Source organism: Enhydra lutris, unplaced genomic scaffold (genome assembly GCF_002288905.1).
Source record: "Enhydra lutris kenyoni isolate GAN:26980312 unplaced genomic scaffold, ASM228890v2 scaffoldscaffold38, whole genome shotgun sequence".
NCBI lineage: Eukaryota > Metazoa > Chordata > Mammalia > Carnivora > Mustelidae > Enhydra > Enhydra lutris.
Genome location: NW_019154122.1, coordinates 19,932,502 through 20,000,612, shown reverse-complemented (window position 1 = coordinate 20,000,612; position 68,111 = coordinate 19,932,502). Strand labels below are relative to the sequence as shown.

The 68,111-nt window shown below is 59.0% G+C and overlaps 3 protein-coding genes across 12 annotated transcripts in view; 2 read left to right on the top strand and 1 right to left on the bottom strand.

Moving 5' to 3' along the window:
• The first annotated feature begins 31,644 nt into the window (after positions 1–31,644).
• LOC111154924 (sterile alpha motif domain containing 11) lies at positions 31,645–52,114 on the top strand. Its single transcript, XM_022514880.1, has 14 exons — positions 31,645–32,540; positions 33,715–33,806; positions 37,698–37,879; positions 39,187–39,237; positions 43,112–43,236; positions 46,305–46,394; positions 46,566–46,700; positions 48,598–48,760; positions 49,860–49,975; positions 50,203–50,281; positions 50,365–50,864; positions 51,088–51,212; positions 51,555–51,665; positions 51,786–52,114. The coding sequence occupies exons 1-14, from the start codon at positions 32,024–32,026 to the stop codon at positions 52,029–52,031; spliced, it is 2,532 nt and encodes an 843-aa protein (XP_022370588.1). The 5' UTR covers positions 31,645–32,023; the 3' UTR covers positions 52,032–52,114.
• Positions 52,115–52,149: 35 nt separating this feature from the next.
• LOC111154925 (NOC2 like nucleolar associated transcriptional repressor) lies at positions 52,150–65,965 on the bottom strand. 2 transcript variants are annotated; one of them, XM_022514881.1, is made up of 19 exons: positions 65,250–65,965; positions 64,975–65,121; positions 63,448–63,622; positions 63,239–63,361; positions 62,447–62,567; positions 62,271–62,361; positions 61,274–61,352; positions 61,058–61,168; positions 60,553–60,666; positions 59,637–59,825; positions 59,236–59,375; positions 58,165–58,276; positions 56,437–56,550; positions 56,002–56,103; positions 54,915–55,058; positions 54,685–54,798; positions 53,525–53,694; positions 53,113–53,189; positions 52,150–52,811 (listed from the first exon to the last, which is right to left on the bottom strand). In XM_022514881.1, exons 1-19 carry the CDS (start codon positions 65,273–65,275, stop codon positions 52,705–52,707), a joined length of 2,256 nt encoding a protein of 751 aa, XP_022370589.1. In that variant the 5' UTR covers positions 65,276–65,965; the 3' UTR covers positions 52,150–52,704. The 2 variants fall into 2 exon arrangements, with proteins under 2 accessions (XP_022370589.1, XP_022370590.1); XM_022514882.1 differs by having other exon boundaries at positions 53,113–53,202; positions 53,559–53,694.
• Positions 65,966–66,720: 755 nt separating this feature from the next.
• Positions 66,721–68,111, top strand: part of LOC111154848 (kelch like family member 17) — a 5,931-nt gene continuing 4,540 nt past the window's right edge. For 7 of the 9 annotated variants that reach the window (XM_022514780.1, XM_022514779.1, XM_022514776.1 and 4 more), the window contains exons 1-2: positions 66,721–66,951; positions 67,800–68,059. In XM_022514780.1, the coding sequence (XP_022370488.1) occupies positions 66,836–66,951; positions 67,800–68,059 (376 nt within the window). In that variant the 5' untranslated portion in view covers positions 66,721–66,835. Of the gene's footprint in view, positions 67,611–67,799; positions 68,060–68,111 lie in introns of all 9 variants that reach the window. The other 2 variants (XM_022514777.1, XM_022514778.1) reach the window with 2 other exon arrangements.

Below are 68,111 nucleotides of genomic sequence, written 5' to 3'. Positions count from 1 at the left end.
TCTGTGAAATAGATAAATAAAATCTTTTTTTTTTTTAATTAGATTAAGTCCCCAGCCTCAATTGGGTCTAAGCGACCCCACTTGGGGCTGGTAGTTTTCTTTTTAACTGTTTCTTACCGGGTTGCCCCTCTATAGGCCATTTTACACACAATAACCAGAGTCGTTCAGTTGGAGCGACATCACATTTGGGACATAGCCGGTCACCTGTTAGTGGACTCCCGGGCTGCCTACACAGCCTAGTTCGCAGCCGGTGCTCAAATGCCGTTGAAGCAATGAACGAGATGGTGCGTGCGGGCCCTCCGTGCGGTGGTGTCCAAGGAGAGCGGGCGACACGTCATGTAGGTGATGGGCACCTCACGTAAACGCCCCACACCTGAAGGCGCACAGAGAATGAGGCCTCTGCCAAGGGCGCCTGGCCCACCCTGGGAGGGAGGGAGTCCAAAGACCACCCCCCCCCCCGCAGCCAGGCGAAGAAGGCGGAAATCTGTTTCGCGAGTGGGTACCCTGCTGACAAAAGCCAAACAGCCAACAAGTAGAAGCCCGACTTGGCTCCCCAAGGCTGTGCGAAGAAGGCAGAGCGGCACTGACTACACCTCCCAGAAGGCTCGGCGCATCCTCGGAAAGGACTCGCACGACGCAGGAGGCGCGACGTCTTCTGGGATTTGTAGTCCGGGGGCCAGCCGGTCCGAGCGACTCCTGGGACAAAAGAAGCGGATTCTCCTCGGGTGGGTCCCCCAGCTTGCAGGGCTGGTCCCCGAGATGGTGGAGGGCCGCGGGCTGCGGGAGGAGCTTTCAACAGAGAGTCACCGTGCTCCCTGCACGCCTGGCCCTGCTCGCCCTGAAGACAGACGGGAGCCCGGCCCTCCGGAAGCCGGCCCTGCGCGGAGGCGGAGTGACCGACGCCAAAGAGACCAGAAGGCGGGCAGAGGGCGGTCCTCGCGGGGGCGGGGGCGGGCCCCTCTCGGCCGCCGCGGGAGGAGGGGAGGCTGCGGGCGGAGGGGCGGGCGCCGCTGAGAAGACAGAGGCGCGGAGGGACCCGGAGCTGACCCGCGGGCGTGCGAGTCAGGGACGCGCTGCGGCTGGGGCCAAAGCAGAGGGGCCCAGGGGGACACAGGGGGGTCGGATTCCCACGGAGGGGCCCAGGGGGACACAGGGCGGTCGGGTTCCGACCGAGGGGCCCAGGGGGACAGGGGCGTCGGGTTCCGACCGAGGGGTGTAGGGTGCGGCGAAGGGGAGCAGTTAGCTGGAAGGCCGGAAGTCGGCCCCGGGCAAACTCGGTCCCGGGCCGCGGAGGTGTGGAACAGACCCGGTGTGGGAACCGAGGGTTCAGAATGGGTTTCAGGCTGTACTTGGGCGCAGGTCGTTCCTTTGGGCGGAGGATCCTAGGCGAGAGGTGAGCAGGTCGGTCATCAGCGAGGGCAACTGGACTCAGTCCTTTGGGGGACCTCAGGGAGCTGGAGGACAGGCCTCTGACTGGCACCCTGGCACGGAGGGTGACCCGCATCCCTCTCTGTGAGGAGGCGGTTCCCGGGGCACGGATTCTGGCACTTGGACGGGCACATTCCCGTGACCAGAGAAAGCCCTGGGTGGAGAACCGCTCGCGCAGGAAGCCGGAGGCGGGCGTGGAGGACAGGCGGGCGGGGTGTGCGCGGAGAGCCGGGAGCGCAGGCATAGTACGTGCGAGGGGGAGCGCAGGCGAGGCAGTTGTGGAGCCAGCGGCGCGTGTCCGACCCCGGAGATCAGCGCAGTCGGGGTGGACGGCGGAGAGGTTCTCCTCCGCAGGAGGAAGAAGAATGGGGAGAAGACACGGAGAAGCCAGGACCAGGGAGGTGGGAGGAAAACCCGGAGCCGGTGGCGTCCTGGACACCCAGTGGGAAGCAGTGACGAAGGTGCCAGCTCCGCGGCGTGTGCCGTGTGCCGTGCGGTGGTCGGTGACCACCTTACCGTCGGGTTCTGGGGGGTTGGGGGGGAAGCGCGACTGGAGGAGGTTCGTTCTTCTTTCTCGCAATAGCTGCTCTCGTTAAAATCACACTGGTAATCTAAACATTGACATTTGAATGTAGAGAACTGCTGACCAGGAGAGCTGGTTCATTTTAAAATGTTCATTTTCATAACGAAGGGCTGAAAGGCTCCTCCAGGCCCTCCCGCGGCCCAGGTTCGCAGTCTCCGTGGCTTGACCTCACCTGCCCTCTCTTCTGTGTCAAATTCCTTTTCAAATGACACCACATGAGTCTCTGCCTCATGACCAAAGCCTCAGAGACCACATCTGGAAGTCAGGAAGGGGAACAGGGACAAGTGTTGGCCTCAGGTTCCTGAGCTGTGTGCCCAATTAGTTGCTGCCTTTGTGGCAGGACAAGCAAGGTCCCCAAGTCTCCTGGGCAGAGCAGGGAGGGGCTAGGAACATTTTTCTGTGAAAAGAAATTACCCCAGACCGCCATGGCCAACCGTACCTGGGCCTACAAAGAGCACTGTCCACCCTCGCAGGCCCACAGTCTCTGGAAAGGGTCCCAGGGAATAGCTGCACTTGGAAAACCCCTTTCTTCCCTCCAAGTGTGTGGGGAAGAGTCTGTGTGAAAGGGGAGTTTGCACAGGCAACCGAGGATGGGTAGGGGTAGCGGTTAGGGGTTAGAGGTTGGGGTTGGGGCTAGGGGTTAGAGGTTAGGGGTTAGTGTTAGGGTTAGAGGTTAGGGTTAGGGTTAGGGTGATGGGGGCATGGGCACATGTGGGGGAGCAGTATATTCTGTGTGTGTAACCTGTGGGTGGGGTAGGGTCCTTGTGGACTGAGTGTTATGGGGCAAGGGTGTCTGGGCGGGAGAAGGGTTACCTGTATGTGTGCGAAGAGATACCACCTATGTTCAGCCATATATAAGAATGTGTCTGTGTGCGAGGTCGTGACAAGGTCAGCATGTGTGACACTTAGCAGTGCTGCGGCTGGGCAGGTAATTTTATTGACTAAGAATGTCAGTGTGGAGGTGTCCTCCTGTGGCTGGGGGAAGAGCTCAGTCTTTGCATGCTCCCCTGGGTTGAGGGACTGCCCATGTGCGCTGGGCATGGAGCATTCTGTGTTCCATCCTTGAGGGGCGGAGTCTTGGGGTGGCTGTAACACCTGGTTAACCAGCAGCCCCAAGAAAGTGACTTGATATCTGGGGTGCCATGGGGAGCAGACGGGAGGAGCACTGGGGGGTTTCCCTGGCCCAGAGTGCTAAGCTGCAGCTGGGCAAGGCCTCGAGGGCTCCTGCAGACAGGTCTTGTGCTCACCCTCAGGGTCTCTTCCTAGCTGACGGAGGCTGCATGGGCCTGGTGAGCTGCTTGTCCACCTGCACTACCGTGCTCCCCTGCACTCCCTGTCAGGAGAAGTGAGTGGGCCTCCCAGAGGGGAGAGGAGTGAGTTAGTGGGAGCCAGTCAGTGGCGACCCCTTCTCACCTGAGTCTGGGAAATCAGTCAGGGTTCCCCCTTTGAAAGGCACAGCTGGTTTTCAGACAACGGTGTCGCATGTGGTGGGCTCTAGGTTTTCATGGGTGACTGAGTGTCACTCCCCGTTTTCATTTGGCCGGATGCCATCACAAATACCACAGATGGTGTGGTTTCAAAACAGAAATTATTTTCTCACAGTTCTAGAGGCTAGGAGTCCATTTCTGTTATTCAAGTCACCCGGTCTGTGGTGTTTGCTTGTGGCAGCCCAAGCCATTAGACAGCGAACACTGGCTAACCAAGAGAGTCAATTTAACCTTTGAGCCTCAGAGCAGTGGAGAGTCTCCAGCCCCACTGTGAGACTCTAAGTCCCCGTCTCAAGCAGGTTCAGCAGGGATGCTGTCTAGATGGCAGTCCTGCCTGTAGGGGAGGAGAGGTAGGGGGACAAGTGGCCCCTGCAGAGAGGCTGATCACGGTTGGTGGGGTAGCTCCGTTTGGGACAGACCAAGCCTGGGTGTCTCCAGCCTCCAGATGTGCGGCTGGAAATGAAGCTTCAGGAAGGCCAGTGGGGGAGGGGTCATTGAAACGCCACCATGTGGGCCGTGCAGCGCCCCGTCCTGAGGAGCACCCCTCCACGGACTCGTCTGCAGAAGTCCTACCGCACTTGCCCACAGGTCCACCTCTGCCTGTCAAGTCCATCGGCACCCAGGACACTTGTTCAAAAGCAAGGGGCTCTAACTTGGAGAGAAAGGAGGGAGCAAGAGACAAGACCCACGTGGGGTGTGACCCTCTGGCCATGGTCCCCCACCCCAGTAGGAGAAGCACGGCCATGATTTGGTGAGACTGTAGCATCCACTCTCTGGAAAAGCAGACTGATGTCCTGCCAGCCCCAGCAGATGAGCAGGGGTACCTCATCTGTTTTCAGAGAAATCAGGCTAAAGCCACTCCTTTCTAATGCCCCTGAGTCCCAAGCCCCCTTCTCCTCCCCTAGGCCCCCAACACACCCCAGGTCAGAGCTCCTAAAGCCCCGTCTCATTTTCTTCCCAACAGCCCTCCTGGAAGTGAGTCATTGAGAGACGGGGAAGGAGGAGGGGTTGAAAAGTGGAAGGAGAGTGTAATGCCCCCACCAGGCTATACTCCAGAAGAGGACACCAGGGTGCTAACTGCACAGACACAAGCAGATACCGGCATGGCTCAGGCAACCTGAGAAAAAGGCAAGCTGAGAAAAAGCAGCAGGTAAGGAAAAGCCCAGGTGAGGAGGGTACCATGGCGGTGGGGCATGCCACAGCTGGGACAGCTGAGGACATGGCTGGGACATCTGGGAACATGGCTACCTTCAGGTATTCCCACCTCCGCAATGCAGTGTAGGAGCTGAGGCCTCAGCCATGAGCATGGTCCCATAGACTGGGCACCACAGTGGCTTTGGGGGCATGATTGCAGCTTAAATACTTCACCTGGATAAGGAAGGGAATGTAATTTTTTCCAAAGGAGGAAGGGTGAGTTTGGTGGCAGGGGAGCCTAGGGAGAGCAGAGAGGAGACATGGAAACAATGGGAGAGTGGCCTGGCATTTACACAGCATGCAACAGTCTTGGAGGAACTGCTTTGTGGAAGCTTTGAGAGGCTCTGGGCACAAGCAGGGGACATCAGTTCTAGAGGATGTAAGCCCCTCATGACTCTGTCCCTGATCAGAAGAACCGAGGCAGCCATCAGGCCTGCCACACTGTCAAGATACTGATGGAAATGTGAATTAGAGAGGAGCCCCAGGGAATCTCCAGGGACATCTGAGAGCTTGCAGTGGGTGGGACTCAGCTGGTGTAGACTCCCTGCCTGCTAACTCTCCTCTGTAAGGACAATCTGTTTCATCTCTACCTTCAGGTATTTCAATATAACTGACTTCTTCTGGTGGCTATTGTGTCCAGGATTGGGAGAGTCTAGTGCCTTTCCTGCAGCCTGCTTTATGCATTCCTTTTCTGGACAAGTGGCTTCCATTCCCTCACCTCTCCCACCTCTCATCACTGCAGTCAGGGTCTGGCGTGGTGATTAGCAGCCTTCATGCAGCCACTCCCAGACAATCCTCCTCCCTGACTTCTGAGCAAGGCTCCCAACCTTTGCTGACTACACAATCCTTGTGGGATCTTCCAAATGTCCCTCTGGCTTCCCTCCTCTACCCAGGGGCCACTGCCCCCACAGGGAAAAGTTTCCTGGCTACCTTCAGAGCTTTGAAAACACACACACACACACACACACACACACCCCACCGGAGAGTGCACGCATGGCTTCAACCACTTGTGGCTTCAGTTTGCTCTTACCCACCCCCTAAATATGCATCTACACACCAGACTCATGTTCTAATGAGTCTGTTCTAATACATATTCAAACTGCCACTCAACACCTCTGCTTGGATGCCCCACAGAGAAAGAGAATGGACGCTTTTAGTGCACATCCTCTCCCTGTAATAAACTGTAACTGTGAGCATAGCAGCTCCTCTCAGTCTTGAGGGCTTCCAGCAAATCCTTGAACCTGGGGGTATTCTTGGGCCCCAAGGAGCAGTTTCAAGCCACACTGTGCACTTGCACCTTCCCTACTCAAGCCCATCCTCCCTCACCAGGTCCAGTGAAATTCTCCCCCTACCGTCTCTCTCTCTCTCTCACTCTCTATGCTCCAGCCATACCAACTTTCTCTGTCCCTGAAACATGCCAAGCTTGTTCTGATTCAGGGTCTCTTCCACCAACCCCCTTCCACCTTCGAATGGCTGACTCTTCATCATCAAACTTCAACTCAAACGTCACTTCCTCACATAGCCTTTCCTGACCTTACAACCCAAATCATCCCACCTCCCAGGCCCTCTTTCTGTCAAGCCATGGGTCAGGGTTAAGGTCTCATCTGAAGGCTTGACCTGAAGAACTTCTCTTCCAAGCTGAGTCTCGTGGTTGTGGTCAGGTCTGGTCCCTTGTCACATGGGTCTCTTCATGGGGTTGCCTCGCAACATGGTAACCAGCTTGCTCAGGGTCAGCATGAGGCCAAGGTGGAAGCTGTAGCCTTTTTTTTTTTTTTTTTTTTTTTTACTGAGGCATAGTTGACATAAAACGCTGTTTTGGTTTCAAGCATACAATGTAATGATTTGATATTTGTGTGTTTTGTGAAATGATCACCACAAGTCTAGTTAACACCTGTCACCATATATAGTTACAATTTTTTCTTGTGATGAGAGTTTTTAAGATCTACTCTCTTAAATCTACTCTGTCAAATATCCAGTACTGTATTATTAGCTATAGCCACATGCTGTATATTACATCCCCATGACTTACTTTTTTTATAACTGGAAATTTGTACCTTTTGACACCCTTCACTCATTTCACCTCCCCTACCCTCCACCTCTGGCAACCACACTAATCTGTTCTCTGCATCTATGAGCTCAGGAGTTTTTTGTTTTGTTTTTGTTTTTAGATCTCAAATATAAATGAGATCATACAGTATTTGTCTTTCTTTGTCGGGCTTACTTCACTTAGCATAATTCCCTCAAGGCCCATCCATGTTGTTGCACATGGCAAGACTTCATCTGTTTCTGTGGCTGAGTAATAGCCACAATAGTGTGTGTGTGTGTGTGTGTGTGTGTGTGTGTGTGTGTGTGTGTGTAATATCCCACATCCTCCTTATCCATTTTTCTGTCTGAGGTTGTTTTCATGTCTTGACTCTTGTAAATAATGTTGCAATGAACATGGGGGGGTGCATATATTTTTTCAAATTCGTGTTTATACTTTCTTTGGAGGAATACCCAGAAGTAGAGTTGCTGGATCATGTGGTATTTCTATTTTTAACTTTTTGAGGAACCTCCGTACTTTTTTCCACAGTCAGTTGCACCATTTTGGATTCTCACAACACTGTACAAAGGTTCTCCTTTCTCTACATTCTAGTCAAGACTTGTCATGTATGAGGTCATATTTCATTTTGATTTGCATTTCCCTGATGATTAATGATGTTGAGCATCTTTTCATGTATCTGTTGGCATATGTATGTCTTCTTTGGAAAAATCTGTTCAGATCCTCTCCCATTTTTTTCATTGATTGTGTTTGCTATTGATTTGCATGAGTTCTTCATATATTTTGGATATTAACCCCTTATCAGATATATGATTTGTAAATGTTCTCTCCGACTCCATAGGTTGTCTGTTCATTTTGCTGTTGGTTTCCTTTGCTGTGCAGGAGTTGTCCAGCTTATTTATTTTTGTCTTTGATCCCTTTGCTTCTGTCATCAAATTTAAAAAATCATCACCATCACCAATGTGAAGGAGCTTTCTGTCTATAGTTTCTTCTTTCTTTATGGTATCAGGTTTTACATTCAAGTCTTTAATCCATACTTAGTTAATTTCTTTGTATGGTGGAAGAAAGTGGTCCAGTTTCATTCTTTGCATGTAGCTGTCCAGTTTTCCCAACACCATTTATTGCAGAGACTGTCCTTTCCCCATTGTATATTCTTGCCTCCTTCATAGTAAATTGATTGAGCATATATGCATCGATTTAATTCTGGGCTCTCTATTCTCCTCTATTGATCTATGAGGCTATTTTCATTCCAATATCATACTGTTTTGGTAATTATAGTTCTGCAATATAGTTTGAGATCAGGGAGCATAATTCCTCCAGGTTTTTCTATCTCAAGATTGCTTTGGCTATCTGGGGTCTCTTTTGGTCCCATACAAATTTTAGGGTTGTTTGCTCTATTTCTGTGGGAAAATATCACTGGTATTTTGATAGGAATTTCATGAATCTGTAGATTGCCTTGAGTAGTATGGACATTTTAACAATATTAATTCTTGGGGCACCTGAGTGGCTCAGTCAGTTAAGTGTCTGCCTTCAGCTCAGATCATGATCTCAGGTTCCTGGGATGGACCCCCGTGTCCAGCTCCCTGCTCAGTGGGGAGTCTGCTTCTCCCTCTCCCTCTGTCCCTTCCCCCATTCATGCTTGCTAGCACTCTCTCTCTTTCACTCTCTCAAATAAATAAATAAAATCTTTTTAAAAAAAACAATATTAACTCTTACAGTCCATAAGCACATCATATCTCTCCATTTATTTACATCTTCTTCTATTTCTTTCATTACTGTCTTATAGTTTTCACCTTCAAATCCAAAACAGTTTCCCTGAGCATGAAATATCTTTCCATTTGTTTGTGTCATTATCAATATCTTTCATCAGTGTTTTTACAGTTTTCAAAGTACAGATCTTTCACCTCCTTGGTTAAATTTATTCCTAGATATTTTATTCTTTTTTTATTTTATTCTTTTTAATAGAATTGTAAATGGGATTGTTTTCTTAGTTTCTCTTTCTGATACTTCATTATTAATGTACAGAAACGCAACAGATTTTTCACATTGATTTTATATCCTGCATCTTAACTGAATTCATTATTAGTTATAACAGTTTTTTAGTGGGTTTTCTATATATAATATGTCATCTGCAGATAGTGACAGTTTTACTTCTTCTTTCCAATTTGAATGCTTTTATTTGTTTTTACTGCCTAATTGTTCTGTATAGGACTTCCAATACTATGTTGAATAAAAGTGGTGAGAATGAGCATTCTTGTCTTGTTTATGATCTTAGAGGAAAAGCTTTCATCTTTTCATTGTTGAGTATGATGTTAGCTGTGGGCTTGTCATGTATGGCCTTTATTATGTTGACATATGTTCCCTCTACACCCACTTTGATGAGGGCTTTTTTTTTTTAATCTTAAATGTATGTTGAAATTTGTCAAATGCTTTTTTTGCATCTATTAGGATGATCATATAATTTTTATCCTTCATTTTGTTAATATATCAATTGATTGATTTGTGAATATTGAGCCATTTTTGCATCCCTGAAATAAATCCTGCTTGATCATGGTATATAATCCTTGATTATACAAGGATTACTGAATTCAGTCTGCTAACATTTTGTTTGGGATTTTTGCATCTATATTCATCACAGAGTCTGCTTGTCCCTCTCCCTCTGCTCCTCCCCTCATTCTCATTCTCATTCTCTCTCTCTCTCTCTCAAATAAATAAAATCTTTAAAAAAAAAAAAGAAAAGAAAAGTCTGGGGTGCCTGGATGGCTCAGTGGGTTAAAGCCTCTGCCTTCAGCTCAGGTCATGATCCCAGGGTCCTGGGATCGAACCCCACATCAGGCTCTCTGCTCAGCAGGAAGCCTGCTTCCCCCTCCCCCACCCCACCCCCACTTGCCTCTCTGCCTACTTGTGATCTCTGTCTGTCAAATAAATAAATAAAATCTTTTAAAAAAAAAAAAAGTCTTTTTTGTCTGCTCTTAGTGTAGCTAGCCCAGCTTTCTTTTGGGTACCATTTGCATGGAACACCCCTGTCCATCCCTTCACCTTCAGAGTGTGTGTGTGTGTGTGTGTGTGTATGTGTCCTTATATCTAAAGTGAGTCTTGTAGGCAGCATATAGATGGGTCTTGTTTTTTATACATTTAGTCATGCTATGTCTTTTGATTGGAGAATTTAGTCCATTTATATATAAAATAATTATTTGATAGGTGTGTCTTATTTCCATTTTATTAATTGTTTTGTGGCTGTTTTTGTAGTTCCTCTCTGTTCCTTTGTTCTCTTGCTCTCTTCCTTTGTCGTCTGATGAATTTCATTAGTGCTATGCTTAGATTCATTTCTCTTTATCTTTTGTGAACCTACTATTTAGGGGCGCCTGTGTGACTCAGTCAGTTAAGCATCTGACTCTTGGTTTTGGCTCAGGCATTGACCTCATGGGTCATGGGATCAAGCCACAAGTCAGGCTCTGTGCTCAGCAGGGAATCTGCTAGAAAGAGTCTCTCCCTCTGGACCTCTTCTCTCTCTCTCTCTCTCGCTCTCTCTTTCTGTCTCTCTCTGTCTCTCTCTCTAAAATAAATACATAAATCATTTTTTCTTATATTTTATTTATTTGAAAGAAGGATCATGAAAGAGTATAAGCAGGGGAGCAGCAGAGGGAAAAGCAGGCTCCCCACTGAGCAGGGAGCTCAATGCAGGGCTCAGTCCCAGGACCCCAGGATCATGACTTCAGCTGAAGGCAGATACTTAACCGACCAAGCCATCTAGGTGCCCCAATACATAAATCTTTTATTTTTTTTTTAAGATTTTATTTATTTATTTGAGAGAGAGAGAGAGAGCGTAAGAGGGGAGAAGGTCAGAGGGAGGAGCAGACTCTCCACAGAGCTGGGAGCTCAGTGCGGGACTCAATCCCAGGACTCCAGGATCATGACCAGAGCCAAAGACCTGAGTCACCAACTGAGCCACCCAGGCACCCTTACATAAATCTTTTTAAAAAATAAATCTCTACATTTTAACTCTCCCGCATACAGAGTTTATGTTTTTGATGTCACATTTTACATCTTTTTATCTCCACTGTGACTTTGGCCCTTAACTAATTGTTGCAGTTACAGCTGTTTTAATCACTTTTGTCTTAAAAGTGGTTAATCCATTATCTTTATGTTTCCAGTGAGATTTATACTTTTATATGTTTTCTTGTTCATACTTAACATACTTTCTTTTGAGCTTCAGGAACTCCCTTTAATGGTTCCTGTAAGGTCAATCTAGTGGTAATGAACTCCTTTAGTTTTTGCTTGTCTGGGAAACTCTGTATCTCTCCTTCAATTCTGAGTGATAACTTTTCCAGGTAGAGTATTCTGGGTTGAAAGTCTTTTTTTCTTTCAGCACTTTATTTTTTTAAGTAATTTTTTAAAAAAATTTTAAGTAACCTCTATGCCCAATATGGGGTTTGAACTCACAACCCCAAGATCAAAAGTCGCATGTTCCACCAACTCAGCCAACCAGGCACCCCTTCAGTACTTTAAGTGTATCATGCCACTCTCTGCAGGCCGGGCAAGTTTCTGCTGAAAAATCTGCTAATACTCTTGTGGGGGTTCCTTTATATATAACAAGTTGTTTTTCTCTTGATGCTTTTACTATTCTCTCCTGTCATAATGTGTCCTAGTGATGATGTCTTTGAGTTCATCTATTTAGAAGTCCATTTGCTTCCTGGATCAGAATGTGTGTTTCCTTCCTCAGGTTAGGGACGTTTTCAGGCATTACTCCAGATAAATTTCCTGTTGCTTTGTCTCTCTCTCTCTCTTCTAGGAGCCATATAACATGTATGTTAGTGCACTTGAAGTCCCTCAAGCTATCTTTACTTTTTTTTTCCTGCACTAATTTTTCTTTTTGCTTCTCTGATTGGGTGAGTTCCACTGCCCTGTCTTTTTTTATTTTCCTATGAGAGAGAGGGGTAGGGACAGAGGGAGGGGGAGAATCTTAAGCAGACTCCATGCCCATCCCAAGCCCAATGTGGGGCTCAATCTCATGACCCTGCGATCATGGCCTGAGCCAAAATCAAGAGTTGGATACTTAACAGGCTGAGCCACCCAGGTGCCCCACCACTGCCCTGTCTTTAAATTCACTAACCCTTTCTTCTGCTTCATCTAGTCTGTCATTGAACCTCTCTAGTGTATTTTTCAGTTATTGTTCACTTCCAGACTTCTATTTGACAGTTTCTCTCTTTTTTGAGGTTCTCACTGTGTTCATCCTTTCTGCTTGCCAAAATATTTTCATAACTTCATCTCAGAAGTGATGCTCTATCACTTCTGCCATTACGCAGAGCGTGGGCACCATGAGGGGGACACTAGGGCAGTTTGGAGGCTTTCCCAGGCTCTCATCTTCCTCACGCTCTACTCTAAGTCTGCCTCTGAGCTGCCCCTAGTATCTATCCACACTGGACACTTAGGAGCTGAGAATAAAGGATCACCCCACATCTATGCACGTCTGCCACCATATGTTCATCTCCCTCCTCTAGACTGTTCTCCCCACTCCCACATACAGCTCTAGGGGCGCCTGGGTGGCTCAGTCAGTTAAGCGTCCAACTTTTAGTTTGGCTCAGGTCATGATCTCAGGATTGTGAGATCAAACCCCACATCAGGCTCCCAGCTCAGTATGGAGTCTGCTTGTCCCTCTCCTTCTGCTCCTTCCCCCACTCTCTTTCCCTCTCTTTCTCTGTGTGTGTGTATGTGTGTGTGTGTGTGTGTGTGTGTCTCTCATAAATAAAAATAAAATCTTTAAAAAGAAAGAAAGAAAGATATTTCTAAAATGTTCTAAATGCCAAAGACCAGGTTGAATATGAGGCTTGTGCGTGGAGACACGGGAGAGTGTCCAAGCCAGAGAGAGACCCAAGGAGACGGATATTGCAAACCCTCTCCTCTCCTGGTGAAGGAAGAAGTGACACTAGAGGGCGCACCAGCAAGCCACAGACAGCATCACCGTGACCAAGCCCAAGAAAGAGCTTGGATCTGGGCAAGGGGGACCTGGAATTTAGCCCAAATGACAGGTCTCTCAATGAGACAGATGCGGCTCTGGACTAAGCCCCTGTAGCCCGAGTACCTCTGTCAGTGCAGTGTCCTCCCAAGCCGTGAGAGTAACTGGATCACGCAAAGCCACCCATGCTCATGGATGAACACCGTGCCAGCCTCACAGGATGGTGCAAGTCCCAGTGGCCCCAGACCCTGCCTGGTCTTACGGTTTTGTGATTGGAAAAAAGGCCTTCTACCCCTCACAGCTTCATCTGCTGTGTCACCAGACTCTTCTCCGCAGCCCCAGGAAGAGCAGCAGAAGGGTGTAGGGCCTACACTGGGTCACTACTACACTAGAGACAGAGCCTTGAAAAACGAGTGTGGAAGCCCCTTCCCACCCTCAAAGCTGTGAGGTCCAAAGAGGCCCCTGTTCCCTGGAGTTTGGTGAGGCTCCAGGGCCACCCGATAGGCCTTCCCATCGCCCAAGAAACCAGGGCCCCTGGGACTCGGGGGTGCTGGGCCCATGTGCCTGCTCACACCTGTCTTTCCTCCTCCAGTGCCCAGATGGCTGAGGGGCTGCCCGCTCCCACCCTCCTCGCACCTGTGTCCTGTCCCTAGATACCACAGGCACTTCCCTACTGTCCCTGAGAGGGTGCGGGTCCCCATCCGTGGTCCTGCTTTCCCAGGGTGGACACCGATGTGGGTCCTCCGGGAAGGAACACAGCGCAGCCACGAGGGGGCGCTGCCCCTCCTTGAAATGCCTTCCAGCCCTCCTGGATTTCCCGCACAATAAACATGTGGAAATGAAGGTGAGCAGAAAGGAAGCTGCGGGCGTGGGGGGAAGGGGATTATAGCAATGGCCAGGTTCCCAAAATTCTGGTCCTGTTCTAGGCCTCAAATTCACAAGAAGGGGCTCATGTTCCAGAAGGTATCTGCCTACAGAAATTCGGTTCTGACATGGAATCAGAGCCCCCACTTCTGGGCTGGAATTTTCTTGCCATGGTGTACATTGGCCACTTGAACTCATCTGGGGACCAGCCTAATTCCTAAGACTTATAGGGACAGCAGGGAACAGAAGAAAAGGCACCTTTGGAATCAGCATAATTTTCCCTGGTAAGAAGCTGAATGTCCCTGAGCAAGTCACCCACTTGCTCAGGGACGAGCAAGAAGAAGAAGAAAGAAGAAAGAAAGAAAAACAAGTGCTGGTGAGAATGTAAAATGGTGCCGCCAGAACAATCTGGTGGTTCCTCAGAAAGTTAAACACAGAATTACCATGTGATCCAGCAATTGCACTCCTGGCGTAAACCTCCCAGAAAACCGAGAACTGGTGCTCAAATACGTACACATATGTTCACTATTCTCAATGACCTAAATATGGAGACAACCCAAGTACCCAACAACTGATGAAAGGATAAAGAAATCGTGGTGGACCCACACAACAGTATGGAGGGAGGGAGGGGAGAGAGGGGAGAGAGGGAGGAAAGTACGGGAAGGGGACTGAAGGGGACATCAGTCCTGAGCAGGAGACAGGATCCTGTTCCGTTTCCTCCACTGTGACTTTGGCCAAGCCCTTAGCCTCTCTGGACCTGTTTCCTTATCCAGAACCTGGGCAACACAGTGATTGTTGGCTTCATGATTCGAAGGAACAACACCACGCCTACCACACTAATAATACTAGGAAAAATAGTCATCGTTATTGCTATGTCATTCCTGCTGTCCCTGTGATGTTGGGAGCAAGGACAGGAGAGCAGACATGGCTGCAGAGAACCTGGAGGGATGGGGCAGGGGGGTGTATGGGACCAAGGAATGAGAGGTGGTCTCCTCAGTGACCAGGCAGATGGCACGGACCACAGATAGGGCCAGAGGACCCAGCTGGGCTGGTCCTGTGCCTGCGCCTTGCTGAGGCTGCCCACCAGGCTCTCTGTCTGGGCAGCGTCATCAGGCCCCAGGGACACTCGGAGCTGGAGCTCCGAAAGGCAGACTCGGCCCTACCCCACCGCAGCTCCGCGCCGAGCCCTCAGCCTGAATCGGGATCCGAGCTGCCAGTCCCCTGGCCCACAGCCCGACCTGGAGGGGGACGGAAAGGGAAGGGTTAAGCTACCGGGCGCCGCGCCGGGTTGGGAAGGGGGAGCTGCCGCCGCCGGCGAGTCGTCGCGATTGGCTCGGCCGCAGGACCCGGGGGCAGCTGCGGGCGGACGGCCGCCCAGACTTCCCGGACGCGCCTGGCGCCTCCGCTGCGCCGCCGGCGGCCTCCGGGGACGCGCTGCCCTGTTGCCTGGGGACAGCTCTGCTCCAGCGCCAGCCCCCTCCCTCCCCCCAAGTCTCCCGCCCCCACTGGGGGACGGCGGGGACTGTCTTTCTTGGTGCTTGTCAGCCGCGGTGACAGCGAGGTTGTCAGCACGCTCCAACGCGTGCCACTAGGAAGGGTGCCACCAGCCAGCCAACGCTGGTGCCCCTCCCCTCAGACTCCTGTAGGGCTGAATCGGTTTGTCCTGATGTCTAGGCTTGGGGCAATCTGCCGGGTCGCACGAAGCTGGGGGTAGGAGCAGGCCCTTGGGCTGATCACTCCAAGGAAAAAGCCAGGTCTGGATGCTTTGCCCCCGCCTCTCCCCACACCGCCCCCCCCCACCCCCGCCCCGGCCTTCAGGAGCTTCTCATACGTACAAATAGGGGTGGACTTGTTCCCTGGGCACACTGTGCCTGCCAGCACCCTCCTGGGGAGCCCTCAGCCACCCCCACCATGGCCAGAGACCTTGCTGTGGGGAGCAGGCCAGCACGCTCCCCCTACCACCACTGGCAGCCACTCAAGCTAGAATCCCAACTGGAGATGGAAGAGGCTCCAGAAAATCCAAAGCTAGAGGCTCTAAATGTATGTGACAAGTGTTGATAGTCTCGGTTGTTATTTTTAAAAGTGTAGGTATGCTCGTGCTAGTGAGACGGACGCTGTTGGAAAGGGTATCAATTCAGAGAATTTCAGTGCAAATAGAAGACAAGGTTAAGACTAAAATGAGGAAGAGATTATGGACAAGTTTTCTCCACTTTCTCTGTCTGGACACCGCAGCCACATGCCTGCGCCACCCCCAGGAGGACCCTGTGGGCCTCAGCCCTGAGCAAGATTTGGGGGAAGGACATCTACACTTCCTTACTTGGGCCTTGCCTCCTTCTCCTCATGAGGAGCCTGGACCTAGTCTTCATCCTCTGCCTCCCCGACCCACGGCCCCTCTGCCAGCCACCCTATTTTGGCTCCTCCCTCCTCATCCCCCTCCAAGGCTGCTCTCCCTCTATAAAAGGGCAAGAATCTCCCTCCAGCTTCCCTCTCCAAGGGGAGGGAGGCAGTGAGGCGATCACCTGTCCCACTCCCTCATCTATCACCCTGAACTGTGTTTCACGATAAAATTACTCATCCTCAGTCAGTGATAAATGAAATCAGTCTAGAGGCAACCACACAGAGTAGGGGTGGGGGTGCCCCATTCAGGGTTTCTGGGCTCAGGCTAGGGAAACACAGGTGAATTGTCTCTGTGAGCATGTAGCCTGGCGAGGATCAGGTGAGTAGATTTGTGTACCCTAATGTGTACTCTCGGTACAAAGACGTGTGTGTGATTCGGTGTTTGTGTGTGCTGAGCCAGCCTGTCTGCCCTGCAGAGGGATGATGGAGGGTGGGGGGGGGGGCGAGACCTGAAGCAGCTGGGATGCAGTGTCCAGGCAAGGCTGTAGAGAGAAGAGGCTGTATCCCCAGAGGAAGGGGCTGGAGGGATCAGAGAACTGTGCTGGGCCACGGAATGGGGTGCTGGGGTGGAAAGAAGGAGGGGCTGGGTGTCTCTGAGCTTCGGCTGGTGCTGGAAGAAGGAAGCAGCGGCTCATGAGCACGGGGGCAGGGTGACCCCTCACCTTGTCGCTACAGGGAAGCACCCTCCAGCAGCTCCAGAAGTCAGATGACCCCTTGCCCATACTAACTGGAGCCTCTGGACTTGGAGGCATCCAGAGGTCGGGCAACTCGCAGCCCCAGGCAACAGAATGATATCCATTGTCTCCTCTGGATCCTTCCGTCCGGCTCTCCTCTGCTTGCAGCCCAGGAATCCATGAGAACTCCTTAGCTGAGCACAAAGGGGTTAATTAATAATCAAAATGATGAGCTCAGGGGCAGGCCTTGGCCCAGAGCAGCTGTGGGCTCCTTTGCTAAAGCACAGAAGTCCAGAGGGCCAGACCCCAAAGCTACTCTGTCACCTGCCAGCGGTGGTCGGTAAAAGGCGGAAAGAGCACCTATGACACAGGTTGGTCTAAGAGCACTTGAGAGTCTGCTTATGAACCGCTGCCTCATTATGACACCAGTTTCCAAGGCCTCCTGAGTGCTGGCTAGCCCCTGGAGTAGAGGGGAGACCCCTCTGGGGCTCACAGTGTTCAGGTAGAAATAGCAGATTCCTGTACAAGTCCAATCCAGAGCCAGAGTGCTGGAAATGCAGGGAAGTGTGCTCAGGAGTTCGAGGGACAATGGGCTCATTCGGAGCACAGAGACCCAGGAAGCTTCAAAGAGGACCAGCATTTGAGATTGGCATGGACGGATGAGTAGAATTGGACCGAGGGGACTGGTGTCAAAGTGCTGTTCTGGGATGGGGGCGGTCCAGCCTGCTTCCTTTCCCGACCCCCACACCGGGAAGAAAGGGCCGTGAGAACCGTTCACTTTTGTGCCTGGCACAGAGCAGACTTCGAGCTGATTGAGAAAACCAGAGGGAAACGATAAATGTGTGTTCGCCTTGCAGACAGTGGGGACATGGAGTTCGTGAGTTGAGAAATGGCAGCTTGAACATTCTGGACAGAATGGGAGAGGCCAGTGGGGAAATAGCGGGACCCTGTGAGGGCTGCCCACAAGGCCACACTCAGGGGAGCAGGCGCGGGACAAGGAGGAGGGGTCTCGTCGGACAGACAGCTCAAGCCTGGGAGGAAAACGCCCGGCAGAGGGTCTGTGGTGTCTGTGGTCTTTGGGCATTGAGCTTCCCATAGTCACTGCTTTGAAAACAGTGCCTCATGGGCACAGAGGTCACCTCCCAGGAGAAACACTGGCCTCTAAGCTCCCCAGGGGTGGCCGGGGGTAGCATCGCCCCCCATGTAAGACTCTGACATGGAGTTCCCAGATGTTCAACCTTGACGCTGACTGTGCTCAACGTGGGTGGCATCTTTATTATTATTATTATTTGTTTATTTAACAGAGAGAGAGCACAGCAGGGGGAGTGCCAAAGGGAGAGGGAGAAGCAGGCTCCCCGCTGAGCAGGGAGCCAATGCGGCTTGATCCCAGCGCCCTGGGGTCATGACCTGCGCCCAAAGCAGAGGCTCAACAGTCCAACAGCCGGAGCCCTCTGGGGGCCCCGGTGGATGGCATTTCGAAGGGATACCAGGTTCCTCGCTGAGAAAGAAGAGGTTGACCTGCTGCTCAAAGAATGTCTGGCTCATTGGAGCCTTTGGGTCCAACATGTCCCCCAGACAGAAGAAACAGAGCCCGGTTCAAGACCAGGACTCAGGTAGATGAGTCTCTCATTCTCCATTCTGTTGCCCCACCCTTCTCCAGCATGTCCCATTCCTGATGCTGTCTGTCCATCTGTCTGCAGAGCTAGAAGCCCAGACCCTGGTTTCCTGCAGGTCAGACATCCACCTCCCCCAGGTACCATGCCCCGGGCTGCTTCTTTGGCCAGAGGGCCAGCCCTGATGAGTTCCACCCTTCTGAGCTCCCGGTGTCAGAAATACCCTGTCCTTGGAGTCCCTGGCCAGTGACTGGCCGAGATATGAACCCACCTGTTTTAGACAATGCCCATTCCTGCCTGTGTCGTATGGGCACACACGTGTCAGCGTGTGTGTTCATGACCAAGGCCGCTGTCCACACTGTCTACAGAGTAGCCACTTCCAGGTAATAAAACAAAGCCGGCATCTTTAAAGCTTCTCTCCACTCCCAGGGACTTTCCAAGATTGAATTTCCTCCCCTAGTGGCAGCATCCTAGGGCACTGGTGCTGAAGCCCTCCCAGCCGAGGGATGGACCCCTGGGCCGCAGCCTGTCAGGCTCTCCCCGCAGTGGACTTAGCCCCCACTCCCAGCTCGTGCTGCTCCAGGCAGAGGTGCCCTTCCATGGTTCATGGGCTGTGGCCTGTTTCCTCTTTCCCTGTCCTCCTGGTCCCCACAGCAAAACTACGATTGGCTGAAAGGTCCTAGAGGTGGAAGTGGCCAGTGGATACCGGGCTGGGAGTGCTTCACGGAGCTGTGCCTTTCAGGCCCCTGACCACAGAATCCCTTCTGATGCCTCTGCCCTGGGCTGAAGTTCAGGATGACCCAGACCTTCCCAGGCCGTGATGCGTCAGCAAGCGATGGGGCCAAGGGTCTGTTGTGCTGCAGGTTGTATGGGCCGTGGAGCTGGATCACGTAAGCAGTCCTGGCACGCTCAGAAAACATTCACTGAGAGCCTCCTGTATGCAAGGCCTGCACCAGGGATGGGGCACACTGTAGGCACACTCACGGGACAGATGTTCGGACGAGACAGAGAGACATACATGCCTCCCAGAAACAACGCAGACACCAGACAAAGTACAGAAAACATGGCCCTCAAAACACTGGGCATTGGGGGATGAAAGAGGGGGAGTCCCTGAGAGGCCCCAGCTCACCTCTTGAGCATTTCCAGCTGTGGTGCAAGGAGGGGACCCAGCAGGTCCCGGGGTCCCCACAAGGGCAGACATGGAGCTGGGATTCCTAGACAGCCAAGGCAGCCAGAGTCCGCAGGAGGGAGCACGGGAGAGAGCCCTGAAGATCTGCAGAGCTTGAGGAACGTGCCTGAAGCCCGGAAGACCACAGGGAGGGTCACGGCCAGTCCTGCCCAGAGCTCACACGGGGCTGTGGAACGTGCTTGGTCCAGCGGTCAGTCTGGAAGACCTCACCTCACTGGGGCGGAGTAGCAGTTGGGTCTTGCCACCATAAAAAGGGACGAAATTAGCCCTAAACCAAACGCTGCTCTGGTTCTCCCGGCAAAGCCCAAAAGCAAGACCTGAAGGAACCAAATTTCTCCCAAATGACTTCATGATGTCCAGAGCAAAGGACAAGAATATTTTTGAAAATAGCACCCATCAAAGTTCACAACCTAGTAACCAGATGAAAAAATCACCAGGCATGCAAGGAAGCAGAAAAATGCGACCCATGAGAAGGAAAATCAGTCACTTGACGTTAACCCAGAAAGGACAGGATGGCAGGGTGAGAGCACGGGGCATGAAAGGGCCCACGACAACTGTCTCTGGGTGTCCAGGAAGCCAGAGGACAGGCTGACTGTGTTAAGTGAGGACCTTCTGGGGCTGCTAAGAAAGAGGTCAGTTCTGGGAAGGGGGTGGACTGCTTGGATTCAGAGAGAGGAGGAGCTCCGCCAGGGGGGTAGGGCTCTGACCCAGACCCTGCAGGCGGCTGCCCATGGCTGCTGGATGAGCCCTCTCCAGCCCACCCCATGCAGACTTGGGATGCCTGGCCCACAGCAGGTGCTGGATGCATATTAATTGTCTTGTTTATTCTCCTTCCCATTTTACAGGTGGAGACTCCACGAGGCCACGCAGCCAAGAAGTGGTAGGTTCAGGGCCCTGCACAAGCAGCCTCAGACACTCTCCCACCCCCAGGTCGCACCACACTGGCGGTCTGAGGTAGGCTTAGGGTGTAACCTGAGGAAACACGCCAAGACAGGAGGCGCATCAGAGTTCAGGTCCAGTACCTTAGCCGGCAGGAGGCAGATGGCCCTGCCCACACCCCGACTCCTTCCACATCCTCCATGCAGGGCATCTGGAGTCTGGGGCCCCCACTCCAATCTCCCAACCTTGCCTCAGCCTCCCCAGTTTGTGGCTAGAGACAGGGAACCCCAGTGGACAGGCTAGGAGCCCTGCCTGAGGGCACTCATTTCAGTAATTACCGGAACGGCCGCGTCACTGCTTGGCTGTGACACCCGTCTGCAGCCTTTGCACTCAGCACACCTCAGCAGCGCCAGCCCGGGTGGAGGGACAGCCCGGGGGCACAGCACCGGCTCCCAGCTCCCCAAGCAGGCCCTGCCCTGCTGCAGCCTGGTTCCCGGGGACCTCCAGCAGCACCCTCATCTAGACTCTCCTCCCTGCCTGTCCACCAGACCAAGAGCCCAGGGCTGGACACAGGACAACCAAATGAGCCGGGGAGTGAGTGCCACGCCTGCAGGTGTGCACTCAGGGACAGGGGGTCGCTCACCCACCCGGGAAGGCATGTTCACACCCAGAGGAGCGGACGTGAACCCAGATACAGACCTTTCCCTTCCGGGCCAGGGGGGGGTGGGCCAAGGTGGGGGGGCGGTGTGTGGGACTCTCTTGTGTTCCTCATAACGACCACTGCCCTTTCTGAGCAAGAACCGTGGTCTGGGAGCCTGCAGTTGCTTGACCAACCTCCGCGGCTTGCAGAAGGGGAGGGTCTGAGGCTCAGAGAACAAGGCTAAAAGCTCGCTTAGCTCCAGAATTGGCCTCACGGCCAGCGGCAGCCCCTAAGCCTGCACCCAAGGTCCAGGGTCCTGCCAGGGAGGGGCTGGGGCCGGGCACAATGAGCGTCCTCACCCGGAGTCTCCACAACAAACAGCGGCGGAGAGTCAGGCTAAGGCAGGCAGTGGGACCGCCGCTGGCTCCTGCCAGGCCCCTGGCAGGAGCATGAGCGATGGCAGGCTGAGCGATAAGAAACTAATAATTTATGTTTCCAGCTCCCGCGGCTGCGGCGCCAAGGGAAGGCTGGGCCACAGCCTCCTCCTCACACTGAGCGGCCGCAATCCTTTATTGCACAAATTATTAACGACCAGAGAATGAATGACTCTATAATCAGATCAGGGCTGCCAGCACTTTTCATTTGGTTTATTTGTATAAATTCTGAAGTTGGGGCCTAGCCTGAGCTCAGAAAGCTGGTCTCATGCTGGACGGGTGCTCGGGCATCCACCTGGACAGAGCACACCCCTCCTGCCCCCTCACCCAGGACTCCACCAGGTGCTGAAGACAGAGGGTGCTGAGGAGGGGGGGCAGGGAGATGGGCCTGACTGAGCTGGGCCCCTGGGCGAGGGTCAGGACTCTGTCCTTTAGCCTGCCTCAGGGCCATCTCCTACCTGTTCTCAGGGCCAGGGGCTAGCCCAGGGCTCGGTGGGGAGAGAAAGCTCGCCTGTCCCCTGCACACACACCTCTGCCTCCCGCCTGTCTTCACCCTTCTTCCCCAGCGCCTGCCTCTTCACACTGATGGCCCGGGCCAGCAGCAGCCCCAGGCCCCGTGCCCCACTGTCTGCTTCTCCTGCCTGCCTCCCAACCTTTTTCCCCTTCTCAGGCTGATCTCTCCTCTGCCCTCCCTCTGCCTGTCCTGCTGCTGGGCTGGGCTGTCCTCCCTTGGGTGCAGGGACTCAGACCATGAGGTTCCTATGTCAGCACTGAGGACTGAGCTGCCCGTGGCCCTCTCACAAGCCCACTTTTAATCCCATTGACCTCTCGTTATACTACAGCGCATAAATTCAGATTTGGAGAGCTTATGTTCCATCATAAATTGGGCTGGCAGACTTCCGATCAACAAGATAAAGCTGTCTCCTGTGAGGTGGGTGTTTTATTAGTCTTGGCCTCGGTGCTGCAGTCACTGGGACTTCGGGGAGGGGGCTGAGCCGTCTGCGCTGGAACCCTCCCGTGCTGTTCAGAGCAGCCCGATGGTGCCCAGGGATCTGAGGGCTTCCTGTCCTCACGGGCAGGCACCAGGAACATAGGCACCCCCTGGCCTAGGCTGTAACTGCCACTAGACCCCCATCCCCCATCACCAGACTCAATCCCCAGGCTGGGCACTCGAGGGTCAAGACAGAGGCTAGGTGTGTAGCCAGGCACGTGTCTGTCTGCACCCCTCCCTGGTAGACCTTTGAGATCCTGGCCAGAAGCAGAGTGGGTTCAGGGATAGGGGGCAGCTGGTTCTGCCTGGGAACCCTGGGGGCCAAATGGCTGGAGGAGGGGCCCAGAAAGAAGGAAGTCAAGCCCCTGGCTCCAGAGCTGTGATGGCCCGGCCCAGCTGTACTTGCTGGTGCCGACACAGACGATATGGGGAGGTCTTGGCAGCCGTGTGCCACTCTGGGCTCCTGCCCCTCACCCAGAACTGGGAGTGATGTCTGCTGGCCTTGCCTGCCCCTCCCTAGAGGTCAGGTCTTTCTTCGAAATCTCAGTCTCTGTCAATACCACCTCCCTCTGCCACTGCCACTTCCAGCCCAGCTTTTGTGCCAGCCCGCCAGAATCTCTTCTCTGCGAAGTCACCCAAATCAACACCCCCGAGGGGACTCCTCCTGGCCCCTCTGAGCACCCTTGTCTGCCAACACCCTTGTCTCAGCAACACAATAAGAAGCCTGTGGGTCCAGGGTATGTGCTGGTGTTCTGGGGGTACAGGGGAATCTGACAGGAAAGGAAGGTAATCCAGGAGGAGGAGGAGGAGGAGGCGTTGCTGCTCTAAGTCTTGAAGATAAGCGGGTGGTAGCAGAGCCAACATTACTACCAAGCACAGAGAGTGCAGAACCTGGATCTCCGGTGCTTTTAGAGACCACAAAAACATTTTGCTTTTATTATCCCTTAAAACCAGAAGGAAAAAAAATATGAATAATGAATATACGAATAATATGAAATATTATGAATAATATGGATAATAATGAATATTGAATAATGAATCTACCATGGATTATATTCGTCTTTATATTGATAGAGTTCTAAAGCTTTTATTTATTTATTTGACAGACAGAGATCACAAGTAGGCAGAGAGGCAGAGAGCGGGGGGGGGGGGGAAGCAGGCTCCCCGCTGAGCAGAGAGCCCGATGCGGGGCTCCATCCCAGGACCCTGGGATCATGACCTGAGCCGAAGGCAGAGGCTTTAGCCCACTGAACCACCCAGGCGCCCCTATGTTGATAGAGTTCTAAAACAGAATTTAAAAATTTCCAGCGGAGGAAAGGACTCCCAAATGCAAAAGTTGCTACACACGTGGTAATGGAACCACGGAATAGTGATATTAGGGAGTGGCACTCTTGGACAAAGGCACCGACTCAGCCATGCTCAGACACTGAAGGAAGACAGGGAAGCAGTAAGTTGAGCCCTGGGGCAGAGGCAAGGTCTGGAGGCCAAGGGTCCTGGACTGTTCCCGAGAGCCCCTGGAGAACAAGCCGGCCAGATGTGCCCATCGGGCACTGGGTGAGTAGGGTAAAGTCTGGGAGTATCACAGAAATACCATAGCTGAGAGGGACCAGATTAGGTATTTGCAGGAAAGGGTTCTAGGAGGGAGCAAAGATGAGCCTTGCTGCTTGGCTAATGGGGGGCAGCACGGTGCCTGCTCTTTGAGGGACTGTGAGCAAGACGGGAATGACAGACAGCATGGTGGTGGGAAAGGGGTTCGGGGGGCTGTGGGGTGGATGCCTAGGGCAGGCTATAGACTTCTGAGTGTCTGGACTGAAGCTAGAGATTCAGGATCATAGTCTGTAAAGGAAACCTCAGAAGTACTTGTGAAAGAGAAGAGTGCCTAGTGTAGAACACAGCCACTCACCCAGTCACCTGTCACCCACTCATTCACCCATCAACCCATCTCCTCACCCATCTGCCCCTCGAGCCAGCCTATGTTGGAGAGGTGGGTGAGGCAGGAATGAGAGGTGAGGCTGATCTGAGGAAACGGTCTCAGGGCATGGGACCACGAGGGCCCCTCATCTAATACATAGCAAGGAGTCCACTAGAAGCACCAAGAAAAATCTCAACGTGTTGAGGCCAAAACAGGGTATCAAGCGGAAGCTGATGATTTTGCCAAGGGCTATGTTCCAGCTGGAAGCTGGAGGACCCAGCAGGAGTCCTGGCTTTGCCCCTCACCAATCACGTACCACCCATCATGTCTCTGAGGCCCCAGGAGTTCAGGGGCCCACACGTATCTGCTGGACCTTAGACACACTGTCACTCAACAGCCAGCATGTGGCAGACTTGGGTTTTGGCAAGGCCACCCAGTCTGGAAGAATGCTCTGTCTGTTCTCCTGGAAGGGCTCTAGAGCATGCTGATGTCTTTTAGCATCCACACGTATGCAGAGCATCAAGGGTCAGGCTCCTTCGTCCTGAGCAGGGCTTGAGGACCCCACATTTGGGGATGCCCGTACTCTGCTACACGGAGGTAAAAACACCCTCAGACCAGCCCAGTCTTGCCAGATGCCTCTTCTGCTCCCACTTCCCCCAGGCCTTCAAGCAGCCTGGCCAGTCTGCAGGTGGGAAGCCCCCAAGCACGAACCTTGGACTTTGTTAAATGCCCGGGAGAATGTGCCAGGACGTGGCCTTGGACAAAGCCCTGGAATTGCTCCCCTTCCCTGGCTGGAGGCAGGTTCAGGTCTGGCCTCTGCAAATGGGCTCTGCTCAGGGTCTCAGCCCATACCAGGCTGTGCTCTTCAGCCCACCCACTGCTAAGACTGCCCCTGGGGCACCGTGCCTAACTTCGGAAGGTTGGACGTCACAGAGTTCCCATTCTCATGGCACAATGCGCAAGGTCACTCCATTGTGGAACCAGAGACACCAGCGCAGAAGGTGCGCTGACCCCACGGAGGACTTGGTCAGGTGCAGTAATAAAGGAGCCCTCACACCAGGGGCATCTGGGTGGCTCAGTGGGTTGAGCGTCTGACTCTTGGTTTCAGCTCAGGTGGATCTCAGGACATGCGACTGGACCTCGCACCGGGCTCGCCACTCAGCGAGGAGTCTGCTTCCCCTCTCCCTCTCTGTCTGTACCCCCACCCCATCAAAATAAATAAATCTTCAAAAATAAAAAAATATATATATGAAACTTCACTCTCGGACAGGCGCTCACAAAGATGTCAGTGCACTCAGTACATCCCACAGGGATATCACCAACTCAACCAGCCCTTGGAGGAATGGGCCCATTGTCAAGGACTGGGACTTGCATGGGGGCAGACTAAGTCAGTGACCTCAAAAAGCCAGCCTGGGCTGGACTTGTGAAATAGTAAAACTCACTGACCGCCTCAGCTTGCTCCTTCTGAAAATCCTTGATGTAACAAATCAGTGCTGTCAAAGTGACTGTTGGTCTCCCTGGTGACCCTGACGGTGGTACCCAGACCACCCACCCCTCCTCCCCATGTGGGCAGGTGCAGACTTACAGTCCCGCTGGAACATAGTGGACGACGCCCTGCCACGAGGCTTGAGAACATTCTCTCTCTGTCTCTGATGAAGAGGATGCCTGTGACCAAACTCTTAATAAACTTCTGGGAAGAGGAGGGTATTCGGAGTCCCGCCTGGGCAGAAGCCCAGTGGACAGGTGCTGCGAGAAGAAGTGAGCAGGGATAGGGCTGCCCCAGGCCAGAGAGGCCAGCCTGGGGCTGGGTGGGCCTCACCAGGACAGAGCCCTGTGTGCAGCCCTCAAATGCGGACGTGGGGGTATGTCAGAAAACAAAAGTCCCGCTCGTAGGGAGCTCACGCTCGGCAGGAAGTCCAACATGTAAACGGTGGCTCCAAGGGCCAGGTTGGAGTCCCCACGCAGCTTGGGAGGCTTTCAGAGCTGGGCCTGGAGATGGCAGCTGTAGCCACCTGCCCTCCTAGCCCTCCACCACCTGAGCCCTCACTCCAGGCTCCCTCTGCCTCCAGGCTTTCTGTGCTGAGGGTCCCCCCCCCTCCTTCGGCTTCCACCCGGCAGCCCTGGCAGAGAGCCCCCCTGAGCCCGTGCCACCCCATCATGTTCAACACGCTCAACTCCGAGGCCCCTCCCACATCCCAGCCCACTCCTCCCCCAACACCCACGCCCCCCATGCAGGCTGACCACTGCCTTATGACTTGGAGGATGGCACAGCATAACGTCTCCATCAGGACTGTGGTAGGTTCCCAATGCTCACAGGTCTGCCCAGGCCAAGACGGGTGACCATACAGAGGGACTGCATCGAGGGCACATGTGACCAGCCGAGTCGGGATGGAGCCTCCAGGGCCTACACCCCCACATTGAGTTGAGGAGCATGGTCCCTAAGGCCTTCATGTGGGATCCACGCTGAGTGTGAGCTGACGTGGACGGCAGGACGGTGGTCACAGGAGAAGGGAAGCACAGTCACGTATGAGCACATGGTAAGGACACACACGAGCACACAGGTACACTCTCAGGTCCCACACGAGCACACCCTACACTCTCAGGTCACACTCAGCCCCTGACGGCTCATTCCTGAGACCCAGGGCTGTAATGGGACGAGCTGAGTCCACGTGCTGTACCCTAGCTCTGCTACTCCACTCCGGTCATCTCCCTGACCTGCTATCTGAAGGAGAGGGTGACCGGTGCTGCAGAGGGTCGTGCCATGAGGGATGAGGACCCCATGGAGCTTGAGCACCCACAACCGCCCAGCAGGGCAACAGCCGTCCCCGAGTGTCCTCCCAACCCCGTGTCCACCGCAAGCCATGTCCAAGCAGCAATGTCCCGAGGAAGAGACAGGGATGAAACCAGCCCTCATGCCTGTTCACTGGGAAAGATTCTCTTGTCCCTAGGGGCCCTGGAAGACTGTTCCTGACATTTCTCGGCCCCACCTCGCAGTGAAGCTGCCCCTGGCCCTGCACTCTGGGCCCATTTACGGAGAAAGCATCCAGGGGGTATCATGCCTGCCTCACCGTGTGGACCAGAGCCCCTGTTGCCACATCTCACCCTGACAGCGCTCCTCTGGGCCAAAGGGAACCCACAGATTTTGTGTCCCTATCTCATTTTCAGACAGAAAAACTAAGGTCCAAAGAAGGGCAGAGAAGACTGGGTCACTCTGTGGCCAGCCAGGAGGACCCAAGTCTCAAGCCACTGCAGAGTCTGCCCTCCTTATAGCCTGGGTCAGCCTAGCCCAGCATAACCCAGGCCTGAAAGGGCCCGCAGCGCCCGGCAGGCTGCTGGGAAGCCGGTGCTGCTCTCCGTCCCCTGGGATGCGGGGGAGTGGGGGTCTTCCTTCCTCCTCAAGAGGGGCCAGACCTGCAGAGCCAACGGCAGCCAGACTCCCGCCCACGTTGCCGGACCAACAACCTCCTCTGTACATCAGAGTACCCAGTTCACCCTGCGCCTTGAGCTCAGCTGTGTCGTTTGTGTGTGTGTCTGAGAGAGTGTGTGTGTGTGTGAGCTTCTGTGTAACACAGCAGGTGAGTATCATGTTACAAATGCTCTGGCAGCATGGGCCCTGTGGGTGCCCCAAGTCTGCACACCCACGGAGGAACTAAAGGTTAACCCTAGGTCTTATGTCTTTGCTCCTTTAAATAGCGTATGTTAAGGTCAGTGAACAGTCAGAGCCTGGTGGCCTGCAGCTCCCCCTGTCTGACCTGCAGCTGGGAGCAGACACATTCCTGGAAGCTCTGGCCACTCTTGCCCAGAGCCTGAGGGAGCCCCAGCTGATTCATCACTGCCCTTTGACCTCTCCAGTTAACCCTTCCTAAACCAGACCCTTGCCCCAGCCCTGCTGTCTTTCTGGGGCTCAGGCTGCAGGCCTGTGTGTTTGTGCACAGGACTTTGGGGTGTCTTTCATCCTGGCTGTGGTGTGAGTGACACGTATACTGTGTGTCCATATTTGCGGTCAAGAAGTCAGCATCTGGGCCCAGCCCTGCCCTGTGTGTGCAGCTTTGGGAGCTGCTGCGTGTGCTTTTGAGACTCTACACATCTGTGGCTGGCTCTCAGGGCCTGCCTGAGTACTCAGACGTGTGCACCTCCTCACAGACCAGCCCATCTGTCCCTGCCTGCCTTCCTGCCCTCCCTCCCTGACAGCCACCCTGAATGAGCTCAGTCATACCAAGGCGGAGGGGGCGGGCCCGGTATGCACCTGCGAGCTCAGGAACACACACTGCTTTACTCCCAGCCTGGCCTCTGGAACCCTCTCCTGGGGTTCCACAGCTGGTGCTCAGTAAATGATGGACTGGTGAGGGAAAGCATAAGAAGGGGCTCAAAGGGGCACAGTCTGGGGATGGGGGGAAGCAGGCCCTCCAGGATGGGAGGGAGGCTTCTGGCGGGAGGGCCAGTTGTCGACGGGGTCAGAGAGCTCCCGAAGAGGAGGTCAAGGCTGGCCGAGCCTGGGTTGGGGGCAGCAGGGTCTACAGACTGCCCCCGCGCTCCCCGGGGACGTCTCGGGTCACCGTCTGCAGCGCCCGGGCCCGCGCCGCCCCGCGGGTTATTTATGACCCCCCTCCCCCTCCCCCTCCCTGGGCGGCGGCGGCGGCGGCGGCAGCAGCGGCGGCGGCGGCGGCGGCGGCGGCGGCCGCTGCGGCGGCGGCGGCGGCTCCGGCCTCGGCAGCGGCAAAGGGCTCCCAGCGGGGGGACCGCGAGCAGCGATACCGCCGCGGAGGCCGCAGGGAGTCAGGGGCGGGGCCTCTGAGGGCCGGAGGAGGGGCTTTGGCCGCTGATCCCACCTGTGTTCCCCAAAGCGCCACCAGACCTGAATTCCAGGCTGGAGGAGATTCTACAGCCAAAATTCTGTCCTTCTGACCCTCTGGCTCCAGCCAGAAGTGCAGAGGAGCGCGCGGGCTACCAGATGCCGACCGGGACACGGGTGGACAGCAGCGAGAAAGTGAGCAGATCCTTGTGGAAGGCACATAATGTCCAGGACTAAGGATGCCTGATCCCTGTGGGAAAGAGGCTCTGATCCCGTGAGCGGGAGGGAAACAGGGGTGTGGAGAGGGGTGAACTGATTAGCCAAAGTCCAGGAAGGGGGTCTCCTGAGAGTCATGGAGTGGCCCTTGGAGGAGAAGGGGTCCTGCAGGAAGCGTTTAACCCAGTCATGGTCTTCTCAGGAAGGCCCCCCCCGCCCCCCCCTCCGGGAGAGGTGGAGCCAGTGAGTAGCACGGAGGCCGGCATGAGCTGGTAGGTTTAGCCTGGTGCCTTGCCAGCTGGATCCCGCTCCGGAAAGCCAGAGTTGGGACTTCTTTGCCCCTCCTTCACCACTGTGGGCCTGTTCAGGATGAAAGAGGCCAGGGGTGAGTCAGGGGTGGTCCTGCAGAAGGGAAGGGAGGCCCCCTCCACAGACGACATAGTACCTTGTCAGATCTAGAGATGAACTTCCCTAGCCTTCCCTTCCCAAACCTTTTAAAGGTCGGGGGTTAGGAGGCCTAAGGGTCGTGAACAGGTGCAGGCAAACATGAGAAGAACTGAGCGGAGGGGACCGTCTTTCAAAAGCAGTCTCAGGGCTGCAGGCAGCTGGTGGGCCTCCCACTGAGCCCTGGTAACCTCTCCAAACTGTGTCCGGACCACAGATTAGCATGATGGCTCCTCCCTGGGCCTTGGCTCTGGGGAAGGAACAGCCTCCTGCATCCATTAGGGAGCCAGCACACCCGAGAGCAAGACATGGGCCACAGAAGCTGAGTGTGCACCCGGGTCAGGCACGCATGGGAGTCCATTTTGCACATAGGACAAACTAACTAGGGTCACTCACATTCACACCCATGCCCACACCTGGCTCCTGGAAGCCCAGCAGACAGATGTGCAAAAAGCAGAAGGGGACATAGAGGGTTGTGTGCTCCCAGACTTGGGTCTAGTCTCAGCACAGACCCTGCTCTCCTAGCTGGCCTGGGGGCTGGCTGGTGCCCCACCTGCGACTGATTTTGGCTGTGAGTCTCAGCACGGGAAAGCAGAGCAGTGGCCAGTGGTCAGGCTCACACCCAGCTGGTGCTGGTGCCTGGTAGGAGGTGAGTGATGGTGGTGTGTTCCCTCACTTCCATCCCTCCCTTGCACAAGGCATGTGTGCGAACATGCCTGGGAGCCGGCTCAGCCCCCCAGAGCCTGGTCAGACAGATGCCCACATGAATGCATCTTAGAGGGGTGGAGGCGGGGGTCTCGGTGCTGGGATGGGATCTGAGGCTACTCTCTAGCTTGCTCAGAATAATGCCTGTGAGAAAGACAAGCCTATCTCGTCAGCTTTTCGTAGGTTTCTGTTTCTCTTCCTGATGCTTCTGCCGCAAGGCTGACTTGCCCGTGTGCAGGGAGATGGGGTTCAACACCAAAGAACAAGCCTCCCCGGTTCCAGGACTGGGCCAAGGCTGACCTGCTTCCTCAAGACACCGAAGTGGATATGGCTCATACTAGGGAACAGAAATGTGCTCAAGGGTGCGATCTCACATTCATGGGCCCCTCTTCCTCCCCACGCCCTCCATCCCTCACCCACCTTCCTGCCCCACAGCATGGCTCACATACTGTTTGTCCTGGAGTCAGAGAGCCCGGATTTAAAACCGCTCATTAGGAGACCTCTTTGTGTCTCACCCTCCTCATCTATAAAGTGAGAACGATGAGGAAAAGTTGTCCTGCGATGAGCCCCGTCAAGTGCAGAGTAACCGACAGACAGACTCCGGAAGCCTCCCGACACACACGTGCCAACCCTGCAGATGCAGGGACCCCCCCCCCCCCGCCCGACACTGCTGCCCACCCCCCCCCCCACCCCCCGCCGCTGTGAAAACCCTCCCTCCCATAACCGGGCCCGCGGGCCGCCCCTAGTCACAGAGCCCTCCTCCGCCTCCGACCTCCGCCCCCTCCCCACGTGTAGTCCGGGCCTCCCGCGGCGCCCAGTGACTCCCTCGACAATGGCGCGGCCGGTGCGCGCAGCTCCTCGCTAGCATACGCCCCATCCCACACCCTCGCCCACTCGGAAACAGGGCAGGGGTGCAGCCCTGTCCCGCTGCCCCCGCCGCCAGCCGTGGGAGCCCAGTCGGCCGTCACGCACCCCCTGCTGGAGCCCGCGCCCGCCCGCCCGCCGCGCCGGGGGCCGTTTAAATGGGCCAAGTTGTGGCGGCGGCGGCGGAGGCGGCGGCGGCGGCGGCGGCGGGAGTCTCCCAAGTCCCTGCCGGGCGGGCGCGCGCCTGTGTACACGGGTGCGCGGCCGGAGCGGCGGAGCGGCGGGCGGGCGGGGCGGGGGCCTGGGACCCCCGGGCGGGGCGGGGCTCAGGGCCGGAGACTTCTGGACTCCACTGCCCGGCTGGGCCCCACCGGTGGACCAGCGAGGCGCGCGCGGGGTCGCCCCAGGGGGCGCGGGCGCAGGTGGCCCGGCGCCCTGTGGAGCCCTGGCGCCCGGGATCTGAAGCAGGTCGATAGCGGATCGATAGCAGCTCCGGCAGCACCATGTCTCCGGCGGCCAAGGCCCCGCCGGCCGGGTGAGAAGCGGTCGGAGGTGGCCCGGCGGGCGGCGCGGCTGCAGGTGCCGGGGCGCAGTAGCGGGTGCGGCGGGCGCGCGGCCAGGAGGCCCCTGGGCCCCCAGCCCCCGAGACCCAACTCCGGCCCGGGCCCGAACAAGTTGAGCCGGCAGCGGAGAGCCGGGCTACGGGGCCACCGGCCCGCCATGCCGGCGGTCAAGAAGGAGCTCCCAGGCCGCGAAGACCTGGCCCTGGCTCTGGCCACCTTCCATCCGACCCTGGCCGCACTGCCGCTGCCGCCGCTCCCAGGCTACCTGACACCGCTGCCGGCGGCGGCCGCCCTGCCCCCGGCCGCCTCGCTCCCCGCCGCGACCGCGGGCTACGAGGCGCTGTTGGCTCCCCCGCTCCGCTCCCCGCGCGCCTACCTGAGCCTGCACGAGGCCGCCGCGCACCTGCACCTGCCCCGGGACCCTCTGGCCCTCGAGCGCTTCTCGTCCGCCTCGGCCGCAGCGCCGGATTTCCAGCCGCTTCTGGACAACGGCGAGCCGTGCATCGAGGTGGAGTGCGGCGCCAACCGCGCGCTGCTCTACGTGCGCAAACTCTGCCAAGGCAGCAAGGGTCCGTCCATCCGCCACCGCGGGGAGTGGCTCACACCCAACGAGTTCCAGTTCGTCAGCGGCCGGGAGACGGCCAAGGACTGGAAGCGCAGCATCCGCCACAAAGGTGCGGCCGCGGGGCGGGCGCGGGGGGCGCGGGGGGCGCAGGCCGCTACGGTCCCTCCCCTCGGCTCCCCAAGGACCCTTGGGTCCGGACCCCCTCGTTCTGCCACCTGGGAGACCATCTCCGCCCAGAGAGGGCGCTGCGACTCTGGGGTTGCCGCAGGGACACTCCCCCCCCTCCCCGCCCCCCACCCCCCGCCCCCAGCGCGGTCGCCTTGGTGGACCCGACCAGAGCGCCCTCGGCCTCCGCCGTTACCCCAGCTGCAGCCGCGGTGCTCTAGGCTCCCCGCGGCACACGAGCCGGCCCCTCCTCCCACTCGGAAGGTCTTTGCGGGATTCCCGAGCTTTGCGGCCCAGGGGAAGTTGACGGGAACTCGGGAGCCTGCGGGAGGCCGGCTGGGCGGAACTCAACTTCCCTCCGGGGTCGGGGAGCCACCAGGTTCTAGCGGGAGTAGAAGAGCACGCAGGCTGCCGGGGTGCGGGTGCGAGCTGCTGGACGGAAGGGGAAGGTGTAGGGGTGTCGCAGGCAGGTGGGGGCGTCGGGGGCGCGCGTCGGGGCGGGGGCGCGCGCGGAGCAGAAACGCGGCTGGGCTGCGAGCAGCCTGCTTGGGGGAGATTCAGGAGTCTGGCTCCGAGGGCGCGATGTGCGGGCGCCCGAGCAGGCAAGCGGGGGAAACTCAGTGAGCGCCAGGGGCGGGGGTGGCGATGGGGGCCGTTAGAAAGTTAGGGACCCAGTCGCGCTGGGCTTTTGGGTTCGCGGCTCTGCTGTGGCCGCCCTCTTCCCGCTGCGGGCTCAGGCACAGCCCAGGACCCCGCGGCGCCGCTCACCTGCGCGCAGGCTCGACCTTCCCCGGCCGGGTTCCCAGTTCCCCCGGACCGGCTTGGAGAGGGCCGAGCGCGGGAGGAGGGACGCAGGGGGCCGGAAGGAGGCCGCCCTCGGTCCGGGGAGGGCGCTTCCCCGGATTTTGAGTTTCTGGGCTCTGCAGATCCCCGCGGCGTCCGCGAGGGTGGGGTGGGCGGCAGGGCCAGGTAGTGGGTTCGGAAGTTGGATGTTCACGCGCGCGCCGGGAGGCGGAACCCGCCCAGCAGCTTACTGCGCCGCGGGGTTGCGTCGAGGGCGCCGGCTGCCTCGGCCCAGCGCTGCTCGCTCATCGGTCCTGCCTCGGCTCTCTCCCCAGGAAAGAGTCTGAAGACGCTTATGTCCAAAGGGATTCTGCAGGTTCACCCTCCGATCTGCGACTGTCCAGGCTGCCGAATATCCTCCCCGGTGGTGAGATGTAGAGAAAAGTTGGGGCTTTGGGGGTCTTCCTTCTCCCCTGTGGAGCTTGTGCCTGTTTTCTCTGATCCAGAGTCCTAACCTCAGCCCTGCCGGTGTGCAGGAGTGAGCCCCCCCGAGGGCAAATAGGGAGACTTTGCCTTGGGTGGAATCCTGGAGGAGGTCTCTCTCCAGATGCAGGTCTGATTGCTACCTATCTTGGAGCATCTCTTGGGAGCCTTGGAGCGGCTTCTCCTGAGGTCCTGGGGACAGTCTAGGCTGGAAAGGTCCCCTCCCTGGACGGTGCCATCCAAGTGTGGCTTAGGGACCTTGCCCTGTCACAGGTCTTTGTGGGGAGGCGGTTGTCACTGTGTCGGCTGGCCCGGCTTGGGGGAGGGGCTGATCCTAAGGTAACACTTGTCCTGGGGTGTGACACTGTTGTCAGGCCTGGGTGTGCATTCTGGGGTGGTCACAGCTTGGATGTGGTTAACATGGGTTAACATCTGGGATGCCAAGAGCTGGGCATATCCAGGAGAGTATGAGTGAGGGTATAACCCAGATGGGGCAGAATCTGAGGAGTGTGGGCCTTTGGTGGCAAGAACTGGAGATGGAGGCTGATACAGGACCCCGAACCCAGTGTAGACGTATATCAGCCCCCTCTTTGGCCTAGGGGAGCAGCAGAGATCGGTGTTCTGGGCCTGCCCCTGAAGCACTGTCACCCACACCCTGTGCCCTCCAGGTAGCAATAGTTGGAGGATTGGCCTGAAGAAGAAATTGCATCTTGAGAGGAACCAATTTGAGCTGCTAGGGGAGAGCCAGTTAGGGCCCTGGCTCCTGGGGGTGGCTGGCATTGTGCTGCTCTTCCTGACGCCATCAGCAGCACCCTCACACAGAAAGGGGTGAGAAAGGACCCAAGATGCCCACCTGAGCTTCTTTACTTTGGACTGCAAGTAGGAAGGACGAAGGGACGCTTTGGTTTCCTCGTGGACCCTGGAGGCGGGTAACCTGGGCAGACAGCTGTGAAGACAGACACCAGATCAGACACGCGAGGGGGTTACAGCCATGCCTCAGTGTGTACCCACCCCACACACCATGCCATGGACTTGTCACCGAAGTATGTACGCACAGACAGCCCACCTCCTACCCACTAGCACGGTACCTGCCTGGGGCAAAACGCCAATCTCCCTCTCCACTTAACCCACCTTTTCAAGCAGCTGGTACTGGAGAAGAGTCTTCTGGGCACCCTCAAGGGTAGCCTGGGGTTTCTGTTCGGACTGGAGGGGCCCAGCCTGTCTCAACCCACCCCCTCCAGAGGTCTTTCAGAGGAGTGTTGGTTCAGGTGGCCTGAGCCCAGTATCGACTTCCCCAGGACGTTGCTTGGACTGGGTAGGGGTGGAGAGTTCAGGCAGGGATGAGGCCGCAGCCTTGGATTGCCTGCTGGTCTGGGGCTCCCAGGTCCCTGCCCTGCATGAGGGATGCCCCAGACCTGGGCCTGCCTCTCCTGAACCAGATCCCTTCCAGGCCCATCCCGGTACCCCTCACTTAGGAAGGAGCTCCACAGTCCCTCTTGACGTTCCAGCCCCCAATTTTGTCACATAGAGATTGTCTTCCTCCATCCCCACAGCCAGGCCCAGAGGTACGTACACTCCTCATGGTCGCAGACACCCGGGGGCACACTGAGGTGCGCCTATGATGCAGGGGTCACAGCCAGGCAATGTGGCTTTCCTGTGCCCACCCTTGCGTTCTGGGGGGCCTGTGCTTTCAGATCTATGTGCTGCTGTGCAGGGATGAGGGGTTGAGGTTCTGGGTGTGCGTGGGAGGAAAGTATGCTCCCTGTCCTTGATCGGGGTCAGGGCTGCCCATCCTGGTCCCTCTTCTTCAGCTTGCCTCCCACAGGAGCACCTCCAAGAGCCACCCCAGGCCAGCATAGGTAGTCTGGCCTCATCCCCAGTGGCAGGCTTACTGCTATCATTTTCCTCTCCTCCTCGTTGTCTTTCAGATGAGAAGCAGAGGGAAATAAATTTCCTTTTTTTCTGAAGAGAGTAGTTTAATTAAAACAGAAAGGCAGGAGAGGAGGTCCTGGTGCTTGGGCCACAACAGGCTAGAGAAGGACAGAGCTGAGTGGGACTTCCCAACTGTGCACACTTCGGACAGGGCAGAATGTTAAAAGCATTTCCCTTGGAGCTTGCTGGCTGGCACAGAGGGGCGCAGGGACCAGACAGGCCTTTCCGCTTGCAGCTTTGCCCACTCTCTCTACTGCTGTTAGAGCACAGGGCCCAGGCCAGGGTTTCCAAAGGGGCCACAAAGCAGGCCATCTCATCTTCAGGCTCCATTGCCCCACCTCACCCCACCTGACCCCAATGCCATCCAGTGTATCTCACTAAGTGTTGCAGAGAGGAACACGGAGGGTGTCCCAAGTGGATTCACGAGGGCAAGCATGGGGGAGACTGTAGCTCAGAGAGTCTTGGAGGGGGGACCTGGAGAGGGGGTAATTGTGGTCCGCAGACCCAGCGAAGAGAGAAGAATAGGGCTCCCTGGCCCTCTTGGGAACACTGCCCAAATCTGGAGCTGGGGTGGGCTTGGTCTGAAAGAAAAGCCCTTCTTTATTCTGGAGAGCAGGACTATAATGGCCGCACAGCTGTCCTTTAGGTCCAGGATGACACTGGTCCAGGGTGAAGCAAAACCCTCCTTCACACTTTCCTCCTCGGGCTCATGGGTATGGTTGTCCTGGCAACAGGAAAGACGGTGTCCATGGGTCCCCAGGTGACTGAAAAGATGAGAAAGAATTAGATGGTCCCAAGGTCCTGCCACCTCCGTGAAACAGCAACTCCTTATTAAAGAAGAAAAAGTTTCCTGCACACCAGAAAATAATCAATAACTCTTCCTCATCCTCTGGGGCAGCAGGGCCCAAAGACCCTGGAGGGAGCTGCGGTGTGTGGTGACCTTGTCTGGTGTGTGCACATGCTCTGAGCAGGGACAGGCTCGGTGGGGAGTGCCCCGTGTCTGTGCACAGGGCCTGCCTTCCTGCTCTGACCCCCAGCACACAGCACATGCATCAGCTCCACATACTCGCGACATGCGGGTGGGGAGGGGAGAAGTGGGTGTCATGGAAGAAACCGAGTCGCTGTTTCTGACCCAGAAGGTGGGCTCCCTCGGGGCCCATGGGACAAAGGAATCTAGGCTGGGACATGGGATCTAGGCTCGGAAGGGCTCCCCAGCAAGTGACCTGTGAGCCCCAGGCCTGCAGTTTGCAAGGGTCCAGCAGGATCAGGCCCCAGACTCGGGCTTCGAACAACCCCTGGAACCACTGCATAGCACTAGCAGAGTAGAAAAAGGACTTGGCGTTTGTTGGGGGTTCAGGCAGGAGCTGTGTGGGATTTGTTCAGCCGACACAAGCACACGGAGGCGGCTGCACGTTGAACATGTGGCAGAATGCGGATGTACTGTGTTGTGCAAACGTGGCCCCTTGGGGCTCCCTGGAGCCAGGGAAAACAGGAGTCTGCCTCCAAGTGGGCATCCCCACACTCAGGCTGATAGCCTGGGGAGGGAGCCAGGCTGGAGTGCAGAATCTGGACACGGAAGAGTCACGAGGAGCCCAGCCAGGGCCTACAGCCCTCACTCCGCCCCCTGCCAGCACGGTGGGGGGGGGGGGGGGGGGGGGGGGGGCAGACCCAGGCCTCACCTTATCTTCGCCTCTGGCCACTGGGACTCCGTGGACCCTTGGGCCTGTCCTGCAGGCTAGAAGCCCTGTGGCAGGGCCAGCCGTGGTGCCTCTTTGATCTGAGCGGCTGCTCTGAAGGCTTCTGTGGCCTGCACCTGCCTGAGGGGTGGGCCTGGAGTGCAGGCCTCCCAGCAGCCTGAGGGCCCCGGCTCAGCCTAACCTTCCTCTCTTCCCTCCGTGCCCAGAACCGGGGGCGGCTGGCGGACAAGAGGACAGTTGCCCTCCCCACTGCACGGGTCCTAAAAAAGGAGCTGACCCCCAGCTTCTCGCCCAGTGATGGTGACAGCGATGGGAGTGGTCCGGCCTGCGGGCAGCGGCCAGGCTTGAAACAGGAGGACACCCCACATGTCCGTATCATGAAGAGAAGGTACCTTTACGAGGGACCAGGGTGGGGAGGGCACATGGACTCTGGTCGGGACATGTCTGGGTGGCTGAAGGCCAGGCCAGGCCATGGGGAGGGCCTTTTGCCCCGGGGACAGGGCTCAAGTTTAGCTTGTCATGTCTTGGTATCTGCTCAAGCTGAGAGAGCCTGGACCCTGGATGCCAGGAGGCTTTGGCGAGAACCCACCCTGCCCCCACCTGGAGGGAGGGGGGTCGATGTGGCTCCATGTGGGGAAGGGAGGGGGCTCTAGGAAGGGCCAGGGGCTCCAGAGGGAGGGTCAGGGAGACCCAGGAAGGGAGGGCCTGGCACCACTACAGCCAGGCAGAGAGAAAGGATCTGAGCAGCCCCTCCCCCAGGACCAGCCCCTAAAACTCATGTGCTCATTCTTCTTGGCAGGCAGTGGCCCTCCTGGCTCTCCACTGTCCCCTGGCAGAGACACCTCCCTCTGTCCACTCACCTCTTCATCCCACCACCTACCTGTTGTCTGTCCATTCATTTGTCTGTCCTTCCAGCACATATTACTCACCCCCAGAGTTTCCAGGCTTTTTCTCTTCCCACCTAGTCTCTGAACATGTTCCAATTTCTCCTACCCTAAAATAACCCTCCCTAACCCCCAACACCCCCGCTTCCCAGCCCTCATACCCACGCTTGCTGAGGTGACACACCCACACAGTCTTCAGCCACCATCCCTCAGCCTGAGGGTCTTTCCGGGAACAGTGCTGTGGGTGAGGGGACAGGCCCAGGGCAGAGCTGTGTCCTTACTTGACCTCTCGTGCCAGCAACCCCCTACCTACAGTGTGAGGCAGGAGGCCGACTAGTAGCAGCTGGGACCCAGGAAGCCACGCCCACTGGGGCTGCCCCTGGACCATTGCTGCCGGTACAGCCCTGGGCCTTGCTCCCTGACCGGTCCAGCCTGGTGGAGCTGCTCCAACCACACGGAATTTGGTTCAGTCGGTGGCTGATGGGCGGGAGAGGCTGCAGCCCTCACCCGGAGCCCAGTGTGGCCACTCTTCTGGGTTCGCTGCCCCAAAAAGGAGAACTGTGGCAGCCTCAAGTCTGTCCTCCCACTTCCTTCGGTGAGACCAGGAGTCGGCTCCTGCCCCATGGTTCTGTCCTGGCGGCAGCCACCGGCTGGTGGAGCTGGTACCAGATAGCAATAGAGACAGATCCAAGCCAGCCCAGTTCCCTGGGGGCCAGTGCTCTGGGGCGGATGAGGGCTATGCCATCCACACGCCCTGCTATTCGGGTACCAGACCCTGGAGGCCTCTGACCCTCTGTTTCTCTCCTTGCAGAGTCCACACCCATTGGGACGTGAACATCTCCTTCCGAGAGACGTCCTGCAGGTAGGGTCCGGGCCTGGGCCAGGCTGATCCCCACACACTGTACATGGGCTGGATGGCGCCTTGTTGCTCCCCTGAGCCTGCTTCTAAATCGCTCCAGCCACCGTCCCCTCCTCCCCTCCCTACTCTGTGCTGTGTCTGTCTGTTGGTGCCCGGGCCCTGACAGCAGGGAAAGTGTGGGTTCTGGGCACCACCTGCCTGCATGGGACCGGCCATTTGGGTTGGTCTACCCAAAGAGGACGCCACGACCTCCCACTCCCACCCTCCCAAAGACCCACCAGGAGACGAGAATGGTGATGTGTGCATGGCGTCTCCTAGGTGCAGAGACATTCAGTAGGGACAGAGTTTGTCTGCGAAGATGTGGAAGAACAAGGGAAGGGGATGTGAGGGGTGGGGGGTGGCAGGTCTGGCCCCATCGAATGCTAAAGGACTTTGGGAGCCGAGCCTATGGGACAGGGTGCTCCAGGCAGTGAAGGGCTGACAGAAGTTCTTGAGCAGAGGGGTGACAGAGTGTGTGTTTTCTTGGGGTCCTTCTGGAGGCCCTGCCTGGGAGGTTGGAGGTTTGCTCCAGGCAGCTGTGGTTCAGGCTGTGGCAGCATGATGGAGGGCAGGGGACTACAGAACCAAGGAGATAAAAATGAGGGGACCTGAAGAGGAGGTTGGGGGGGCATTGGGGAGACCCAAGTTCTAGATTCCAAACGAGCCAAAGATGGTTCGTCTGTGGGTAGAACCCAGGCTGTGGCTTCTGGTCTGTGGGGTCAAGTCTAAACCACAGGGAGGGCAGAGGAAGGGCCCAACCAAGGAGGCAGCGGGCACCCAGCACAGGCCTGGTTTCTTCAGCCAAAACTGAGGGGCCAGGCCCCCAAGGTGGGAGCTTGTCCTCCCCGCTCCCAGCCTAGCTCTGTGCCATATGTATTATTATATACATCTCTGAAAACATCTGAGTCCTAGAGCCAAATTACAACGAAAACATCTTTAAACTTATTTCCACCTCATTTTGAAGTTGCCTACTCAACTGATCATTTTCATGAACCGTGATGAACATTGATGACATTTTATGAGCGTTTTGCTTGGGAAGCTACAGGATGAATTTGTCAGTGAAGCTTCTAGCGAACCCCAGGAAGGCCCCTCCAGTCCTACAATGACCCTTCCTGCCTCCTGAGCACCCCCCAGCCTTGTAAAGTGAGAGAAGGTCCCAGGAGTCCACACGGAGGGTGCCCCTGGGAAGAAGCTAAGTCCAAGGGCGCGGGGGCCCCTTCAGTCCCACACAGGCCTTAGGGGTGGCTGGGATGCTTTTCTGGAGTTTACCAGAGAGGAGACTGTAGTTTGGGGCAGGTCTTCCAGCCTGTTTTCTCCCCCTGCAGAGGGGGTACCTCAACGTTGGGCCAAGGAGGGCTGCAAGCCCGGCCCCTCTTGGCCTCTGTCTGTCCTTCATCTCTAGTCTCCTGTCTGTTCCCCAGGCCCTGTCCATTTCTCTCTCTGCTATGCCCATCCTTTCTGTCTCTGCGTCCGTCCACTCAGTAGTGCCCGTCTGTTCATCTGTCATCATGTTTCACTCTATTTGTCCCTCTCCCTCCATCCATCAGTCTTCATCTGTCTGTCCCTCCGTCTGTCCATAAGTTCCATCCATTGGCCCAGTGGCCTGCTTGGAGCTCCTGCTTCAGCACCTGAGCACCCCCAGCAGCTGGCAGGAGATGTGCCTGCCCTCCTGAGGGCCCTGCGCCGGCTGGGACATGGGCAAACACTGAACAGTAGGACAGTCAGCTGAGGGAGCCTGCAGGAGGCCAGGATGCCCCTCTGGGGAAGAGGGGCCGGAGGGGCCAGACCCTTCTCCCTCAACCTTCTGGCACACAGCCTCCTGTGTGCAGCCCCTTCTGTCACTCGGGCTCTCCCCGTCACCTTCTGACACACAGCCCCACCCTGTGCTGCCACAGAGAGCCTCCCGGGCTTGGTCCCTCACGCACAGCCCGGAGCAGACAGTGTTTCTACGGCTGCAGGAGCCTCAAACTTGCGACACCAAATGCAGAGTTTATGTGTTTTCGGCCTGGTGTTTCTTTGTAGTTCTTTATATAAAACCTGGCATAATTTGTTCACTGAGTGGCCAGAACGTGTGTTCCAGAGGCAGGCCAGGCTGTCTTGGGGCCCGTGGGGCGAACCCCCAAGGCAGAGAGCAGGGGTGTGGTGAGTGGCGGTTTTCTGATTCCCACCAGGCCTCACCTCCATGTTGCCACGGCACCATCCGAGTGCCTGACTGGCCGGTGAGTGACAGAGCTGATGGTCAGGGTGGGGGCGGCGAGGTAGGGGTGCCGTCCCTGGTCCCTGTGTGGGCGCTAGACGAGGGGTTCAAGGGGAACAAACTGATGGGACCTCTCCTCACCTCCTGTCTCGGGGAGTTGATCCACTTCCTGTGGGAGTCCTGGGGACACCAGAATTGGATCCCCTCACAGGAGATCTTGGAGGCAGCGTCCAGCACCCCCCCCACCCCTCCCTAGTGCTGAGGACAGCACTTCTCTGCTCCACACCCTCGCATTGATGAGGATGATAGAGGGATGACAATTGCTGCCAGTTAATCCCATAAAGTACTTACTCCCACCCCACTGCCCTCCTCCTTGCATGGGGGGGCGCCTTCTCTCCTGGGAGAGGGGGTGGGGGTGGGGAGAGGACCCGCGTCTGGGTCTCCCAGAAGGCTCTAGAGCCCAGCCCTGGAGTCTTTGGGGCTGAAACTGATCTGCTTAGGGGCAGCCTGGATTAGCCTGGTCCAGCCACCCAGGCCAGGGGGGCTGGGGGCTATTTAATGAGGTTTAGGGTCGGTTCCCAGGTCATTCCGTGGAGGCCCCCTTGCAGCGGCCCAGCTGGAAGGCTGCCCTATTACAGGTGGGCCAGGGAGCAAGGGGACGGGGGCGGTTGCAGTGCCAGGGCCATCCCTGCCCCTCCTCTCTTCTGTCTTGACTTCCGCTGCTCCAGGCTGCCTCTGTTCTGTGTCAGGGGACCCTTCTCCACGCCAAGAGCCCCAGGAGCAGACGGAGTAGGGGCCGGTCCCCCACACAGTCCCACTGACATTTGCTTGCTCTGCCCTTTCTCTGGGACTCTGTGGTGTAAGCTTGAGCGCTTGAGCGGAAAGAGAAACGAGGGAACCAAAGAGTTAAGCACACGTTTGCTCCAGGCCCACACATGCCTTGTGGCCGAGGCTCTTAGCTGGGAGCCTCCAGGAGAGGGAGAGCCCCGAGCACACCAGGGCTGCGTGTCCGCGTGCGCGTGTGGCCGCACACTCTCATGGCCCTTGTGTGAGTGTGCGTGTGTCCCTGTGTGTGCTCACATCTCACTGGCTGCAGGGCTGTGGTAGGAAACTCGGTTTCCGCGTTTGAAGAAAGAGGGTCTGTGGGCGGTTGCCGGCCTTCCTTGAAAGAGCGCGTGCGACTTCCTTAATGAAGCGGCTGGCCTGGGAGGAAATGCCAGAGGCACGTGTGACAGTGGTGTCCTCTCCCGTCATGGCTCCTCATGAGCAGACACCCCCTCGTCGGGTGACTGCCGCGGTCACTGTTGGGCGAGCGTGGCCAGACTGAGCTGGGCTGCTGGCCCCGGCACACACCCTCCCTGGGAGCTGCGGTGGGGCCTGAGCGGCGAGCCCCGTGCGGGGCAGACACCCGGCAGGTCCTGGTCCTGGGTGAGACCTGCCTCGGTCACACCCACTAGATGTTTCCCTCAGGACCTGTAGCGGGGACACGCACGTGTGTGCTGCCGCAGACCACACGGGAGTGCACGCTTCCAGGCTGTCCTCTGGCCCTGCGCAGGCAGGTGCTCAAGCTCAGTCAGGCACATGTCGGGCCCAGGGCTGGGCCTTCTGGGGTCTCACCTTCCCTGTCTCGCTCCGCCGCAGCCAGGACAGCGACCTGCCCGCCCTCCTATCCAGCGTCCATCGCAGCCGCCACCTCGTTATGCCCGAGCACCAGAGCCGCTGTGAATTCCGAAGAGCTGGTGTGGAGCTAGGCCTGCGGGCCACAGGTGAGGAGCGAGGGGCAGAGGCCACGGCTGCCTGGGCCGCTGCGGCTGAACCCAAGGACAGCCTGCCCTGCCGTCCTCCCGGCGTCTCTGCTCAGCAGCTCCGGATGCCACCGCCCCCAGCAGCCTTGGCTGGCGGCCAGGGAGGCCGGCTGTCCCCTGGGGCTCCACGGGATGGTAATTGTGTTAATCCAGGCCAGCCAGGCAGACAGGAGGCCAAGGCAGTGGTCCCACCGTGGCTACTTCTGGGGTGGGCTTGAACGGGTCAAGGCCACTGCCACCCCTTTCCCGCAGGAGCAGAAGCAGGGAGGAGAGTCAGGGACACGCGGGCCTCCCACAGGCTCAGAAATGCACCTCCTGAATGGCTCAGTTGAGGACAGGGACATGCTCTGTGTGCCTGAGAGCGCCCACCGGCCCCACAGAGCACAGGCTCCTAGAGGAAAGAGGACCATGGCCCAAGAGATGGGGGACTGCCACCTGGACCTCTGCAGGGGTGGGGCAGAAGAGTGCTGGCCCAGGAGCTCCCATGGTCATCTCAGAGGGTCATCTCGGAAGGACAGCTCCAGAGGCAGCAGGAGCTCGGGTCGAGAGGGTAGCTGGGGGACCCTGGCCTTCCCCAGAGCAGCAGGCCGGAGGAGACTTGGCTGTGTGGCTTTGCTGCAGAGAATGGGGCATGGCTGCGCTTGGACTGTCAGAGGAGTAGGCAGGGGTCCCTTGCAGCCCTACGGCCCCAGGGCAGGAAAGTCTCCAGCAGTGGCTCTCAGAAAAGCTGGGCAGGAGATGGTCATCCCCATTGGTTCCCCCAGGCACACCTGTGACTGGGAAGGCCTTTGTGGGCTGCTTCTGGAGCCTCGCTGGAGGCCTTGGAGGCAGCGGAGCAGACAGCTGATAAAATCTAGTTGCCGCATCGACCGGCCGGGGCCGCGGGAGCCCCACAGCGACCGAGACATTCTGAGCCAGCGGGCCCTCCCTTGCTGCCCGCACACAGGGAGACCTCACAGTACACGGGCACGAGTGTGCAGGCGTGCTAGCAGGCACGTGTGCCCTGCTCACTGCCAGGGCTGTGTGCTCAGTGCCGTGGTGTGGCCCAGGCACCCAGGGCACACCCTGTGTCTGGGTGTCCCCCTCTCCTTTATGCTGCAGTGCAGGGCGGGCGCGCAGGCACGCCAGGGGTCACCGGTGCTCTGCGTGAACTGTCACATGTGTGTACTGTGTCTCCTTGGGGCTGTCGTCCCCCACTGGCTTCCACTTGCTCCTGTCGGCCCTCGGGTGGGGACATTTGCCTGCCGTCACCTCCTCTTGCTTCCCCAGGAGCCACCTGTCAGTCCCTATTCCCACAGGAATGGACCCTGGACAGGAAGGGCCATGCAGGACTGTGAGGGACTCCCCCTGGGTCCGTGCTGGCGTCTTAGGACTGTGTATCTATGTCTGTGAGTGAGCGTCGCCCTTATCAAGGACTAGGGAAGCCCCAGATTACCCTGGCAGGACCTCACTGCAGCCACGGAGCTGGGTCTCACTGGGGGTCCTCCTTCTACCTCCTCTCCCAGAGAGAGAGGGGCCCACCCCCCACCGTCCACCGTCCACCCCTGCCCCGCAGCAAGGCAAGGGGGAGTTTCCACTGTGGAAGATGGGAATGGGACTCCGGGAAGTGAGAGTGCTGGATCGGGTGTGTGCAGGAAGGGGCCTGGGCAGCAGGTGTGGACCCAGCCCGAGTCCCCCTCCAGACCCCCCCGCCACCAGTGGGATGCTGTGGCTCTCCTACCAGCTGGGCCCCAATGCCCCTGAGCTGTTGGGGGCCAGCTTTGGTTTCCTCAAGGGGCCCTTATGCTGGGTGTGTGGCTCCATGTCCTGCCAGGTCACTGAGGTAGGAGCCCTTCCGCCAAGCAGTAAGGCCCTCGTCCCTCTCGGGGCAAGGCCTGGGCTTGGGCTGCCGAGGTGGCCGAGATCGATAAGTTATTAGCACCATTCTGTCAGCTGTAAAGTAGGGATTGATTGGCCTCTCGCTGCTGCCGCACTTCCCCGGCCTGATAAAAATGACAGATTAAGGGAATAAGAGAAAGGAATTAGGCTCTGGGAATTAGGCTCTGGGAAGCCTGCCTTGCTGAGGTGTCACAGCAGGCCTGGTTCACAGAGTGGGTAGCCCTCACCCCACCTACCCAGGCAGCCTCCTCAGGTTGGAGAGGGGGCGAGACCACAGGCGCAAGCCCGGAGGCCAGCACTGTGGTGGGCCCCAGAGACCAGCACATCTGCAGGGCTGTTCATCAGACACCCCATCCCAGGCCTTGAGCTCAGGAAGGAGGGATCGGGGGCTGGGCTGGAGAAGGGCTGATTTGGGGAGACAGATGAATATAATTTGGAGGGAGGACATGGGAGAGTTGCCCCCTCCCCCCACTACTCTGGCCAGGCTGTATACAAGATGAGACTGTTCTTGTGCCCTCAAGTGCTCAGAGCCCAGCAGGCAGGCAGGTGTGTGACAGGCAAGGCCAGAGTGCTGGCTCAGGCCTTTCGAGGGCGGGGAGGCGTGTGACCTAGGTGGAGGTGCCCAGGAGTGGGTGTGGCAGGTGTGCCTGATCTTGGGGGCCTGCCTAGCAACCTCCCTGAGTGGACAGAGGCTGGGGTCCTCACCCTGGGAGGGAAGGTGACTTCCAGGCTAAACCAAAGCCTTCGGCTCCTCTTTGGCAGAATGATCAGGAGGGCTTGAGAATTTGCACAGGAGACCAGTCTGGCTGGGCAGGGGCAACAGGGCGCCTGTGGACTCCTGAGTTGCCACCTGACGCTACTGCCACAGATACCTACGTACCCCAAAATCCAGAATCAGAACCGTCCCTTGACCTATCCAAACCCTGGCAACATGACCTTTGGCTGAAGGCCTGGGACCCTGGACTGGAAAAGGCTTTGAGTTGCCGGGGATCCAAGGGCACCTGGGCCATGATGGGTTAGATTCTGGGCTGAGCTGGGGCCGGCTGGGACTGAGACCTGGACTGGGTCCCTCTTGGCCCCTGGACCTCCCAGCCTCCATCCCCTCCAAGCCTGGAGATGCGTGAGGGGACTCACTCTATCCTCCCCAACAGGTGACCTGTCGGGCAAGAGGCTAGGCCGCTCCCCCCACAGCAGCGGCGACTGCCCATTGGAGAAGAAGGCGCGGAGCAAGTCACCCCAAGGTGGGAGCTCAACTTGGAGGCGGGGGGGTGGGGACAGGCTACAGAGGAGGGAGGGGTAACTTAGACCCGGTGCAGGGCAGAATCGGCCCAGCAGCAGGTTCTAAGAGGGGAGGTCTTGCCTTTTGTGTAGCAGCATCTGAAGGAGAACCCCTCACCTTCTCTCCAACACAGAGACTCTGTTGCTGCCAGAACCAGGGCCCAGCATGGCCCCTGAGGACCACTACCGCAGGCTTATGTCTGCCCTGAGTGGAGCCGGCACCCTTGAGGACCCCCAGCGCCTCTACCACCTGGGCCTCCCCAGCCACGGTATGGCCCCCACCCTATAGCACCATCCCTTACCTGTCTACCCGTGCGTGCTGGGCTCCTGCTATCCCTGGAGGCCTCTGCTCAGCCTGGCAAGAGGCCCTGGGGTCTGTGGCTGCTGACACCGAGACTGGGTCTGGATGCGGATCTGTAGGCCCCTCAGCCCCCATTAGCCCCTTGTGGGTGAGCACTGAGGGGAGACTCTCCTCCTCCCTCTGCCCAGCACCCACTTGTTTGAGTAGATCTGGGGGACCCCCCGCCTGCATATCCCTACAGTCCACCCCCGCCATCGCCCACAGACTCTCCAGCAGGGCCAGCCCTCCCTTGTGACATGCCAGCACCGTCATCCACATCCACAGATGAGGAAACTGAGTCTGGGATGAGCCCCAGTGAGAGTGGAAGGTGGGGACTGAGCCAGGCCCACCCACCTCTCTCCAGTACTTGCAGCTTCTGTTGTCCCTGGTCTGTATGCTGCAGCCCCTCCTACTGCCGCTGCCGTCTGCGTAGTGTGTGAGATCGTGCTGGACACCTCACCTGGGGACAGCCTGGGTCTCTATGCGGAAGGCGCCAGGAAGAGGGAGGTTGTCAGGCTAGGACATGCAGAAGGCGGGATGGGGAGCAGCTAGGATGTGGCCAGCAGGACCTAGCTGGCTGGTGCTCAGGAGAGCGTGGGGGGGGGGGGCTCCCTGCCCCACCTAGCTCCCCACCCTGTGCTCGCTCTGTCCTTCCTGCCTCTCACCGACACACCTCACCCACCCACCATCTGACACCCTGACCAGCTGCACCCTAGTCTGCAGACCCCTGCCCACGGTGCTGCCCCCAACTTGGCTTTTCCGGCCAGAGGTGGGTGAGGAGTGGCTGGGAAAGGGGGCAGGATTTCTTCTACTTACACAAGGCACTGTCCCCCAGGGCAGTCAGGCACCGAGAGCCTGAATAATTCACCAAATGTTAATAATTTAAAAATCTTCCTTTTTAATTGCTTTCCCTGCCCTGCCTGGGGCCCGCTCGGCTGGCCTGCGCGGGGGAGGGGGCGCCGGCCACCGGGGAGCAGCGCCGGGAGCCGGGCTGTCAATCACGGCCCTGCGCCGCCGCCCCCGCCCGCGGAGCCGACTGTAAATAACCGAGGCCGCCGGGCGGGCGCGGGGGCGAGGGGCCCCGCTGGGATCGATGCAGGCGGCCACGCCGGCTGGGCTCTGCGGGCTGGCACCCGGCCCGGGCAGGACCCACCTCCGCTTTTCGGGTAATTAATTTATAAACAGGCGGCGGCGGTGTCGGCGGAGCCTGAACAGATGGGGGGCTGCGGGGGGGGACTCGGAGGCCCGGCCTTGAGCTGCACGGGGGACCCGGATGGGAAGCAGAGTGCTAGGCGCCTTGAGCGTGCACTGCGTTTGACCCAGAAGGGGGTCGCGGGGCACTGTCAGTACAGGGTTGGAAACCCATTCCCCCGGGGGCAAGCCTGCGCCCCCAGTCTTGGGTCTCTGCACAACCCCGTCCCTCAAGGCTCCTGCAGCCTTGCTCTCCATAACCTCTGAACGCCTGTCAGTATCAACATTCAGGCACCACAGAACCCCTGTCTTCGGAGCCTTTCCCTCCCTCCCACTGCATTCTGGTTACGGAAATCCCCAAATCCCTTTCAAACCTTACCTGCCCCAGGCCCAGTACAGGCGGGTGCCTCCCATCCCCCATTCCTGACACCATACAAAGCTAGTTGCACTGTAAGGATTTGGGTCTCCCAGTCCTGTGGCCTTCGGTTCATCTTTCTGTTCCCATGACCAACCAGCAAGGTCACTGTAAGGCTGTGCTCTCACCGGCTTTCTGGTCTCCTTGGTGTCCTTCACTGGACAGGATTGGGTTGTCAGAGACTCGGGGTCACCACTGATCCCCCCTCCCCCACTCCCAGATCTCCTCAGAGTCCGGCAGGAGGTGGCAGCAGCAGCTGTGAGGAGCCCCAGTGGCCTGGAAGTCCACCTGCCCTCATCCACGGCAGGTCAGCGTCGAAAGCAGGGCCTGGCTCAGCACCGAGAGGGCACCGTGCCAGCAGGCCCCCCATCCTTCTCAGAGAGGTACTGGGGTGCCCACATCACAGAGGCCCCCATCTTCTCTTTGCTAGTTTCTTGGACACAAAACTGGGGCGGGCCTTTCAGAAACCTCGTCCGTGGTTTCTGCAGGTCACGTCCACGGCCTGCCCCTCCTTCCCTTGTCACCTGCCTTCAGTCGTGCATTCTCTTCTCCCCCATCGCAGCCACACGCTGCCCTGGTGCTAGAGTGCGCCAAGTATGGGGCTGGCACTAGGTTCATGGTCTGCAGAAAGGTCCTGACACCCACTGAGCTGGTCAGAGGTCCAGAACACTCCTGGAGTAGAATGTGTTGGGGTGACTGCCCCTCTGGGCAGGGTATTAAGGGTGACTGCCCTTTCTGTTGAGCAACCGTGGGACTCACGGAATCCAGGTGCCCCAGAGACAGCCGAGGGCTTTGCTCCCCCAACAGGTAGGTGAGAGGCTGGCGACAGACTGGGGGAGTTCCTGGAGAGCGCGGTGAGGAGGGGGACAGAAGAGGGGAGCAGGGCGAGGTCTGGAAACCCTTAAGTCGGAGAGCTGGGACAGGGAACACACACACACCGCCCCCCAACCGCGGGCGCGGGCGCCCCGCTGGTCCACCTGCAGAGGCCAAGGGGTGAGCGAGTTACGGGGCGTAATGGGCCGGGCAGCTCTGCCCCGTCTCCTGCCGGGCGCCAGGGTACGCCCCCCCAACAACGCTGCCCCCGCTCCGCCCTCCTCCCCGGAGCGCTATTTGCAGCTAATTGCGCCCCCCAACCCCCAGCCGCACAGGGTCCACCGCAGGCGGGGAGGCGGGGACCCGGCGCGCCCCGCGCGGTAATTACCGCTGCAGTCGCCGCCGCCCGCCGGGTCAGCGCCTCCGCGCCGCCGCGGAGATTAATTGGCGCCGCCAGCCGGGGGCGGGGGCGGCGCACGACCCGGAGTCGTAACGAGCAGCCGCATCGACCGCCCGCGGGGCCGGCAATTAGTAGAGGCGGCGGCGGCGGCGGGAGGGGAGGAGGAGGGGCGGGGGCGGGGGCGCGGGGCAGTTCCGGGAACGGAGGGGGCTCGCGGGGACCAGGCCGGGGCCTGCGGCGCGCACTGCTTACCGCCCTGTCGTCCACAGGGAGCTGTCGCAGCCGCCCCCCTTGCTGTCGCCCCAGAATGCCCCGCACATCACCCTGGGCCCCCACCTCAGGCCCCCCTTTCTGGGGGTGCCCTCGGCCCTTTGCCAGACCCCAGGTGAGGAGTGGGCGGGGTGTGCGAGCTCTTTGTGTCCTAAGGGGCCGGTGAGTGAACCTGCCACGAGGCCGTCGGAGTGGGTGCTTCCGGCTTCGCCGCTGACCAGCCCCGTGTCGCCGAGCGCGCACCCATCCCCGCCCTGCTGAAGCCAAGGGCGGACCAGGTGGGCTTGGGCGGCCCTAGACCACTCGGCCACCTGGCCTCGTGGTCTGTCCCCCTCCCACCAGGTTACGGGTTCCTGCCCCCTGCCCAGGCGGAGATGCTCGCCCGGCAGCAGGAGCTCCTGCGGAAGCAGAACCTGGCCCGGTAAGTGCGGTGGCGACCGGTGAGGCGAAGGCGGAACTGCCGAGCGGCATGACCCACACGACTGTCCGCTTCCCCTGGTCCAGGCTGGAGATGTCCGCAGAGCTGCTGCGTCAGAAGGAGCTGGAGAGCGCGCACCGGCCGCAGCTGCTGGCCCCCGAAGCCGCCCTGCGCCCGTCTGAGGGCGCGGAGGAGCTGCAGCGGCGCGGGGCCATGCTGGTGCTGAGACACAGCTCCGCGCCGCTGCTGGCCCTGCCCCCCCAGGGGCCCCCGGGCCCCGGCCCGCCCACCCCTCCCCGGGAGCCTGTCCGCCGCGCCCCTCAGAAGGGGGGCCCCAGCCCGGCTTCAGTCCACTCCAGTGAGTCCAAGGAGACCACCGGGACTGGGCTCTGGGCACAAGATGGTTCTGAGGACGAGCCCCCCAAGGATTCAGAAGAAGGAGAGGACCCTGAGATGGTGGCTGCTGGGGGCCAAGCCTCAACTGGAGGGGCAAGCCCTGAGGGGAAGGGGCTTCTCTCAGGGTCCATGCTGCCCCCTCCCCTGCCCCTGGGCTTACCCTATGCCGTCAGCCCCTACTTCCACACAGGTGGGCATCCCCCCTCCAGGCCTTAGATCCCTCCATGGGGTGGAAGAAAGTCAGTCCCCACCAGCACCTGGGTCTTAGGGAGGGTGTCCATGGGGAGGGGGAAAATAAACCCTTTAGTCATCAATCCAACATCTCTGAACAGTTTGGGCCAAGCTCAGTAGACCTGGGTGGGAGGAGAGGAGAGAGCTGGCCATCGCCCTAGTAAAACCACCCCCCAACCCAGGCACCATGGGGGGACTCTTCATGGATGGGGACGAGGCCACAGCCCCCGAGGACCTCAGCAAGTGGACAGTGGACGATGTCTGCAGCTTTGTGGGGGGCCTGGCTGGCTGTGGAGAATATGCACCGGTGAGGGCGGGAGTGGACACCCACCTTCTCAGTCCTCATTCCCCACGCCCCTTCCCACCCCAAAGCTCCCCTCCTCAAAAACCACATGTGGGGAGGGGAAAGGGTGCTGCTGCATGGCTTCCCCACCCCCTTGTCAGTGCTTCTGCCTCCCAACACAGGCATATACCCAACACGAAGATCTTCCTTTCGTTTACAAGTTTCCCCAGCAAACTACACCAACAGCTTCTCTCCGGAAAGCCATGAGGCAACCCCAGGCACTTGGCCCTTGGTGGACTGGAGGGACCCAACAGGGTGGGCAGGAACTGGTCCCAGCACTCAGGCCCTGACATCCCCCCACCTCAGGTATTCAGAGAACAGGGGATCGACGGGGAGACCCTGCCCCTGCTGACCGAGGAGCACCTCCTGACCACCATGGGGCTGAAGCTAGGGCCTGCTCTCAAGATCCGGGCCCAGGTGAGTGCCTGTGGGGGAGGGGGAGCCATAGTCTCCAGACAGAGGCCTGGGAGCACTGAGGCTCTTTGTGGCTGCAAGCCACCATCCAGAAGTCCCCCACCCAGGCCCGTCTCTCCACAGGTGGCCAAGCGCCTAGGCCGAGTCTTCTACATGGCCAGCTTCCCTGTGGCTTTGCCGCTGCAGCCACCAACGCTGCGGGCCCCCGAGCGGGAGCTCACCTCTGGGGAACAGCCCCTGTCCCCCACAATGGTCCCCTCCCCCTATGTGGGGGGGCATCCCCCTGCTGGCCGAGCCTCTCCCAAGCAAGAGAACGGAACTGTAGCTCTGTTCCCAGGGCCTGCAGAGCCCGCCCAGCCTCTGTGCTGAACTGGTGGGTGAGCGACCCTGCTCCCTAACCCTCCAGCGCCAGCAGCTCTGATGCAAAAGACCCACCCCACAGCTTCCTTTCTTTTTGATTTGGATGCAAAAACACAAAGAATTTTTTTAAAGGAAAATGTGAGTTAAGAGGAAAAGAGTTTCCAAAACTTTCTGGGGGTGGCCATAGAGCCAGGTGCAGACAGTCTGGGGACCCACACCTGAGCCCAAGCACAGGGACTCCATATCCTGGGTACCAGCACACAGACCAAAGAATGACGAAGGACACAGAGGTGGCCCATCATGCCACCCTGGCGGGGGCCGTGCCCACCAGCTCTGTATGGAACTGGGACGGCTCCTGGCAGTCCGTTCGGCAGCCTGCCATTGGGGCAGAGGTCGGGGCAGAGTGCCGCCCCAGATCGGCTCCTCTCCCGGTCTTGATGCCTCTGACCCAACACTGTGGGGGCGCAGTGGTAGACACGGGCTCCACAGCCACCACTGCAGGGGTCTGCACAGGGCTCGGTACTTTCTGGTCTTCCATGTTGGAAAGATAAAGCCCTGTGCGCCATCGACTGCCCTTCCCCCCACCCCAGCGTGGGTCCTGACCGCCAGGCTCCGGGCCAGCCAAGAAGCTATGTGCCCGACTGTGCGTCACAGTCCCTGCAGGTCCCCTGGCTGGCAGCCCTCAATCCTCCTCGGAGAGCTGGAGGTCTTGCAACTCGTCCTCCGGCCCCTGAGCCAGCCGCTGCAGCTCCCGGAGGCCCAGGCCCGCCTGTGTGTCAGGGCCTCCATCTGCAGGGAGAGACCAAGGCTACATGAATTCCACTTTGCCAGGGAGAAGCCAGCCTCGGAGAGTCCTCATCGCTAATTAACCACAGCCCTAATTAAGTTATTGGTGCCACTGTTACTGGCTGCCGGAACCAGCGGAGCAGCTGGCCTGGGATCCCCAAGGAGGGGTGTGGGCCCAGCTTAGCGCTATCCTCCCAGCTGACTGCCCTGCCCACCCACCCCGCCACACCCATGACAGCCTTGGGCTCCCCAAGGCAGGCTCAAAGGGCCACAGCACCACCCCTCGCGCCCAGGAACCACGTACCTTCTGGATCGCCGGCCGCCTCCTGGCTGCCACAGCTGCCCCCCTCCTCCTCCTCCTCCTCCTCCTCCTCCTCTACCCTCTGCCAAGCTCCTGGGGACCAAGAAGAAAAGCCCATGGGAGTGGGCCCGCCAGCAGGTGCTCACTGGGGGCAGTTAGTGGAGGAGGCTGGGCCAGGCTCGCAGCCCCACACCCACCCGCCTTTCACTCAGGCCCCTTTGGGGCAGGTAGAGGGGATTCCCAAGTGCCCAGAGTGAGAGCGAGGGAACAAAGTCTGGGAACACGTGTTCCAATGCCAGGAAGCCCTCACCTCAAGCAGAGCGGTAGAAGGGCCCCAGCGCACAGGAGCGGTAAGGTGGGAGCCGGCACCCTCTTCTGGTTCCATGAGGCGGCTAAGAGAGCCTTCCAGGCCCACCGTCCCCTTCCCCACAAGGAGCTCAGGCCCCTACCTGTCTCCGAGAAGTCCATGGCACTGTCTTCCCCATCACTGTCCAGGTCAAAGAGATCCTTAAATTCCACTCGGTCTTCATTTTTCCTGTCTCCCACCTTCCGCCGCTTTATCTCTGGCAAGTTCAGATCTTCCAGCTGGCAGGACCCAAAGCCAGAGCAGGAGGCCAGGGTCGTCAGGAGGCCCTGAGAGCCCACCCCAGCCCAGTCCCCAACCTGCCCTGCTTCAGCCCCAGGAACCCCCTCCACCTCAAGGCCTAGCCCTAGCCACGGCTAGGCCACATCAGGCCACATCATGCATCACATGGCAAGAATCCTGACCGTGGTTCCTGTCTCCCCACCCCTCGCATTTCCAAAGGCTTTATCTGATCCCAGTGTCCCGTTCCCTCCCCCATTCCCCTTCAAGCTTTGCCTCCCGACCGGTCCCCCACGCAAAGACTCTGTCTGGCCACTTTTTCTAACCAACTCTTGGTCCACATCACTGGACAGGACTCCTGGACAGCCATCCTGCCAGGCAGGAGAGGAGGCCCCAACCACACGCTGGCCACAAAGTGCCATCAAAGGTTCAGTCACACCCACGGGCTGGAGGCCCAGCTGCAGCCCCTCACCTTTCTGCCTCCAAATCTTCAACCATCCATCTCAGAAATGACAGCAGACCCGCAGGGACAGACAGTCACAGGCATGCCACTCAGCATGAAGCTGTCCCCTCAAGTCACACCATCCCACACCCACTGGCCAGGCCCAGACTCAGAAGCATAGCCCCTCCTGTGGCTCCCTGCCTCCACTGCTGGTGCCAAGGTCAGTCCAGCCACTCACTCCCCCAAAATCCCCAGCCGGTTTGGCCTCCAGTGACCTCCTCCTGCAGGTCATGAGAGAAGAAGTCCCCCCACCGTTACCCAGCTCTGCAGGACATCTGCCCCCTCAGAGCTACCAGAGAACAGGCCGCAGCGGGAACACAGGCCCCCACCCATCCTGCCGACATCGTCCCTGGGACTGTCCTCTCCCACAAGCCCCGTTCCCCACTCTGGTGTCACAGCCAAGGAGCTGGATCCCGGTCTCAGAGTAACCCAGTGGGCCATGCCCACATCCCCCTCCTCCAGCCCCAGCAAACGTCCCCTGCAGACACACCCGCTCTTTGCCACTGATCTCCAGCTGGATCTCTCGCTCCCTCAGCTTCCGCCACTGGCTGTAGTACTTGGTGAGAGGGGTCCCTTCCTCTCGGGTCTGCTTCTCCCAGGCATCCTGCGGGGAGAGGTCCGGGATCAGTCCCACCCTGGGCAACCCTCCAAAGCCCAGCCCGGCCCTGACCGGTGCCCTCAGACGTGCTGCCCGCCCCCCCTCCCGAACTCCCAACTGACCACTGCGTGCCGGTCAGCCACGGCGAAGGGGGCCCCCTGGCGGCGGCTGCAGATGTACTCTGCGTTCTCCTGCACCTTCTCCAGCAGCTGGCGCAGCTGCCGGCAGTAGTTGGCCACCTTACACTCCCGGAGGAAGGACTTCAGCTGCGGAAGAAGAGGGGCTCAGTCAAGGTCCAGATACAGACCTGCTCTGCACCTCACAATCCGTCTGGGCCACACATGACCACAGGGAGGTGACGGGAGAGCGGGGAACGTGGGTTCATGTGTCGCACAGCTCTGGCCATGGGTAGCCCTAGTGCACACATCTGGGGAGAGGACCCAAGTCCACACACCAGATTTGGGGTGGGGGGCGCTGCACGATCTCTGGTGCCCTGGGCCTGTGGGGGCTGGAGAGCAGACGGCCCATCCCACAGGCCAGGCAAAGGCACGGCAGCAGCAGTGGGGCAGCACGGGGCTACCCTCCAGGTCAGAGACCACCCCCAGCCTGTCTCTGTAAATAAAGTCGTACCGGTGCGCATCCAACCTACTCACTCACGCGTTTCTGCAGGTTCTGGGTACAACGACTGGGAAACCTGAGCAGCTGTGAGAAAGCCCACAACTGTGAAGTCTAGAACACTTACCATCAGATTCTACCAGCAGAGTCTGCAAAGCCCTGTTCCACACTGGGACCCCTGGGGCCTGGAGCCCAGAAATAAAGGCTCGCAGACACAGCCAGCCCTGCGTCTGGATGCGGCTCCGGCCAGTGCGGCTCCAGGGAGAGCAGCCCAGCCCAACTCACCCAACAGGCCTCTGGCTGTGCGGGTTGCTCCTGCCCACCAGCGCCAGACAGGGACAGGCAGTGCCACCTGGCCCTTTCCATGAGAGGCACCTGCCTCCACGAGATGGAAAACATCTGGCCAGAAAGCAGGTGGACCTTCGACAGAGGCTAGGCTTGGCTCCTGGCCCTGTGTGGCTGTGACAAGGATGCCTCCCTCTGGTCACTCCGTGAATGGGGAGCTGAGCCCATCAAGCAGCTCTGTCTGCTACACGGGGGCAGGTCATCGAGGGGTCTGGGAAGGAAAGGTGGACCCAGACGGTGGGTACACACCTGCAGGATGGCGGGCAGCGCCAGCTCAGGGAACGCGATGCTGTGGGCCTGGCCATGCAGGTACTCCAGGATGAGGTCATACAGCTGCTCCACCAGGCCGTCCTGGGGCAGCAGGGAAGAAAGGAGAAGGTCGGGGCTGGGGAGACAGGAGCTCCGCACTCTTCCAGAGCAGTCCGATGGGTCCACTCAGTCTGCAGGGTGGAAACTGGAGGACGGGACCCCACAGCCTCCCAGAAGCCACGCTCACACTCAGTGTGGCTTAGGCCAAGGAACACCATTCCCCTCCCATCCCGAGAGACCCAGGAAGGTCTACACGAACTCCACACTCATCTGACCCCTGCCACCCTACACACTGACCTCAGTGCCCTATGCCATCCGGCTGGGACCCCCACCCAAGGCATCTCCCCACGCCCCTCCACAGGAGACCAGCCTCACCCGATATGCCTTCTCCTGCAGGTTGACTTTGGACAGCTTCAGGATCACAGTGAAGTTGATGGGCTTGGAGCTCATGCGCCCCGGCCTCCTGTTAAAGTCCACCTGCTGGAAAACCTGTCCCAAGGCCGCATCAGCCCGGCCTGCTCTGCCTCATGCCCTACTGTGTCACACTCCACCCATATCCTGGGTTACAGACCCACTGTGGAACCAGGGACAGGCAGCCACGTGCAGTGCCAGCCCTGCGGGCCCCCACACCCCTGCCATACAGCACTCTGGCCTCCGAGGCCATCACTTTATCCCCGACTGGGGCTCTGGTGGAAGGGAACGGGACCAGGAGCGCACACATGCTACCGACTCCTTCCTGAATCTAGGCCAAGAAGCTGTAAAATCAACACCTACAGACCAAAGAACCTGCACACAGCCACGGGCAGCGCAACGTTCTCCCCGTGACCGCATCCCCGAGGCCTTGGGCCAACCCCAGGGCTGCATCCCCAGGAGCATCTCCGATGAAGGCCTGGGGAGCCACCACTCCTTCATCCTCCACAGAGACCACCGGCTGCGTCCATCGCTCTCTGCGTCTTGGAGAAGCCCACCCTGGGTCCAAACGCTGAAGGCTGCAGGGTGTCCTGGGGCAGCAGAGGGGGAGCCATGCCTGCCCCCTGCACAGCCTGTGCACAGAGGTGATCCAGGATGTTGTCCTGAAGGACATGGGTGGTCAACACAGAAGACGCCACAGAGCCGGGGACGATGGTTCCCAGCCGAGCTCAATGCAACCCCAGGTGAAAAGCACCCACAGCTGTGGCAGTAACAGTGTCTCCCGAGGGGGGACACCAGCATTCTCGAAACTGGCTCAGCCTGAGGTGGTGTGGGGACGGGGAGGGGGGCTGCTCTCAATACCCCTTCCCACCCACCCGGGAAGGGCAGGGCAGAAACTGCCTCCTGACGTGTTTTCTCCGGAAAGGAGAGGCCTGGGTGTGAAGGACGTGCCCTGCAGAGCAGCATGCTGAGGCAGGGGTCAGTCCGTACAAGAGCTGTGAGAGGAAGAAATCAGAGTAGGACCCTCAGGGGCTCCCTTCTCTCTTCTACTTGGTAAGGAGACAGAGAACACAGCCCTGGGGCCACCGCACACCACACTGAGACACTAACCTGGCCCATCTCGCGGTGGGGGGCACTCGGGCCTCTCTAACAGGGAGACGTGAAGTCCTAAGCATACAGTGGGTCCAGGCCTAGCTCCTAGTGGGCTTCTGGGCTTTAGTCAGACCACCTTTCGGTGCCTGAGCGACACGCGCGTGCAGGCATGCAAGGACACACGCACGTGTGCACACACAGATGTGCGCGTACACACAAATGCACACAGGAGCGCGCAGGAGAAGAAACGCAGCTTTGGAATCAGACCGAGGCTTCTGGCCCAGCTCGCCTGCTCACTGTACTAGACCGGACAGACCCAAGCGTGTCCTAAAACCAGCACCGTCAGGCCAGCCCTGCAGAGCAGCAGTCCGTGTCCTCACGGCCACTGCCGCCTACCAGCACACGACGCAAGCTCCGCACAGGGCGATGCCCTCCCGGAACCTGCTCTACAAATGAGAAAACCAGCACGCTGGAAGCACCGTATCTCGGAAGAGACAGTCCAGCGACAGTGGGAGGTGCCTCCAAAGACAGCCCGAGGCACCGGACGACCCCGCCCCCGCGCCCCCGCCCCCCAGTCCCCCGTGGCGGGCACCCTCTCACCTCCAGGATGAAGGGCAGCACTGGGATGAAGGTGCCGGTGCTCTCCGAGAGCCCCGTCAGAGCACGCACACAGTGCATGCGCAGGGGGTAGAAGCGGGCGGTGGGGACCAGCCTGGAGCACGGGAAAGCTGGGGTGAGCAGAGGCCTGAGCCTCAGAGACCCCCCAAACCAGCCTCCCCCTTCTGGCCTGGCTGCCCATGACCCATTCCACCCATGGGGTTCTAGCCTCACTTCTGTCGGGGTGGAGCCTCACTTCTGTCGGGGTGGGTGGGCACACCTGCCCCTCTGACTCCTCCAGACAGAACACGGCAGAGTGAAAGGCCCCGACTGACATCCTGGTCTCAAGGACCTGCCTCCTCACTCGATTGTCGGGGTGAGAGAACACCCCAAATGACTTCTGACTTAGTGTCTTTTTTCTTTTTTCAGATTTTATTTATGTATTTGACAGACAGAGATCACAGCAGGCAGAGAGGCAGGCAGAGAGAGAGGAGGAAGCAGGTTCCCGGCCGAGCAGAGAGCCCGATGCGGGGCTCGATCCCAGGACCCTGAGATCACGACCTGAGCCGAAGGCAGAGGCCTCAACCCACTGAGCCCCCCAGGCGCCCCCAGACTTAGTTTCATTTCAATGCAGGACTGCCCCACGCTTGGACGCCTCCCCCTTCAGGAGCTCGGGGCGACCCCTCCTGGCCAACAACGGCAGCCACCTGGCCTCCTGCAGCTCCTCCAGGATCCGCCCTGGATACCGACCACAACTCAGGAGTCACAACCACACAGCCCAGCTCTGTCCAAAACCCAAATTCCCTCCAAGGGTACTTACCCTTTTCTACCAGCATCACCTAGAACGCACCAGCCAGGGACACTGGGCCACAGACCACACCACTCCCGCCCCGTACTTCCTCAGGCGCTGCCCAGGAACAGACCCGCGGTCCAGGGATGGCCCAGACCCTCCCAGAGCAGCAGCTCCTCCTGGCCGTCCAGGATGCCTCCCCTTGTAGCGAGCCCGATCCCCACAGCAGCCCCCGGAAAGCGGCCTCCCTCCGACCTCAGGGCGACCGCACCAGCAGAACTCACTTGACGCAGCCGATCACCACCTGGGTTAGGGGGTAGACCAAGGGCCGGAGGGCCTCCCGGGGGCAGAGGGTGCTGAGCACGCGGCACCACAGGCACAGGCAGTGCACAAACTGCCAGTTGTACACAGACTGGTACGTCTCCTGCACACAGAGCGAGGGCCATCTCCAGCTCAGCGCGGGGCTCCTGGCAAGGCCCTGCTCTTCCTCACCCACCAGGTGCACGGGATCTCAGCCCCCCTGCCCCCCGCCGCTGCCTATGCCCAAAGCCCCCACCAGCAAAGGCCCTGACCCCAGACACATGCTGGGCTGTCTCTCCGGAGACACTGAGGCTCCCAGGGGCCCTCAGGCCATCAGCTGGGTCAGGCTGGGGCCATCCCTCGCCCCGCAGGCACACCCACACACCTTCTTGCGCGTGGTCATGGCACTGCGCAGGTGGATGGCCAGCTGGCGGATGTAGAGGAAGGCGTGCTGGTAGGCAACGCCAGAGTCCAGGGCGAGTAGCTCAGTCAGGGTCCGCTGCATGAAGCTGATGAGCGGAAGGGTGCTGGGAGAGGTGAACTTGCAGTTCCTCACGTACGTGATATACATTTGCTGCCAGGAAAGACCCCAGTTGGAACCACCTGAGCTCCCAGGGCCCTAGGTACCCACCACCCAGCTCCAAGCCACTGCCAGGCACCTGGGCCTTTCTCTCAGAGCTGCTGCCTTGGCGGGAGCCACAGTCTGGCCATGTCTGCTGCAGACCCCTCCCCCTACACACTGCTTGCTCCTTGGGCCCCCTACTGCTGCTCAGCCTCCGCACCATACAGCCACCAATCTCAAACAAGGTCTGCAGTGCCAAGGAGGGACCCTACAGGTAGGGGACAGTGCCAAGGAGAGAGGCAGCATGAGCAACTGAGAAGACGCAAGGACACCATGGAGGGACTGGGAAGCAGGGAGGCAGAAGAGCCCCAGCTATGTGCCAGGCCTACGCAGGGCTCTCTAGAGGGACTCCACATGGGACAGGCCATCCAAGCTTGAGGCCAAGCAGCATGGTCCCTGCCCTCTCCACACCCAATGTCCTCATCCACTGAGGGAGAGAGGTGTGCGGAGTAGCCGATGTGGAGCCCCAGGCGTTCAAGAACTCCCATCCCTGCCACAGTCCCCAACTTCTCAGGGAGGGAACTATGACGACGGTGTGGGTGAGCCCAGAGCCGCAGTGCCAACAGAGGGCACCAACCACAAAGGCAGCTCCCCGGCCCTCAGGCCAGCACTTCCAACCTAGACCCTAATGGACACAGACTCGGGGGCACTAGAGGCAGAAGCCCTGGGCCCGCACTACCTTGAGAACAGGACTCAGGAAGACATCCTTCTTATGCCGGCAGACCCTGACGAGGACCAGGAAGGCCAGGACACGCAACGTCTCCTCACCTGTGCTCCACAGGACCACCATCCTCTGCAGAAAGCAAGATGTCACTGCCGGCCCCAGCCTCCCCAAGCCCAGCCAAAGAGCCCTGTGGCCACTGCTGGGAGATAGCCCTTCCCAAAGCATCTCAGAAGAGAACCACTCAGAACTCAACTCGGGGCTAACAAAACGTAAAACTGACCCCATGAAGGCAGTACCACGTAGCACGTGAGAAAACGAGTACATCTTGCTTCACTTCTCATCAGAAACGTCAGAAAGCCACCACCTTATGGGACTGGTTTCTGGGCAGCCCCAGGAGCAAAGAGCTGACAGAGACAGAACCCAAGGAGGGGAAGGGTGGGGACAGGCACACGAGAGGGGCACGCTGGAAGGGCAGCGACGCGCACCCCCACCACCCTGGCACGGGGAACGGCCGGCTGACCTTGAGCAGCAGGCGGCACTGCTTGGGGAAGATCAAGTAGTAGGACACGGAGTTGCTGACATGCTGTAGCACGGCCGCTGCCACTGTCACCTCGGCCACGCAGGCCACCAGCTGGGGAAGCAGGAGAGCGCCGTGAGGCCCCAAGCGCACGCTGGCCCACCAGACATGGCCAGGCCCCGTGGAGCACAGCAGGCCCTCTCCCCTCTGGAACCACACCTGTATAACTGAGCTCAGGTAAACCTTGATGTCCAGCCGGAGCTTGCCCCACAGTGGGCTGCCAGACGGGTACAGCACCCTACAGAGAGACCAAACCCACAGCCACGTGAGTGAACCCCCACAATGCACTTTCTCCCCAAACCCACCACCCTTCCTGGTGACTGCTCTCCCCATGCAGCGGCCCCCTTCATGCAAGAGTCCATACCTGGCCAACGCCAGCCCCACCCCTACCTGTCTGTCAGCTTCCCTGCCCCCTTCCCACAGGGCCACCTCCACAAAGCTGCACCATCCTGATCCCAAGTCTCACCTTAGCAACTTCCACCAGACCCAGATACTCCTGTCTCCAGGTCCGCCACCGCCCCAAGTCTCCCTTTCAGAAGGTAATGCAGGACCCTTCCCTGGAGCCTTCTTTCTGGCGTCTGGGGATAGTCTGACCCTTCAGGCCCTCACTACCTCCTAGTCACGTGGCTGCACGGCCCTCCCAGGCAAATGTGCCTCCCCTTTTGCCAAAGGTCTGCTGCTCTTCTCTCTCATCTGAAGACTTTTCACAGCCTCCTCTGCTCAGTCTTCCTCTAATATGGAACTTAAGGTTCTGAAACTCAGCTGTGAAAAGGCACCTACTATATGGGCACACACACCTCCCCAGACCAAACAGCAAAGGAGTGGAGAAGATACTCATTCAAAGAAAGAAAGAGGGATCAAAAAAGAGAGAATCCCGACCTAGAAAATTAGTGGCGCAAAGCCAAGCAATCACTCTGGGCCCCCTAAAAAATTCTGGGTAGAGGATGTACCTTCTTAGGAAGAAAAAAGAAAGGAGGACAAAGCCACCCAAGTGGCCCTGCCTCTCCCAGGAACACTGCAACGGGCCTGGCTCTATGTTCATTCAACAACCCTCTGTCCTGGTTGGGTCTAGAGAGGACCCCTAGATTACAAGGCCTCCGCGTTCCCCAATGCAGGGGCCTGACCACACCTCCCTACCTCCCCTCTTCCCTTTTACCTGCTACTGTCCTTTGGGACTTTTCCAAACAGCAACTTCTGGAGACAGCCAAAGAGATCACGAATGCAGAAGGTGACCAGGGCATTGAACACTACAATGAGGGGACCACAGATGCCATTCACAGGACAGAAGACGGAACAGAGGGCCTGTATCCCGCGTCCCCTCGCCCAGCTCACCAGCACTGTCCGTGACCTGGAATTTGCTGGCCTCGGCACCTTCCTGGTCTCCTTGGGTGGTGGCCACAGCAGCTCGGAACGCCTGCACGACTTCGTGGAACAGCTTTGGAGTAAGGTGATGCTAAAGGGGTTAAGAGGACCCAAAATGTCGGTGGGGGAGTCAGCTGTGTCAGACAGAGCATGAGGCAACCAGAGCTCCAGAAACCTGCTCTGAAAGAGAAAGGTGCCCCCTTGCCCACACTGTGAGACGTGGAGCAGCGGCGGAAGCCCTGTTATGGAGACACATGCAGGGAACAGAGAGAGGAGTCCAGAATGTTCCTGGAAGGGAAGGGAGCCTGGCTCAGGGTCAGAGGGGAGAGGCTGAGGGCCGGAGACCTGGGTGGCAACCTACGACAGGTGGTATCCCGAACTCTCCCTTCTGTCCTTTCCTTTTCCCACAGAAACCAACGCAAAAGCCTTGAAGAAGGGCGCTGGCTCCAGGGACCAACAAAGGCAGAGCATGTCCTGCCCACAGTGGATGTCAGGCACCGGGGAGCACCTGAGAGGGAAGCTGAGGGGAAGAAAGCAGAAGAGCCCCTAGAATCTCTGACCGAAGGACAGAGTGCAATCCTGGAGCCCCTCAGCATAAAGAAATGTGCTAAGCAGGACTCCGCGCCAGGGCTCAGAGAAGGCCTCCTCCCACCCTCCTCCGCCGGACGGCACAGATCCAAGCCACTGCAACGAGGCCAGGGCAGACTCCTTTTAAAGCAGGCGGCGGTGGTGTCCAACTGCCCACCCCATGCCGCGCCTCACCTCTGCCGCCTGCTTCCATCCCTCAACCATCGCGAGGGTCACAGGAGCAGAATCCCTCTTCTTCCCCTTCAGTCCTCGGGGGGTCCCACCCTCATCCGCATCTTCCTCCTCCACGCTGGCTTCCTGTACCAGACAGAGGGCCAGGCTAGAGCAGGGGGCAGGGGCCCTAAGTGTGCCCCTGCCCCCACCCGTCTGGCCTAGGTCCTCACTTCCAGCGTGTCCGGCAGGGAGTGGAGCTGACCCTCTTCGTCCTCCGCGCTGTCTGAGTCACTGAAGTCCAGCAGGCTCTGGTCGTTCTCCTGCAGGAACCTGTAGAACTCGGGGTCTTTGTCCTTCAGCCGAGAGAGCTGGTCCTTGTGCTCAGATGCTCGACCTTTACGCCGGCTAAGAAGGGGGGGTCATCAGGCACAATGGGCGGCGCAGCCCACAGGGGTGGGGGCACAGGCTTCTTGGCCTCCGCACTGTAAGCTTGCCAGCCTCCACAGAGAAGCCGCAGGGCCTGAACGGCTCCCTCCACGAGGGCTGCGGACAGCCAACGCAGGGCAGTTTCCAGGGTCGCGTTCTCAGCAGATCCCCCTCCCCTAAACTCTGGACGCACGCATCGGACAGCCTCTCTATGCGCTCCAACCCCTGCATGTCCCACACGGCCCCGCGATTCTCCCGAACTCGCTCCGCCCACACTCTGCTCCATCTCCCGCACCGTGACCCGACCTCTGCAGGCTCTCAAGGGAGAGACGCCGCGCTCTCCGGCCAGCATGCAAAGTGCCATGAGCTCTCACCAGCAACACCCCTTCAAAGCCCTCAAGCTCCTCATAAACCAGCACCACCTCTCCACCTCCCGCCTGCCACAGCGGTCTCTCCCTACCTCTGCACCCACCGCCTCCAAGCTATTCTCAACACAGCAACCCAAGGGACCCTGTGTGTTCTGTCTTGTGACACGACTCACGGCTCAAACGCTGAGAGAAATTCCCGTTTTACCGGCACGTCGCGTAAGCGGCCTGCGAGGTCTGACTCCGCCATCATTTCTCCAGGGCCACCTCCTACTCTCCCTGTCACTCCTCCCTTGTAAGACTTGCCCCCACGTCAGCAGCTCCGCCGCTCCGAATCCCCGAAACACTGAAACACCACAGCATTCTCCCCCGTCTGCGTGGCCTCCTCCCTCGGGTCTCTGTCCCACGAGCAGCTCCTCAAAGGCCCTTCCGCACCAACAGCAACAGGGGCCCGCGCACCTCCTCCCCATTTCTCTAACCCCGTCTTCCTGCGCCGTTTGCCGCACTTCGTCTTCTGGCCCTAACCGCGCCTCTGCTTCACCCGGGCTGCCGAACCTCTTCCAGACCGGAAAGGGACCCTTTCATGACGCACCAGTGAACGCCCCAGATACGGGCTGTCCGGCGCCTGGGGGCGCCGTCGGTGAAGCGCCTGCCTTCGGCTCAGGCCACGGACCCTGGGATCGAGTCCCGCACGGGGCTCTCTGCTGAGCCGGAAGCCTGCTCCCCCTCCCTCTCCCCCTGTCCGGGCGCCTCTCTCGCGGCCAAGCACGTGGCTGACGGCTCTCTAAGGTGAGGCATGAAAACACAAGGGAGTAAAAGGAGGCTCGTCACAGCAAACGCTGGAGGAACGAACGAGCCCAACGTCTGGGGCGGGGTCGGAGGCCCCCAGTCCCCACCCGCGTGACGGGCCAGGACAGTGGAAAGGGTTTGGCCTCACGTACGTCCCGCGGGGGACGCTCCCCTCACCTGGACGAGGGGCTCCCGCCTGGCCCATCCCGTCTCCGATCGGCTCCACGCACCGCCCGCGTCCCGGCTCCCGCGGCTCCTTCGGACTCGGACTCAGAATCAAAGCCCGAAGCCAAGAACTCGTCCACTGTCAGCTCCGCCAGGCGCCTGCGGGTTACGACCGCCGAGTCAGGCCTCCCCGCCGGCCCGGCCTGCCCAGCCTTGCCGCACCGGGGACACGGAGATGCTCCAGGAGGCACCGGAGGGCCCAATCGGTCCTCGGACCCCCAACTCACCGCTTGCCGGCCCGCGCCGCCGCCATCGCCGCCCGCCCGCAGCGTGCGCCCCACTTCCGGCCCCAGAATGCTGTCCGGCAGCCGCACTTCCTCCGGGCCGGCCCCGCCCTCGGCCCCGCCCCGCCGCGCCCCAGTGGTGGCTCTAAGTTTCTCCAACGGAGGCTCCGGCGGCATCCAGGCGGGAGGGCAAGTTCACATCCTCTGTGCTCCGGGCTCCCAGGGTGGCCGGCCGGATGGAGGCTAATGGCGCAGGCCGGACTCAGTCACGGCTCCCGCACACATCGCTGAGTGTCGGGCTGTCGATCTCGAAAGTCGGGCAGGACTGCACAGGATGGAACGCTGGCCTGCTGCTCACGAATCACCTGCCCCAGGGAAGACGAGGCCCAGGACCTGGGGCACCCTCTCCCCTGCTGCCCACAGCCTCCCCAGAGCTCCAGAAGCACGTGCCTGGAAGGGGGTCAATGCACAGGCGCCGGACAAAATGCGCCCCGGGGAAGACACTTGACAGACAGGACTCCTATGCAAAGAGCTCTCACGAATCAGTAATAAAGAGCCCAGCTTCGCAGGAAAAGCAGGCTAGCCGCGTAGGCAATGCCATCGGTGGGCAATTCGCCGGGAAAAAATGACGCTCTGATGGCCAGGCCAGTCTCGCCTGCATCTAATGAGGGTCAGAATGATGAGAGTCGCTTCTACTTCACTGGACAGGCCACGGCGGGGGTGGGGGGGCAGTGGACAGATCCCGGAGCTGTTACTGAAGCCCGTTTGGCCAAATCGTCCGGGAAGTACTGCGCCGGATACTTGGGTCCTCCGAGTCCTCCGCCGGGAATTTGCCTAAGTCCACAGTGTGGGCTGGGCGGGAGCGGCCACTCTTCCCTGCCCCGCCTGTGGGAAGGGCGGGTACAGAAGCCCAGAGGCCGGAAGGCTGCTTTGCAGAAGGGGCGGGAGAACCAGACGATGCCCTCCTATCCCCGCCCCCTAAAGGGCCGGAGTGTGTGGGCCTGGGACGCCCGATCCCACAGGCTTCTTGGGAGCAGGCGTGACTCCTGGCAGATCCCCCGGGCCCTGCGCCCCCGCCCCACCCCCACCCCGCCGCTGGCGCCCAGTCCCAGGCCTGATACTTGTAGGGGTTCACGGAGCGAACCCAGCGAAGGCCGACCCCGGGCTGGGGTCACAACGGGGGCAGGCAGAACGTGGCACCGAGCTGCCACAGGCCCCAAGGGCAGCAGGGCCGTCCAGGGTGCTTACGGGGGCGGGGCTTCTTAAAGGAACAGGCGGGGATGGACGGTCGGGGTGGCTTCTCCGACGTAGGCGGCGGGCGGGGCCGCGGGGGCTTCCTGGAGGAGAGAGCGGGCGAGGCGCCCGGACGTGGCTGGTAGGATTGCAGCGCTGCGTTCCGTCCGCGAAGACGCGGGCAGCGCGGGAGGCGGGGCGGGCGGCGCCGAGAAACAGCGGCTGCGGGCGGGCGGGCGGGAGGCGGGAGCGAGGGACGCTGAGCCGGCCGCCACCGCCTAGCAGCCCTCCGGCAGTCGGAAGTCCGTTCATCTGCGCGTTCTCCGCGGGTCGCGGCGGGTCCGGCAGCCGAGCCCATGCAGCCGCGCGGCGAGCGCCCGGCTGGCAGGACGCAAAGCCCAGAGCACGGCAGTCCGGGGCCTGGGCCGGAGGCGCCGCCGCCGCCGCCGCCGCCGCAGCCGCAGCCGCCGGCGTAAGTGGGCCGAGGGCCTGGGGACCGTGAGCCAGACCAGGGGGTCCGGGAGGGATGCGAGGAGGGGCGTGCGCCCACCCTGGCTGGCTGCCCGGAGGAGGAGGCCTCGGCGCCCCGCAGGCTCGGCCCGCCCCTGGAGGTACAACTCCCCCCGTTTGTCGCGCACGCAGCGACGTGGAACCGGGCGCGCACAAGTGGCAGCTTCCCGAAGGCGCTGTCCTCTCCCGCCGTCCTTGAATTCTGGCTGCGCCGCTCAGACTTGGGCGACTTGTCTGCAGGATAGGGAGGAGGCGGGGCGGGTGGAGCCGCTGGGGAGGGTCAGGTGAGGTTCGACCTGCTGGTGGCATAGGGGCCGTCTTCAGAGCTGTCCTGAAGCCTTAGCCAGTCGCGCTTGGTGCACATCCTGTGTGCCCAGCCCCTGCTGAGGATACTGGACTCTGATGGGGAACGGGAAGGGCGGCCAGTGACAGAGGAGCGCCTGGTCCCAAAGAGGGCGAAGGGAACTTGGTTCTTACAAGTTACGGGCAGAGACGGGCTATTCTGTGGGGACACCTGCGCAGAGGGGAGTATGGTGCCAGAAGGGGTCCTGGCAGAGGAAGCTGCGTAGGGCCAACGCTGGCATCTGGTGCGACTGGACCTCACCGGAGGAGCAGGTGTGGGTCAGTTTTGCTGCACTTCTAGGGAGGCCCCTGTATGTGAAGGAGGGGGGGGGGGGTTCTGATGGAAGCCAGGTAGGGGCTGTCAGGGAGGGGGGCTGCCACCCAGGTGCCCTGGCCCTGCCTGCAGTTTCAGGGGTGGGTGAGCAGCTCCCTGCCGCGTGCATCTGACCTGGCCCTGCCCGTCTGCAGCCCGGAGGCAGAGCGCGCGCGTCCTCGCCAGGCCCGGCCCACGGCCCCAATGGAGGGTGCAATGCAGCTGCTGAGCCGTGAGGGCCACACCGTGTCCCACAACTCCAAACGGCACTACCACGATGCCTTCGTGGCCATGAGCCGCATGCGGCAGCGTGGCCTCCTGTGTGACATCGTCCTGCACGTGGCGGCCAAGGAGATCCGAGCACACAAGGTGGTGCTTGCCTCCTGCAGTCCCTACTTCCACGCCATGTTCACAAGCAAGTACCCCCACATCCACTCTGGGCACTCGGGGGGCTCTTCAGATCTCCC

What these genes read in the sequence shown, in the direction of transcription:
- LOC111154924 (XM_022514880.1), top strand. Translation starts at nt 32,024, where the DNA reads ATGCCGGCGGTCAAGAAGGAGCTCCCAGGCCGCGAAGACCTGGCCCTG. An exon ending in GCCGAATATCCTCCCCGGTG is followed by an intron (nt 33,807 to 37,697) that starts GTGAGATGTAGA and finishes CTCCGTGCCCAG; the next exon opens with AACCGGGGGCGGCTGGCGGA. An exon ending in CCTGGGCCTCCCCAGCCACG is followed by an intron (nt 46,701 to 48,597) that starts GTATGGCCCCCA and finishes CCCCACTCCCAG; the next exon opens with ATCTCCTCAGAGTCCGGCAG.
- LOC111154925 (XM_022514881.1), bottom strand. Translation starts at nt 65,275, where the DNA reads ATGGCGGCGGCGCGGGCCGGCAAGCG. An exon ending in GTCCCAAAGGACAGTAGCAG is followed by an intron (nt 61,353 to 62,270) that starts GTAAAAGGGAAG and finishes GTCTCTCTGTAG; the next exon opens with GGTGCTGTACCCGTCTGGCA. An exon ending in CGCTGCCCGCCATCCTGCAG is followed by an intron (nt 55,059 to 56,001) that starts GTGTGTACCCAC and finishes CTTCTTCCGCAG; the next exon opens with CTGAAGTCCTTCCTCCGGGA.